Genomic DNA, 72,089 nt, shown 5'->3' with positions numbered 1-72,089 from the left:
CGGAGAGGCTGTTCACTCTTCCGAGGTGTGCCTTCCTCCATTTACGGATGAAAGCACAAATTTTTCTTTGTTTTCTTCGAGCGGTCGTGGGGGTTTAATCCAACCTAGAGCTTTCCGCTAGCCTCGGTGAATAACAGGCTCCCAGAGTTGTCACAGTCCGAGTAGGGCACTTTAGACAATTTGCTCGGATTGGAAGGAGCTCCATGGCTTTTCGACCTGCTTAGCGAGAAGGCTTTAGTAAATCTTGGCCTGAGCCCAGCTCACCCCGAGGGTAAGCATAGCATAGTTGCTCCTTTTCTCTTTCCATGCTGGATTTTAATAAGATCTTTCGTCGTCAGACATTGCAGGGATGATCTTCAGTGCTGAAACACTGATGGCTAGGTATAGGAAGAGGAAGGCTGGCCCAGAAGGGAATCAGTTTGAAAGAAGGGCTAAGAAGGCTAGAGTTACCTCTGGCCCTAGATTTGAGTGGGAAGAGCTTGCCCCGATTGAAGCCACTGCTCCTACTCGGGCTGGATCCAATCAGGCGCTTGCAGTGGAGGTCGAGGCACCCCCACTGGCGGCAGAAAGGGACCCTTCTAACCAAGTGGTGGTCGTGCCCGTTGGCCAAGTTGTTGTCCAATTTCTGTTTACCTAAAAATACGCTAAACAGATCGTTGTTAGAACCGACAAACAAAGTTTAATTTAATTTTACTCTTACCTTTTCTACTCGAAGAATAGTGGTCGTAAGAGGTCGATCCATAGGGAGGCGATTGGAGTTGCATAAAAATATAAACGTTTACTCGGATTCAAAATCGATTTTTGAATAACAAAAGAAAAATATTACGTCGGGGATGTTGAATGTTTTCTAATTGAAAATAAATAAAGGAAAGAAAGAAAAGTTTACAATTGAAATTGGATGCAGAGTAGGGGTCGATTTCTAAAGGCAGAATATGAATTAAAATCACCAGTCGAACAGCAAAGATTAATTTCAGAGTTATCTTAAAACTAAGAATTTCAGAATATATAAAATAAATTGCAGAGATTAAACTAAACCTAAAGCATAGATTGCATAAAAGAAAATTAATAGATTGTATATAAAGAAAACATTAAACTAAACCTAGAACACGGATTTCATAAAAGAAATGATAGATTTTATAAAAATAAAATTAATTACAAATAAAAATGGAGATTAGAGGCCTAATACTCCTCTTTTGCAAATAAAATAAAGAAAAGAAAAAAAACAAATCACTTCTCTTCTCCCTCTCTCTTCCACGATGGAACTTCAACATAAAATACTATTTCTTTTTTTTTCTTTCTTCTTTCCAAGAATAGAGCATCCCCTGTTCTTTGGATGTGAGCTCCTCTTCTTCCACCCAAAAGCTCCTCTCCTTCCACCGATGGCCTCTCCTCTTTATAGATCAACCCCCTGGAAGGAGGGGGAGGATGCTTGATTAAGGAAGAGGCGGACTCGGATGCTTGATTGCAGCGTGATCCATGGAGCTCGGATGCGGAGGAGGCTGGATCGTGGTGACTGTGAGGAAGAGCATGGGATCGCTGGATCAGGGGCTGCTGGGACTGCGCACGGAGGAGGTAATGGATGCGGGATCGCTGGGAGGAGGCGATCGTCCGGGTTGCTTGGATCACGAATGCGTCGTGGACAATGGAAGAGGCTGAAACGCTGGATCTTGGATGCGGATGGCTGGGTGGGTCACGGAGGAGGCTGGATCGGTGGAGCTAGCTGCGAGATCATTTGGGAGGAGCCGTTCATGGAAGAAATCTAGTGCGGATGCGGCTGGATCACGGGATGCTTGCAGATGCAGAGGAGACAGACGGGTTGACGCTGGAAATCCAGAATGGGCGCACAGCTAGGAATGGAAGGAACTGGATGCGGTGCGGTTGAGGAGCTGAGATGCTTGAATCGCTCGAAACAGCAGCTGGAAGCGACGGGGACGGCTGGGACTGGGTCGCGGACGGCTGGAGACGCGCTGGTGGCAGAATATCCAGGATGGCTAGCTAGGCTTGAGCTCGGGCTGCCGAAATGGATCTGTTGTGTTGGGAAGTGGGCTTTCCATGCATGCATGGGTGCGATAGAAAATAGGTGATACGCTGGGAGCCTTGAAACAAACAAGGGAAACTAGAGGTCGTGATGTGTTGTTTGGGATGAGGAGATGGCAGGATGATGGGAGGTTGTTGTGGCAATAGTTTGCTGCAAAAGTAGCGGTGGGAAGATGAAGACTTGGTGGCTGGGAAGTTGTAACGTGGACATGGAATCTTCCATGCATGGTAGCATGGAGAGCGTGGGACGTTGGGGAAGACACTGGCGAAGGTGCTCCTAGGCTATTTTCGACTCAAACCCAATATTATTGGGTCTCTTGGATTACTTGCACTCAAACACAAAAACAACATTAATTAGTAAATTTTATCATTAATGATTAGCTCTAATACTAATTAAGATGGTATGACGATTGCACTTTTGTGCTCTCATCACACCCCCCAACCAGCTTATTGCTAGCCTCTAGCAATTTAGTACAGAAATGAGAGTGCAAAAGTATTAATTATTAGTGTATATATGCATGAACTAAAATAAATACTCACTTTCGTAGAGCATTACGATTGCACTTAGCATGTGCAACAAGCCGTTAAACCCCTAGGTTACCCTAGTGGACGAGTGTTGTCTCGTGAGGGTTTGCAGTGAAGTTACCCACAAACTTCATCAGTCAGGGATTTCCAACTTTTAACTCGAAATTTGAACAAGTATTACTGTATGAAACTAGAATTGCAAGGACAATAGAAACTTGTTGCTATTATATTTAAGCAGACTCTAACTCAAGTTTCATTACACCCCATCTATCTGCTAACAAGTCAAGAATGTAGTGAGGTGCAAGATAGTATCATATAAATAAGTGGCTTTCACTTACTTCCAACATGATCACTCCAATTTTCAAGATTTTCTAGAGTTAAATAGTAATGAACACCCCAGATTTATTTATTTATTTATTATTATTATTATTATTATTATTATTATTATTATTATTATTATTATTATTTTTAATCAGACTGAATGCTAAGAAGAATGACTTGTGCAATATCTAGCCTTATTAAGCTTTCTAGCTAACCCATATAGCGAGTGTTAGGCCAATAACTTCTGATCCAGATGTCTCAGGGCACTAGGTGTAAAAATATCCTAACAGGCTTAATAACTCAAGTCAACTAGGCTCCAAGGCCAAATTAGTCACTCAGAGTTTAATCTCAGCCATCCTCACCTTTTTGCGCGAACACTCGCTGCTTGCCAAGTAAGAGGTCCGGTTACTTAGTGAGAAGACTTACGATAAACTCATTTTATTTTTTTTTATTTTTTTATTTTATTTTTATTTTTTTTAATTAGGGTGTTCATTACACATATAACTTTAAATTATCTAAAAGATTAAAAGTATTCATATTGGTTGCAAGTTTACATACCCCACTATTCATGTGCTTACGTGTAGGTGCTAAATCATCTTCTATCATGTTAGCAGGAGACAGGTGGGACGAAAACTCAAGCTAGAACTGCTATTATATTCCTTAACTCAATGCTATTGTCAAAGCAATTCCTAGTTTATACAGCTAAAAAGATTAGAATTTGAGTTAGAAATTTGAAATCCCCTCTTCTTATTTATTTATTTATTTATTTTATTTCTTTTTTAGGTGAAAAAATAAAAAATATTCTCACCCCCATATCTAAATCTAACATTATCCTCAATGTTAAAGAAATTTAAAGCAGTAATAGGACAGAGGAGAAGTTACCTGATATGGGTAGGTAAATTGATAATTAGGGCAAAAATCCCCAAACCTGCATGTTAGTAATTTCTTGATTTTTTTTTTTGCATGGAAGATGTTTACATGTTGGGTTGCCTCCCAAGAGCGCTAAGTTTTATGTCTTCAGCCAGACAAAATGTAGATTCATTTTTTTTTCAACCATTATCTAAGAATAGTTTTGGAAGAGTCCGAGGAAGAACAGTCGGCTAATGACGATCTATGCTCATAATAGGAACAGAATTAGGGAGCGCATGCTCGACCCCTTCATCGGAATGGGCAAGGTAAGCTTTGAAAGGGTCCTTACTATAAGTTTGAAAGAAAGTCTTCTGAACCAAACTTTCAATCATGTCAACTTCATTGATTTCTTCATCGTTTGGTGGTTGTTTACTTATGTTGAAAGCATTAAGCTCGATTTTCATGTTGCTAAAAGATAACTTCAGCATTCCATTTCGACAATTGATCACAATATTTGCTGTGGCTAAGAAAGGTCTTCCTAAAATTATAGATGTGTGAATGTCTGGATGTATTACAGGTTCGGTCTCAGGGATAACGAAGTCCACAGGATAGTAAAACTCGTTTACCTTCACTATTACATCCTCTACAATCCCCTTGGGGTACTTCACCATCCTATCTGCTAAGGAAAGGGTAAGATTTGTGGATTTTAATTTCTCCAAACCTAACTTTTGGTACACATAGTAGGGAAGTAGGTTCACACTGGCTCCTAAATTTAATAGGGTTCTCTGGATGATCGTCTCTCCTATTTTTATTTCAATAGTTGGGCAACCAGGGTCTTTAAATTTTGGGGCAATCTGTTGTTGAATGAGAGATGAAGCTTGTGCAGCCATAACAGCTTGCCTAGAAATGTTGGTTTTTCTTTTGACCGTGGTGAGGTCTTTCAAGAATTTTGTATAGGAGGAAATTTGTCGTATGGCATCGAGAAAAGGTATATTTATTTGAACAGTTTTAAAGACTTCCATGATTTCATCAAAGTTAGATTGTTTCTTGGAGTCCTGAAGTCTATTGAAAAAGGGAACCTTAAGTTTGTATGTTTCGATGGGTTCTTCCTTTTTTTCTGATTTATCCTGTTCTTGACCCCTCTTCTGAATAGGGTTCTTATCGGATTCATTTTTATTTTCTTTTTCATGTTCAGGAAGTTGGACTTTATTGTCCACTTGCTTGCTAGACCTTAAAGTGGTAATTGCCTGGACTTCATAGGTCGGATTTCCATTAGAATCGATTTGATACTGACCTATCTGACCTTGATTTTGTTGTCTACTAGGGTTAGGCACTGGTTGATTAGGTAGTTCACCTTTCTTCCTATCCCCTAGAGAGTTTGCTATTTATCTTAGACTAACCTCAAGTTTTGCAATCGCTTGCGCATGGAATTGGTTAGTCTAGGCTTGGGCTGTATTGGTCTGTTGTTGTTGCTTGATAAATCTTGTTGTTGTTTTATCATAATAGCCATCATGGTTTCTAATGGTGAAGGTTGCTGTGGGATAGGGACATTATACGAAGGTAAAGATGGAACCAAAGGTTGGTTCATTTGTGATAGACCTATCCTGGAAAAGTTGTTATGAAAACCTGGTGGACCACCTTGATGCTGAATAGGTTCGTTCTGCTTATATGAGAAATTTGGGTGGAACCTATTATCAGGGTGGTAAACTGGGCTGAACGAGTTGGGAGTGGGCTTCTTAAAGGCACTATATGAATTTAGAGCATTTGCTTGGTCGGCCTTTATGGTGGGCAGATTAGGGCCGCACTCCACAAGATGCTCCAGACTGTTACACAAGACACACAAACTATATGACTCATGATCCACTTTCATGATGGAATTTGACTCTTTATATGAACTTGAACTAGTGGACACAGTGAAAGCATCAAACTTTTTACTTAAATTGTTTACTCCAGTCACCAGATTGGATATAATATTTTTGAGATCTAGGTCTGCTTTTATTTCATAATTACCCAATTTTCTAGACCCGAACTCATCTCTATTTACTTCCTCACCATAGCTACTCCAATTTTGGGCATTCTCGGCTAAGTCAACAAGAAATTCATAGGCTTGATCCGGGGTTTGGTTCATGAACCTACCCTTGTGCATAGACTCGATCATGTTTCTATGTGCTGGAGGTAGTTCTTTGTAAAAGAAATATACTAGATCAGCCTTGTCAAGCCCATAGTGCGGGCACTTGACCAAAAGATCATGGAATATTTTCCAAAGTTGGAAAAATTCCTCCTCAAATTTTTCTCTAAAAGTTCTGATGGCATCCTTAATTTTTTCAGTCTTTACCATGGGATAGAACTTAGCCATGAACTTTCTAGATAGTTGTTCCCATGATGTGATGGAATTTGAAACAAGAGAATACAGTCATGCAGCAGCACGATCTTCTAAAGTCATGGGAAACAACCTTAATTTAATACCATCTTCATCTAAGTTTTGATTTCTAAACGTTTGACAGATTGTCAAAAATTTGTTTAGATGAATATACGGTTGTTCACTCTCAAACCCATGAAATTTGGGTAACATGTTTATTGTTGCAGCCCGAATCTCGAATTGGGCTGCATTATTAATTGGTAATACAATGCAAGTAGGGGTACTAGTGGATGCGGGTGCGAACAACTCATTCAAAGTTTTAATATGTTCACCCATTGTAGAGATTGACAGTTGGCTTACAATTCGCTGTGATGAAAAGTTCTGTCAATCTCAGGATCAAATGGTGTTAACTTACCCCTTAATGATCTTCTACCATGCATACATTATCAACAATTCACTAGATTTGATTCCTAAAATAAACAAAATTCTAAGGGAAAAAAAGGGCTAGACACAGATGACCACAACCAACACCACATAACAATTTGACCCTATTAGTCTTAGAATTAAGTGAGGTTTAGTAGCTTCTTAAATCTAGTTACATAGAGATTTATCCGGTTAAAAAGTTTCTGAAATTCTCTCTAGATTAGACAGCTCCTAATCTCCCTTTCAGATTAAGCTTGAGCTCACCAGTTAAGCGATCCAATAACCAATGACCAGAAAAATCCCGGGGTGTGTGGTGGTGCCAGAAGGGATACACCGATACTACAATACCCGTAACAGTTCTCACCGTTGTAAAACTTTTCTAGACATCACCAATTAATAAATTGTCACTGGAGTGGCTTTCACCCGCTTCTTTCCAAGAGCCTAATTGAGCTCGAAAATCCTAAGGCCAACATCTAATTGATTTTAATTTAATTTGGCTTAGGATATGTATGCAAAGTAGCGATTTTTGGGCTAAGGACAAGTAATGACTTTCCGACCTTATCTTTTTAATGGATGTTGCCCTTAAATTATTTTATGTAAATACTTAATACTAAATGCAGCAAATATTTAATAATTTTTTTTAAAGTTTATGGAATGTCATTAGGTTGTACTGATTAAATAAGCAAGCAAAATTTTTATTTTTTTATTTTTTTATTTTTATATTTATTTATTTTTTAAAAAGATTAATTTTATGTTTTTTTATTTAAATTTTTATATAGGAATAACTTAAATGTAAACTAAAAACTAATCCTTATGCGTCAGTCAATCTCCGAATGTCCGTTGAATAAGCTCTGGAGATTACTCCGTGAGGAGCCCCAATAGAGGTAAGATAACCTCGGAGGATTGCACCCTATCAATTACTAGCATTTTTTTATTTTTCAAATTTTGAATTTTAGAATTCAAATTTTGAATTTAAATTTTTAAATTTTAGAATTTTGGAAAAAAAATTTAAAATTTTTAATTAATTTTTTTGAATTTTAATTTTTTTAAAATTTTGAATTTTAAATTTCAAAATTTAATAACTACGAAATTATTAACTAAAAATAATCAAAACAAGAGAAATTAATAGAAATAAAAGTTTTCAGTACATATTCTCAAAAATTAAGAGAAAGCACAACTTGTTCTTGAAAGATTAAAAAGAATGATTGCTATAAATTTTGAAAAATTCTAAATTACTCTACATTCTTAATAGTATAGAACTTCAGTCTTATTCACGCTTATCATTAAAATCTAAAATTTAATAAAAGGAAAGAATGATTAAAGAAGAATGCATCTTTTAAATATTCAATCTCTTTACATTTTGCATTCTTTTCAAAAGTCATTTTCATGCATACCTTGAATGCTTTAAGCATTATTCATTATCATTCTTATCAATTTTTGAACTTAACTGCTTTACCTTCAAAGCATGAATAGATCTCAGGAGGCTAACATAAATGAAAGAAGAAAAAGCTAAATCATTAAAAGCTACTCTATGCAAATTTGACAAAGACTTTTAGTATGCTTTTAATGTCAATTTGGTTTCCAAATGATATCAATTTAAGCATATTTTGGTATTAGACTTTGTGTTTCATTGAATATCTTTTGAAAGTTGGATTTTCATATGTACTTAATTGATAAATCAATTATTTTGAAAAACTAATTGAAAAAGATTTCATTTGTCTTAATATTGGAAATTTACTTTGGAATCTACTAATAAGCTTTTATTGCCTTGCACTTTAGTGTTTCAATCCTGAACCAATTCATTTTAATTGATTTTGATGCTATGATCTTTAAAGAAGTAAAAGAAAGTCTTTAAAAGAGCTCTAAGAGAACTTTTAAATCTTTGGATTTTGTGTATGCACTAAGATGTATCATACACTATATGAATTCATGTTTTGGTAGTTATGCCCCAATACTTTTATATCATGAAAGAACTTTGAAGTCATTAAGAATTAATGATTCAACATGATCTTATGTTTTTTTCGAGTATATAAGTTTTGATCTTTATTTGCTCTTATACTATACTCTGAAAATTAATTAGATTGCTCTCATATATTAAAAAAAAAGAGGGGGGAAGATCTTTCAAGCAAAAAGAAAAAAAAGGTTGAATTTTCATTCGTGCTTTCTTTGAATATCATTCTTGATACATCTTGAAATAACTTGAAAAAGATTCCATCTACACTTGATTTGAAAACTATCTTTGGAATCTATATTTAGAGATCTCTTATGGCTCGTATCTCAAATGTCTCATTCTTAAAGCCAAATATTTTATTCTTGATTTTGATAATTCTCATAATGCTTTATGCTTTGAATTGAATATAAATCAGTTTAGATTGAAATATGTTGCTCTAAAGCATTATCATGATATGTGTTCTTAAAGTGTCTCATAGATTATGTATTTGTTTTGACTTATATTTGCTCTTTGTGGTAGTTTGTATTTCTTCTCTAAAATATTGTGCTTTTGGCATAGATGAAATACAATGCTTCTCTTGAGTTATGATCTTTGTGATTGTCCTTACAGTGCTATCCATTTTATTATTATTCATTTTTTTTTATGATAACAAAAAGGGGAAGAAAATATAAGGAAGAAACTGGAAGTAAACTCTATAAGAAAGACTGTATAGAGGAGAAAATATAATAGGAAAGAAAATATAAAAGGTATATATTGCATACTTAAAGGGGAGACATGTATTATATACTTAAGGAGGAGACATGTGATTAAAAAAAAAATCTAAATTCTGGCACATAATAATAGAGATTTTTTCTGCCTCGATACATGACTTGAAACTCTTGCTTTGACACAAACTTTTGAAAATTTTGTTTTAATGAAATACAAAAGTATGGGGGAGCAAAGATAAAATTCATTTGGCATCCATTTGGATAAGATAGGGGGAGCTTTTGGTTCATTGATACATTCTCTAAATTGGACTATCTTGACACTTTTACACCAAAAGCATTTCCTATACATTAAACCTTACTTCTCACATGAATATCAATTTGCTTACACTTAATATTTTGTAATCATCAAAAAGGGGGAGATTGAGGATCCTAGTGTGATTTTGATGTTTACAAAGCCATTGAGGTCAAATGGAAGTACTAATGCTTTCAATTCAATTGATCTAATACATAAGTAAGTAAGGAAGAAAGATTTGATACATCCTTGATACGCTTTGCTTGATATATTTAAAAAGAACTTTCAAGAACACATCTAAAACAAATTATATTTGAAGAACTTAAGGAAAGAACTAATTTAGAGTTTAATATACCTTAGAGTCAAGTTCTTTTGATTGAAGCTTAACTCTGTCATTTACATGCTTAATGAGCTTAAACTTTAATGTGCCAAGCATCCTAAGGAGAAAGAAATGATTTGCAATGTTGTTACTTCTTTTATATGTTTAATATGCAAATCTAACCTAAAGATGCAGAAAAACAGGGTTAGAGTTGACCCCAGAAGAGTTAGAGTCGACCCTGGCACAATTTGGTACACTTTGGCACATTCTGGCACAAATGGCATAGATTTCGAATCGACCCCAGAAAACCTCGGGCCGACCCCAGCTTCAGCCTTCTGAAAAAATAGTTTTCTGAAAATTACTGAGAGGGCCGACTCCAAGCTTGGGGAATAATGGGAGAAAAGAGAGAATAGATAGGGAAGTGATTTCAAAGTGATTTTCAAGAGAAATCTTTTCAAGAGCTTAGAAGGGTCAATCAAAGCAAAAGAGAGTGAAGGAGTGCATTCAAGTGAATCCCAAGCTTCCTCTACATCTACGTGGTGCCTCAGTGATCCTCAGCTTCGTATGAAATCAGAAAAGGATCAAGTAAAGGAGAAGCCACGTTTTTCCAACATCGATTTGAGTTTAAGGGCTTCCTTCCTTTACCCTTTTGTTTATCATTGTTAAATCTGCTTTCTTAGAAGCTTGTAACTATTCTTAACATTTCATATCTTGTAAACTTGATTCAATCAGGAGATTGAATCAAGGGGCTTTGGTTTGGTTGGTGAGCTAAGGTAAAACCAACTAGGTTGTTTGTGATCCCGAAAAATAAACATTGTAGATTGTTGGTGAGCTCGTAAAACCAACGGTGTAGGTTTGTTGGTGATCTCATAAAACCAATGGTTAGGTTTATTGGTGATCATGTAAAAACCAATTGTAGGATTTTTGGATTGTGAGCCCGGCAAAACAATCCGATTGTAATTCGAGAAATTATAGTGAATTTCCAAGAGGACCCTTGGAGAGTGGACATAAGTGCTTTGGAGAGCACTGAACCACTATACTTCTTGTGTGTTTGCATTGTGTTCTTTTTGTTTCCATTACACGTACTTAACTAACATAAGCAAAACTACCCACACATCTATCAAACGAAGTTAAGGTCCAAAAATTTAGAAAACCCAATTCATCCCCCCCCCCCCCCCCTCTTTTGGGTTGTCACTTTGGGCCACACCAAGCATTTGAGCCTGTTTTGCTTTGTGTCTGGTTATCGAACTCCGAACTGTATAGCTTAGGTCTGGGCCCACCTTGCATAGCAGGAGCCATGTTGGGGCTTTTGCCGAAGTCCTTTTGCTTGGCATTTGCTTCCAACTTGGAGACAATCTTTCAGCCGAACGAGCTTGTGGCTTTTCGTTTGATATCGTAGGTCACCTTGAGCGCGGCTCAAAAGGCGATGTTGGCAAAAAAGGAAAATCGATTAGAGACTAGTTCGAGCATAGAAAGCTGCTCGAGGGTTGACACTAGTTCGAGAATAGAAGTCTGCTTGAGGGTTGACACCAGCTCGAGAGTAGAAATCTGCCCGAGGGTTGACACCTGCTCGGAAATAGAAGTTCGTCCGAGGGTTGACACCGGCTCGAAAATAAAAGTCCGCTCGAAAGTTGACACCAGCTCGAGAATAGAAATCTATTCGAGGGTTGACACCTGCTCAAAAATAGAAGTTAGCCCGAGGGTTGACACCAACTTGGGAATAGAAGTCTGCCTGAAGGTTGACACCAGCTCGGGAATAGAAATTCACTCGAGGGTTGATACTGGCTCTCAAGAATAGAAATCCACTTGCGGATTGATACCGGCTCGAAAATAGAAGTCCGCTAGAGGGTTGACACTGGCTTGAAAATAGAAATCCGCTCGAGGGTTGATACCGACTCGAGAATAAAAGTCCGTCCGAGGGTTGACACCTGCTCGGAAATAAGAGTCCGCCCGAGGGTTGACACCAGCTTGGCAAGGTGAGGAGTCGAGCATCAGTAGCCCATCCTCTGAAGCGGCTCCTATAAATATTTCGGTCTTCAAGATTATGACCTGGGGAGATCCACCAAGGAAACTTCTGGGTATGCCACGCGGTGAGATCTAGCGGGTTAGGGATTTGGTTAACCCAATTCGAGCTGTCGAAATAGGCTATATAACACCTTGAGGAAGGAGGTGTCGGGGCCTTCACTCAATTCCTCTTATTTCCTTCTCCTTTTCTGCCTACCATTCTCGCTGTGAGAAGTCGCAGGGATAGTGCTGACCCAAAGATTGATTTTGATGATCACAAAATCTTGAAGTATAATTACTAATGTTTGTGTTGCAAGAAGCAAGATAATTTGTTTTGTAAGAAACATAGCAAGTTAGAAAAATACAAGAAGGCCTCAAAAGCTCTCAAGAAGAGTTGGAAGAAAGCCACACTTAATTGGCCCAAGTTTCAAGTTCAAAGGATTCAAGTTGGAGTAGTGAATTCAAATAAAAATTCAAAAGAACAGTCCTCGAGTCGACTCCTAGAAGTTCAGAGTCGACTCTGGCACTCTGGAGTTTCAAGGAACAGTGCTCGAGTCGACTCCTACTGTTCACGAGCCGACTTCCGCAGAAAAAGACAGAGAGTTGATTTTCAGCGCTACAGTGCTCGAGTCGACTCCAGCTACAGTCGAGTCGACTCCCAGGTACAGTGCCGACGGACTCCTATTCACGAGTCGACTCCTGCTTCAGCCGAGTCGACTCAAGCACGCTGGGAGGCATAACGGCTAGTTTTTTCTCAACTCCAATGGCTCTATTTTTATCTCTAACGGCTAGATCTTTGTTCCCATGCCATCCAAAGCTATAAAATCAAGGGAAGAGCTAGGAGAGAAGTTAACGAAGTGGGAGAGAACACATAGGGAAGAGATTTCAAAAAGATTTCAAAAGAAACCTTCCAAAAGCACAAAAGGGTCATTCAAAGCAAAAGAGAGAGAAGAAGAGCATCTGAGTGAATCCCAAGGCTTTCTCTCCAACTGTGTGCTACCTCAGTGATCCTCTATCTCGTGCAAAATCAGAAGAGGGTCAAGTAAAAAATAAGCCGAGTTTCTTCATTTACAAAACTTGTTTGAGGGCTTCTTTCCTTTACTCTATTTGTTTACATTGTTATATCTGCTTGTTTAAGAAGCTTGTATTTGTTTTAAACTCTTGTTCTAATATTTTGTAACTTGATTCAATCAAGGGATTGAATTAAGGGGTTAAGGTTTGTTGGTGAGCCAAAGAAAAAACCAACGGTGTAAAGTTGTGGTTGGTGAACCGGAAAAAACCAGCTGTGTTTGATTATAAATCTGGAAAAACAATCGAGTGGTTCTAGTCGGTGAGCCTGTGAAAACCGACCGATTCGTTGTGATCTCGAGAAAACAACAAGTTAGGTTGTGAGCTTGTAAAACAATCGACTGTAATCTGAGGAATTATAGTGAAATTCTCAAGAGGTCTTGGGAAGTGGATGTAGGTGGTGGGATGCATCGAACCACAACACATTTGTTGTGTTTGTGATGCTTTCTTTCATTGGGTAATTTCTCACTTACTTCCTTAGATAAATATCTAATTGAATTGCTTGCTTAACTCTTATCCGTGCATCCTTTAGTTGCAAGTATATTCAAATTGTTTAATCAAGTTTCATTTAATAAAACTACATTAAAATTCATTGTATTAAAATGCTTGCTTTGGAAAATCTAGACTAATTGTTTATTGAGTTCGCTGTTTAATAGTTTTAATCTTGATAAGATTAGAATCAAACTGTTGCTAAGATTAAATTCCACTGTGCATCTATACAACTTAGCTTAATTAATTGAAAAGTTTAGAAGTAGTTGAAAAATTTTAAAAGACCCAATTCACCCCCCCTCTTGGGTTGTATCTACTGGGCAACAAGTGGTATCAAAGCAGGTGCTCTAAGGTTAATTGTTGATCTCACGATCAAGAGCCAAAGATCATGACAACTCAAATAGATAATTTTCTAGGAGAGGGACAATTAATTGATAGACCTCCACTATTTAATGGCATAAACTACACACATTGGAAAGCACGCATGCGCATTTTCATTCAATCACAAAACTGTGATTTATGGAATATCGTAATAAATGACCTTCACACACTCTCTCAAGCTGTTAATGAAAAAGACTTAGCACAATTGAATGCTAATGCTATGAACATACTATATTGTGCTATCCATGAAACTATATTTAATAAGATTTCTGCATGCTTATTTGTTAAAGAAATCTGGGATATCTTAAAAAATATTTATGATAAATCCCAGATTAGCTCACATGTGCTTCAATTACATACTAACTGTGAGACTGCAGAAAAAGATGTGGAATCTCCCAATCAGGAAGAAAGAACAACAAATAAAGAATTCAGTGATGAAAACAAGGATCCATTCCCAAACACCGAAAAATTCAAAAGCTTCCTAAAGACAAAGAAGAAGAGGAAGCAAGAAGAAAGGAAGAAAGAGATAAAAAGCAAGAAAACCTTGACCAAGGAAGAGTCAAGCAAGAAAATGAAAGTTAGGGGCAACAATGATGATATTAGCTCTAAAGAATTACAAGAGGTAACTAACTTGTGCTTTATGGCACAAGAAGATAAGGTAAAATCTGAATCTAATCTTACACCAAATGAATTTCATGAAGAATATTCTTATAATGAACTATTAAATGCTTTTCATGATTTGTATGGTGAATGTAGAAAATTGGCTATGAAAAATAAAAATCTTAAAAAGCTAAATCTGGAAATTTCAAAAGAAAAAAATTCTATTGCTGAAATACAAGACAAACTAAATTCTGAAAATGAAAGCTTATGGTTAAATTCAGAAGAATTGATTCAGAAAAATCATAGCTTAATTAAAGCAAACCAAAACTTAAGTGAAGAAGTTGACCAACTGAAATCTCTTATTAACAAATTCACTGTAAGTTTAGAAAAATTAAAAATGATGTTTGAAAATCAACATGTTGTTTTTGATAAATCCAAATTTGGCTTGACTCCCTTGCTTAACAAAAAATTCCTAGAGAAAAAGATTATCAATTCACTGAGCAAACCATCAAATAAGATAACTTATTTCAAATATGAAAAGAATGGGTATAATAACTTTACTTATAGTTCTAATACACATAAATTAAATGGTAAAGCTATTAATATTAAATAAATATGGATTCCAAAAGGAACAATTATAGCTAACCTGCAAGAACCCAAAAGAGCTTGGGTTTCTAAGTTGAAAATCTAATTATTTTTCAGCAGGTGTGTCTAGCTACCCAAGGTTCCAATGAAAGATGTTATCCGGACAATGGGTGCTCTAGACACGTGTTAAAGAATAAAACTTAAAATATAATTAAGAAGAGTGACTAAAATACAAGAAATAATGAAATTAGTAATTCTTGCATCCTCTCATACTAAAATTGTTTTATTAGTTGATTAAAATATAACTTGCAAGTATTAATCTTTTTTTTTGTGATATAAGTGATATTTTTGGTATGAAAAGAAAATATATCCAAATCACTGCATCTTTCTATATTATGCTTTACTTATAAATAGATAATTTGGTAAATCAATTCTTCCAAAATAACTCTATGAATTTTCTATATACTTGATTGAGAGTTCTTATCCATGGCATTATCTTCTATTGATCATAGACATAAGAATATGTACTTGATATGCTCTTAAAAAATCTGCATAATAAATACTAAGATCAAAGAATTTTTTTTTTGACGTATAAAATAAACTTATGCTAGTATGAAACTAATTTCAAAAGATCTTGTCATTGCTTTACTTAGATTATCTTCTGCAAGTCAAAGTTTGCTATGTATGTTAACTAAGGAAACAAACAAAAATCAATTTCTAAATCTAAAAATCTTGTTTCCATTACTAAGTTTTCAAAAGCTTACATTGGATTTGTTTTTGATAAATAAAATTGAAGTATTTTTTGTATTTGCTAAATCTTGTAAAAGTGTTTCAAATGAAAAAGATTTCCAAACTGTGAAGATAAAGAGTATCATGACACAGTGTTGAAAACCAAAATTCTGATAAGGTTTGCATAGAAAATAATATTGAATACAATTGTTTCTGCACCAAGGACACCATAAGTAAAATAGGGTTAATAGAATCCTTGAAGAAATGAAAAATACAATGTTGTATGATAGTCATTTTTTTAAAAAAAAAGGCTGTCATCACTGCTTGTCATACATATGGTTTATGTTAGATCTATTTTTGATGAAAACTCCTTTTGATCTTCTGAAAAATAGAAAATGAACTATTGCATATCTTTCATATTTTTCAGTCGTACATGTTATGCTGGATATGTTCTTATGAAAATAATAACAAATCTGATAAAGATACTCCTATCTTTGGGTATCATTCATCAAGCAATGCATATACAATTTTCAATGAAAAAATCCTAGTTGTAGAAATATCAATTCATTTTATTCTTTATGAGACTAATGATCTTTCATCAAGTCACTAAAATCAGATTATATATATGTATATGGTTAATCTTTTTGCTTACTGTTGACCCCCTAATGGATTTTGATGAATACAAAACACTAGAGTATAATTCCATTTATCTTAACAATTTAATTGAGAAATTCATGTGTTTTATTAAGAATATTGTTAAGAAATGTCTAGGCAAGTTCCCATAATTTTTATGAATTTATTGAAGAATTTTTTGAGATGAAAGAAAAAGTTCAGGGACAGCCGAGACGTCTCCTGATAGTCTCAGAGACGTCTCTGGCACAAACAGGAAGAACTGGCACACTTGGAGACGTCCCCGGCACCTGCCGAGTCGTCCCCACGATAGCGGAGTCGACTCTCTCAGTAGCGGAGTCGACTCTCTCAGTGGCGGCAGAAAGGCAGTTTTCAAGAGATATGCGCGAGACGTCCCCACCGCAAGCAGAGTCGTCCCCACAAGTAAAAAGGAGACTTCCCGAGTCGTCCCCAAGATAGCGGAGACGGCTCTCTCAGGGTTTTCCAGAGAATGATTTTTTCGGTGATAAGGCAGCGGAGACGTCCCCTGAAAGAGCGGAGTCGGCTCTCTCAGGGAATTCCAGAGGACATGTTTTTCGGAGATAAAGAAGCGGAGTCGACCCCGAGACAGCGGAGTCGTCCCCATTCAAAAAGTGCAAACAAGCAGAGTCGTCCCCGTAAAGTGCCGAGTCGACCCCAGACAACGTAAAAAGTAAAATCTTGTAGCCGAGACGTCTCTCGTTGAAGCGGAGACGTCCCCGGAGCGCCTGGGACGCGACTGACAGCTTTTCAGGTTTGGTTTGAATTTCAAATCCTTTTTACTTTGTCTCTAACGGCTATATTTGCTTTTTGGGCTATAAAAGGGACCTCTTAAGTGCTTCTCAACAACTCTTTACCAACCCAAAGCTAGATCATTCAAGAGAGAAGTAAGAAAGAAAAGTTCAAGGGAGTGAGTGCATTCAAGTGAAGAAATCAAGTGCTTTCAAGCTTCCCAAGTGATTTCAAGCTCAACCACTCTCTTCCACTCGTGCATTCAAAGCTCACACTCAAATCTATGCGATCCACATCGGAAGAATCACCATTTCCCACGCTTCCAACGGTAAAAAGATTCTTCCGGGTTCTATTGTTCATCATTGCCATATTTGCTTTTCTAGAGCTTTTCTTTTCTGTGTAAACTCTTTCATTGTGGTGCTTGTTCCAGTCAAGGGACTTGGAACAAGGGAAAGGCGTCCCAAGCCTAAGTAAAATTGGGGGTGTTAGGGTTTGTTGTGAGCCCGGTGTAAAACAACGAGTTAGGTAGTGAACTCGCAAAACTACCGTACTGTAATCTTGGATTATAGTGGAAATTCCCAAAGGTGATTTGGGGAGTGGATGTAGGAGCAGCGGAAGCTCCGAACCACTATAAAACCTTGTGTTTGCGATTGACCTTTCTCATTCCTCCTTCTTTACTTTAGTGCATATATTTGTGTGTTTTATTTTTAATTAGGCGAAAAGTTTTAAAACACCCAATTCACCCCCCTCTTGGGTGACCATCTCTGGGCAACAAGTGGTATCAGAGCAGGTGCTCTGTGTATTTCTTGAAAGACCTAACCGTCTTAGCCAAAGATCTAGATGGCAACACCCTTTAACAATGTTCCTGCCGAGGGGCAAGCAACCAATAGACCTCCACTCTTCAATGGGACAAATTATACCTATTGAAAGACTAGAATGAGAATCTTCATTCAAGCACAAGACTATGCCTTGTGGAGGGTTATAGTCAAGGGACCACAAGAACCATCACACGTGGTCAATGGCATTCGAGTTCCCAAACCTGAGGAGGATTGGGATGAGAATGATGATAGGATGGCTCAACTCAATTCTAGAACCATGAACTCATTATTTTGTTCTTTAGATGTAAATGAGTTTAATAGAGTCTCCACATGTACTTCCGCTAAGGAAATATGGGATAGGCTTGAAGTTACCCACGAGGGTACAAATCAAGTTAAAGAGTCCAAAGTGAACATTCTAGTTCACAAATATGAATTGTTTAAGATGGAACCTAATGAAACCATCACATGCATGTTTACACGTTTTACTGATATTATTAATGGTCTAAAGAGCTTGGGTAAATCTTATACTAACCCGGAACTTGTGAGTAAAATTCTCAGATCTTTGCCAAAAGCATGGGAAGCAAAGGTCATGGCGATCGTAGAAGCCAAGGACCTCAACACCTTGGGGCTAGAACAACTTTTGGGCTCATTGATGACGCATGAGCTCACTATGAAGCAACATGAGGATGACTTGCCAAAGAAGAAAACGATTGCACTCAAGGCTACCTCGAGTATGTGTGAAGAGGAAAGTAGTGAGAGTGAGGAAGAAAGTGAGGACGAGGACTTGGGTTTGATAGTTAGGAAGTTTAAAAAATTCATGAGGAAAAAGAAACCCTTTCCAAGGAAAAAGTTTGGAGGGAGAAATGATTGGAAAAAAGAAAAAGAAAAAGAAAGAGACCCAATCATATGCTATGATTGCAAGAGACCGGGACACATTCGTTCCGAATGCCCTCAACAAAAGAAGTATTTTGGAAAGAAGAAGAAGAAGGCATTGAAGGCAACATGGGATGATAGTGACACATCATCCTCCGAGAAAGAGAAGGAAGAGACCGCCAATCTATGCTTCATGGCGTTCGAAGACGACAAGGTATGTCAAAACCCAACCATAAATTTTACTTTAGAAGAATTATATGAAGCTTTTCAAGAACTTATGGGTGATTGTAGTATGTTAGGAGCAAAGAATAAAGAATTAAAAGCCTCCAATCAAAAACTAAAGGAAAATATTGAAAACCTATTAATTGAAAAGGAGAGCGTTAAAAATATTAACACTACTAACCTAGAAATCAAAAATTCAAAACTGAGCATTGAAAATGAAAAGGCAAAAACACTAATTAAGGAATTAAATCTAAAAGTAAAATCCCTACTCGATAATAATACCTCACTTGCACAAACTGTTGAATCTCTTAAAAAAGATATGGAAGAACTAGTTAAAGAAAATTTGAATCTTGAGAATGAGGTACATAAGTACAAACCAATTGTTGAAAAATTCACACAAAGCTCTGAAAAATTAAATCTTATTCTTTCAAATCAAAGAGCTGTTTTCAATAAAGCCGGATTAGGATATAAAACTAATAAGCAACAAAAGTATCTAAAGAATTTCTTTGTAAAAGCAAAAGACGTAAAAACTGAAAAACCAATATGCTTTCTTTGTGAAAAGAAAGGACATAAAGCCTACTCTTGCATTCAAAGAAAAATCCAAACTAACAAGAGTACATTTGTAAAAGCTAAAAACATAACTAAAGTATGGGTGCCTAAGGGAACCAACTACACTAACCACGAAGGACCCAAGAAAACTTGGGTACCTAAGAGCTTCACATGATCATTTTGCAGGTATGCCTTGCAGCCGGAAATAAAAAGAGAATGTGGTATCTTGATAGTGGTTGCTCAAGGCATATGACCGGTGACAAGAGTCTCTTCGTCACCTTGGAATCAAAAGAAGGAGGAGTAGTCACATTTGGAGACAATGCTAAAGGCCGAATTATTGGTGTTGGTAAAATCTCCATATCACCCTCCTCATTTATTGATAATGTATTGTTAGTTAATGGACTAAAACATAATTTGTTAAGTATAAGTCAATTTTGTGACAAGGGCTTTAAAGTATCATTTGAATCATCACTATGCATAATTAGTAGTCCATTTGACAATGAGATCATACTCACAGGACATAGGCATGGAAATGTTTACATGGTAGATCTTGATGATCTCACCATGAAGGATGGCCAATGTCTTGTAGTCATGAATCCCAAAGTCAATGAGACTAGTTGGTTATGGCATCGTAGGTTAGGGCATGCTAGCATGGACTTAATCTCCAAATTAATTACAAAAGATCTAGTCAAAGGACTACCAAAAATAGATTTTGAGAAGAATAAAATTTGCGCTGCATGTCAATTAGGGAAACAAACAAGAAGTTCCTTCAAGTCTAAGAACGTAGTCTCAACAACAAAACCTTTAGAACTAATTCACATAGATTTGTTTGGACCCACTAGAACTGCTAGTCTAGGGGGTAAGAAATTTGGTCTTGTAATTGTTGATGATTTTTCACGTTTTACATGGGTTTCATTTCTTGCACACAAAGATGAGTCCTTTTCCGCTTTTATCAAGTTTTATAATAGGGTTTCGAATGAACTCAATCTTAAACTAAAAGCAATTAGGAGTGATCATGGTACCGAGTTTGAAAATCAGCACTTTGAAAAGTTTTGTGACGAAAATGGTATCAATCACAATTTCTCGGCACCTAGGACACCCCAACAAAATGGGGTGGTAGAAAGGAAGAATCGCACACTAGCAGATATGGCTCGTACCATGTTGTGCGAATCGGATCTACCAAAGTATTTTTGGGCTGAAGCAATAAATACCTCATGTTATATCTTAAATCGTGCTTTAGTTAGATCCATCTTAAAGAAAACACCTTATGAGTTGATAAAAAGTAAGAAACCAAATATAAGTTATTTTCATGTTTTCGGTTGTCGATGCTTTATTTTGAACAATGGAAAGGACAATCTAAGTAAATTTAGTGCTAAATCAGATGAGGGGATCTTCTTAGGTTATTCCTCATCTAGTAGAGCATACAGGGTCTTCAACAAGAGAACTCTCGTTGTTGAAGAATCCATTCATGTTGTTTTTGATGAAACTAATGGAGATTCTTCTAGAAAAGAAGAAGATGGTGATGTAGGTATACTTGAAGACCAAATGAAGGAACTCTCCACTCAAGACAAACAACATGAGGATGAGATCAAAGAAGATACAAATCAGCGAGATGAAGAAGATCAACCTCCATCAAGAAATCAAGATCTTCCTAAAGAATGGAGGTATGCACATGGTCATCCAAAGGATCTAATCCTTGGTGATCCTTCACAAGGTATAAGAACTAGATCCTCTTTAAGAAACACTAGTAATTATCTTGCTTTCGTTTCACAAATAGAGCCTAAATCACTAGAAGAAGCTGAAAAAGATGATAATTGGATGAATGCTATGCAAGAGGAATTAAACCAATTCGAAAGAAATGAAGTTTGGACTCTAATGAAAAGACCCCCCAATGTTTCAATTATAGGCACCAAGTGGGTGTATAGAAATAAACTAGATGAAGATGGAATAGTAATAAGAAACAAAGCTAGGCTAGTGGCCAAAGGATATAATCAGGAGGAAGGAATAGATTTTGATGAAACTTTTGCTCCTGTTGCTAGGTTAGAGGCTATTAGACTACTTTTAGCATATGCATGCTTCATGGATTTTAAACTCTATCAAATGGATGTAAAAAGTGCATTTTTAAATGATTATATAATGGAGGAAGTTTATGTAGGACAACCTCCAGATTTTGAAAATCACTTACATCCAGATTATGTGTATAAATTGCATAAAGCATTGTATGGCCTTAAGCAAGCCCCTAGGGCATGGTATGAAAGATTAAGTAATTTCCTAATTGAAAACAAATTTAAGAGAGGAAATGTAGACAAAACCCTCTTTATTAAAAGAAAAGGAAATGACTTATTGCTTGTACAAATTTATGTGGATGATATAATTTTTGGTGCTACTAATGATAGTCTTTGTCAAGAGTTTGCCAAGCTTATGCAGGGAGAATTTGAAATGAGCATGATGGGTGAGCTCAACTTCTTCCTTGGGCTACAAATAAAACAATCAGAGGAGGGCATCTTCATCAGTCAGTCCAAATACATCAAGGAAATGTTGGAAAAATTCAAGATGAAGGATGCAAAGGAAATCAGCACACCCATGGGCTCAAGTTGCAAGCTTAACAAAGATGAAAAAGGTAAAAGTATAGACTGCAAATTGTACAGAGGTATGATAGGCTCTCTACTTTACCTTACTGCTAGTAGACCAGATATATTATTCAGTGTTTGTATGTGTGCTAGATACCAAGCATGTCCTAAGGAATCACACTTGCAAGCTGTTAAGAGAATTTTTAGATATCTAGTAGGGACATCTAATGTAGGCTTATGGTATTCTAAACAATCTGACATAAATTTAATTGCTTATTCCGATGCTGATTTTGCCGGGTGCAAACTCGACAGAAAAAGCACAAGTGGATATGTCAATTCTTGGGTGCCAATTTGGTTTCTTGGTTTAGCAAGAAACAAAATTCAGTTGCCTTGTCCACAGCTGAGGCTGAGTACATTGCAGCTGGAAGCTGTTGTGCTCAAGTTCTTTGGATTAAGCAACAACTTGAAGACTTCGGTATCAAAATGGATAATATACCAATTAAGTGTGATAATACAAGTGCAATTAATTTAACAAAGAATCCTGTCCAACACTCTAAGTCAAAGCTTATAGAGATTAGGCATCATTTTATTAGGGATCATGTGCTGAAAAATGATGTGATGATTGAATATGTATGCACTGAAAATCAATTGGCTGATATTTTTACAAAGCCCCTTTGTAAAGATAGATTCAACTTCTTAAGGAATGCTTTGAGCTTGTATGATCCTAGCAAATGAATTGAACTTGTATTGCATTGTTTTGCTGCGCAAACTAGTAATCAACCTCAAGGTAAACATAAGTGAAAACATGAATTCATCTAAGCTAAATGACGAACTGTTTGACTTTCCGGAGGATGGTTACCCTCCCTTGGACTCTTCATGGAGATATTTTCAGAGCCTATTTCATAGGTATTCGAAATTTGGTCAAACATTCCTCATTTCAATATTAATAATTCAAAAATCATTATCAAATTATTATAGGATGTATCATTAAGGGGGAGGATCACAAACAAATTCACTCTAAGTTTATCAAAAGAGATCATGTTGATTAGGGTGATTAAACAAAAATTGGGAGAAGATAGAATTTAGTCTGAAATTTTTCAGTGCCGGAGACGTCTCTGGCAAATCGCAGAGACGTCCCCCCAGGGGAGACGTCTCGCCTTAGTCGCGGAGACATCTCGGGGACCGAATGAGGGCTTTTAAAATAGGTCGAAATAGCTCGAGCCGACCCGAGCTTTCTCCTTCATCCCCGACCAAAACGAAAAACCCTAGCCTCCATTTGCTCTCCACCTCAAACCCTAGCCTCCGTTTGCTCTCCATCACAAACCCTAGCATCCATGGCACCAAAGAAGGCTAGGACGACCCATGGAAGGCGACCTAGGGCAGCGGCCGACGGTGAGGAACGGCGAGAAGAACCCTCCGCGCCGTCTCCTCCGGTTGCTCCGCCAACCACGACTATTTCCTGTGCAAATCGCACAGTCACGACCGGAAGGTACATAGATTTCTCATTTTTAGATCATGAGGGGTTCTCTATTGGAGAGAGACTCCGAGCCCAAGGGTGGGAGCACTTTTGTACCCTCAATACCTCGACCTACCCCGGCCTAGTTAGAGAACTTTTTAGCAATATGGCCTTAGGGGACCTAGGGTACACTGCATATGTCCAAGGGACATTAGTAGAAGTCAATGAAGATGTCCTATCCACTGTCTTACAAATCCCTAAGGACGGTGAGGCTCCAACCTCACATCCCCAAAGGGAGTTAGCCCTAAATTTACTTTTAGGAAGAGAGGACTGCGGCCCTCTTGATGTTGTCAATTCCCAGGACCTAAATGCAGAAATGAGACTTCTCTTAAGTATTGTCAACCGGGTCCTATTTCCTAAAACCGGTCGCTTCGATTTTGTTTCGGAGCGAGACTTAGCTATTATGCATCATATCCTACTAGGGATCCCTCTAAACCTCCCTAGACTCATGCTAAACTACATTACCCTATGTCATAGGTATTCTAGGTTTAGTATACCCTATGGCATGATCTTTACCTTAGTTTTCAAACACTTCAAAGTTCCCATTCCAACAAATGAACCTGCAAAGCCCTTGAGAAACACCGACTATTACAATGAGGGCACAATGAGAAGAATGGAATTTCATAAGATAGATGGGTCGTGGGTCAAGGTACCAAAGAGAAAAACCCAAATCCTAGAGCCCGAGAACCCACATCATGAGTCTGATCATCACTCTCCTCCACCTAGCCACTTGGATATTCCTGATATACCCTCCAGCTCAGCTGGACCTTCCACATCCATGCCACCACCTCCTCCAGTTAGCGGGCCCTCCTTCCTGTCAGAGGATCAGATGCGCACCTTAGCATCTGCCATTTGCCAGCAGATGAGGGAGGAGATGAGATCCATGATCTCTACAGAGTTGGCCCCCATCAGAGCTTCACATGAAGGGCTTCTACAAGAGATGAAGGATATTAGAAGTCAAATTGAAGCTACAACACAAAAAATAATTGGTGTGGGTGCCACCCAAACCATCAGATCAATAGAGCTCAAGGACAGCTTGAGGAGTATTTCCAAGAGTCTCAAAGAGCTGACAAAACCAGATGGCAACGTGGGCACCTTGGTTGCCCAACTCAGAGGAAGAATTGAAATGGCAACCATAGAGTTTGAAGCACTTGTGGCAGGTTTCCACAAGTCACAGGGAGATCAATTTAAGACCCTCATGGATTCCATCAATGCATTCATAGATGCAGCTTGTAAGGTTTATGAACAAAATGCAGCTGGTAGGGCTCATGAGCAACGTCGCCGATGAGGGACATTTTGTAGGCTCTTCTTTTTGTAAACCCTAGGCTATTCTGAAACACTTTTTGTATTAGAAATCAATACTTGTAATGATTTCTTCTTTTGACTATGTACTGACTTCGAAGATTTACAATGACATATGAATGACATACAATTTCTTTTGCAACCCTGTGTATATTTCCAACTCTGTATATATAAATGTGAATGTGCCTCTTGATGTGTCATAAGAATCTCATAACATACATTAAGTATTCAAATTTGGCACAACTTATCAAAGCATATGAAACAGGGGGAGCACAACCTGAATATCAGAGGGGGAGTAAAATGAATGCTGAACTCTTTAATAAAGATAACTTGAATATCCTTGAGTGGTTAATTATAATATGCTGAATTCTACTATGAATTGAGTTTTAAGCACCTAAGGATAATTTGTCCCCTTCATTGTTGATGACAAAAAGGGGGAGTAGAACCATAGAACCAATATGGATAAGGGGAGTAGAACCAATATGGATACATTGGAATGCAAAATACAAAATTCATGCTTAAAAGTTGAATTAGAAGAGATAAAATTGAAGAATATTGGCTTTAAGATAATTGCCCTTCTGGAAAAGAAAGGGGGAGTCAAAAAGAACTTAGCTTTCAATTATCTTTATACCTGTACATCTGAGCAAATACTGTGTATATGTTTAAATTTCGAATTTTGCATATACTCAGTGTTTTATCATCATCAAAAAGGGGAAGATTGTTGACCCCCTAATGGATTTTGATGAATACAAAACACTAGAGTATAATTCCATTTATCTTAACAATTTAATTGAGAAATTCATGTGTTTTATTAAGAATATTGTTAAGAAATGTCTAGGCAAGTTCCCATAATTTTTATGAATTTATTGAAGAATTTTTTGAGATGAAAGAAAAAGTTCAGGGACAGCCGAGACGTCTCCTGATAGTCTCAGAGACGTCTCTGGCACAAACAGGAAGAACTGGCACACTTGGAGACGTCCCCGGCACCTGCCGAGTCGTCCCCACGATAGCGGAGTCGACTCTCTCAGTAGCGGAGTCGACTCTCTCAGTGGCGGCAGAAAAGCAGTTTTCAAGAGATATGCGCGAGACGTCCCCACCGCAAGCAGAGTCGTCCCCACAAGTAAAAAGGAGACTTCCCGAGTCGTCCCCAAGATAGCGGAGACGGCTCTCTCAGGGTTTTCCAGAGAATGATTTTTTCGGTGATAAGGCAGCGGAGACGTCCCCTGAAAGAGCGGAGTCGGCTCTCTCAGGGAATTCCAGAGGACATGTTTTTCGGAGATAAAGAAGCGGAGTCGACCCCGAGACAGCGGAGTCGACCCCATTCAAAAAGTGCAAACAAGCAGAGTCGTCCCCGTAAAGTGCCGAGTCGACCCCAGACAACGTAAAAAGTAAAATCTTGTGGCCGAGACGTCTCTCGTTGAAGCGGAGACGTCCCCGGAGCGCCTGGGACACGACTGACAGCTTTTCAGGTTTGGTTTGAATTTCAAATCCTTTTTACTTTGTCTCTAACGGCTATATTTGCTTTTTGGGCTATAAAAGGGACCTCTTAAGTGCTTCTCAACAACTCTTTACCAACCCAAAGCTAGATCATTCAAGAGAGAAGTAAGAAAGAAAAGTTCAAGGGAGTGAGTGCATTCAAGTGAAGAAATCAAGTGCTTTCAAGCTTCCCAAGTGATTTCAAGCTCAACCACTCTCTTCCACTTGTGCATTCAAAGCTCACACTCAAATCTACGCGATCCACATCGGAAGAATCACCATTTCCCACGCTTCCAACGGCAAAAAGATTCTTCCGGGTTCTATTGTTCATCATTGCCATATTTGCTTTTCTAGAGCTTTTCTTTTCTGTGTAAACTCTTTCATTGTGGTGCTTGTTCCAGTCAAGGGACTTGGAACAAGGGAAAGGCGTCCCAAGCCTAAGTGAAATTGGGGGTGTTAGAGTTTGTTGTGAGCCCGGTGTAAAACAACGAGTTAGGTAGTGAACTCACAAAACTACCGTACTGCAATCTTGGATTATAGTGGAAATTCCCAAAGGTGATTTGGGGAGTGGATGTAGGAGCAGTGGAAGCTCCGAACCACTATAAAACCTTGTGTTTGCGATTGACCTTTCTCATTCCTCCTTCTTTACTTTAGTGCATATATTTGTGTGTTTTATTTTTAATTAGGCGAAAAGTTTTAAAACACCCAATTCACCCCCCTCTTGGGTGACCATCTCTGGGCAACACTTACATATAACAATCTGAAACTAAAACACCTTAAGAAGAATGAACAAGATTATAATTGGTCAAGTTAAACTAAATCATTTTTGAAAAGAGATAGAATTTGAAATCTTACCGATAAAATCTGAAAACTTGTTAATAATTAGAACCAAATTGAGTTTTTCAGAAATGCACTTAATGAAGAAAAATTGGTGACTACTAAAAGATTCAATCAAGAAAAGATAAAATAGATCTTGATGAAATTTTTGCATGATTTGAAGTAAAGATCATCATTATCATTTGTTTGCTTTATGAGCTTTATGTTCTGTCAAATGAATGTGTAGAATACACTCCTATGTGGTTATTTCATTAAAAAAGATCTATGTAAAATAACCATCTTATTTAAAAACACTCATTACAAATATAATAAAGCAATATGTGATTTGGAACAAGCACCAAAAGCATGATATAAAAGCTTGAGTAACTTTTTTGATAGAAAGTAATAGTGATAAATCTATGCATTAAAAAGAAAAATTTGTGATATCTTATTTGCTCAAAGTATACATTGAGGACATCATTTTTGGTTCTACTAATGAAGATTTATATGAAGATTTTACTAAGCTCATGCAAGGTGAGTTTAAAATATATATGATGAATGAATTAATATTTTCTCTCGAACTCCAAATTAAGACAAACAAGAAAGGGGATCTTCATTGACCAAAGTTAGTCTACAAGAAAACTCTTATAAAAGATTGGCATGAAGAAGGTATGTCTATGATCCCATCTTGTGGAATTTGAAAAGGATGAGCAAGGTAAATCTATTGTTTTAAAGCTGTATTGAAGCATGATAGAATAATTATTTTATCACACAACTAATAGACCAGATTGTATGCTCATTATGTGCCCTTGTGCAAGACTTCAATCTAACTCTAATGAATTATATTTTATTGATAATAAATGAATCATAATCTGAATTTTGATAGAAACAACTGTTTAAGATAATTTGATTAAAACTTAGCTAGCATGTCTTATTGATAGTTATCTTAAGCAAATAGAATCTAAGCTAAATTGATTCTGAAAACAAGAAATTGATTTGACCTTGATGAAGCTTCCTATTGTCTCACATGTTTGTTCTTGAACCATCTTGGTTAATGAAACTATCTCTTTAGTTCAAGTGACATGTGCTTGCTTATATTTAGGCAATCTCTTAAGTAAAGTGACTCAACATTCAATTATTGTCATATCTTATGTTGAGTCATCTAGTTAAGAAATATGTTGTATGAATATTTTGTATCTTGAAGAAACTAATGACTTTCCTTCAAGAAAGAAAAAAAGATTTTGTTAATAATGCATGATCCTTAAGTAAGAAAATGAGAGATTTCAACTTGAAAGACACCTCCACATAAGATACAATAAACATTCATATGTAAACAAGAAAGGGGACCTTCTTCAGCCAAAAGTTTACACATAAGAAATCTAGTAGGTATTTGACTTGAAGAATGCAGAATGAATCGGTAATTTTAGATGCCTCTCTCATAAATTAGCTGAGCAAAGTCAATAACTTAAATCTTATTATGGCATGATTAAAGTCTTTAATTATTAATTTCTTGATATCATGTCTATATATGTATTGATTGACTTATACTTTTAGAAATTGTTTCATAGTTTGCCCAAACTAAAATATATCTTTGCCTATGTCATAACCATGAAATACACAAGTTTATGCTTAAAATTTTGATTTAAAATAACTTGTGAGAAGCTATGAATCCTTGAGCATAATGAAAATGTTGTTTGCATGATATACATCTATATGATACATAAGATTATTTCTTTATTCTGCTCTTTCATATAAATTACTTGAGAATAATAAAAAGAGAGAGAGATAAAGAAAAAAAAAATGAACATTATTCAAGAAAAGTAAAATCTAAGTAAAGGCAAATACTCCAATCTTAAGAAAAAGCAAAACAAGCATAATATATTCAGCACATTTGTGAGACTTGTATGAGCATTCTTTAGAAAGGGATAAAATTCGTAATTAATTACACTTAAATAGGGGGAGTTTGAAGTGAACATTTTAACCTTTCTATATTGCTCATCATAGGGATGGTGCCAATGAGGAGGCTAGTGGTAGTATCCAGCACTATTTGATCTAACTATTCGGTGTAGGGTATATTAGGGGCGGCACAAGAGGGAGGCTAGTGGTAGTACCTCGTGCCCCTTCCAACTCCACTGGATAGAAAGCAAATAGAGTATAGAGCATAAGAAAGTAAAAACGAAAAATAAAATCAAAATGTTCATTAATTGGTTAAGAAAAAAAATTCAAAAAAAAATAAAAAATGAATGACAAAGTAAATGAAAGTATATAAGAAGAATCAAGTCAAGTTTTAATCATTTGAAAACACACCTTAAGGATGAAATCAGTGCAAGATTATATTTAAATAGGGAAAGATTATTTGAAAAGAATTAATTTTGATTCTTGACATGCTTGTTCTTAATATTTTAATGCATGACTTAACACATAATATATTTTGCATGTGGCATGATATTTTGAATTATGGGTTCTCAATATTTTGTAATGCTCCATACTTGGATAATTTGATTGAATGTTTGAAATATTACATAAATTTTTTTTTGGTATTATTAAAGAGAAATTTTGGATTTGTCGTTCACGATCATTTTTGAAATCTAAAAGTTGAATAAATTTGTAAAAAGGAGAAGAGAAGGATATCTCTATTTAGGAAAAATGAATTGATTTTGTTTTATCCTTCAACTTGCCTAACTTTGGTACATAATGTTCTAATTCATACCAAAACTCAACATTAAATACAAAGATTTTGAATATGCTCTAATATGTTTGAAATATGTGTTTTCAATCGTAATGATTTAAGATGAGCTACAATGTGGAAGATACATATCTCAAATTATAACTTTAAAAGCCTTCTTGAAAATCTTTATGAAGTTCAGAATCCGATTTCGTATAAAAGCTTAAACTTAATTTAAAAATGCTTATATCGTAACATCTTTGTAACCTTTGTTATATGCTTCAATAGTCCCAACATTCAAAAGAATAACTCAATATGATTCCTAAATAAAAATCTTAACTTAAGAAAAATAGAATTAATTTTGATGCCTTGGTTGATTGCTCCGATACGCATCTGAAATATATCATTTCTTATCTTTAAAGTGTACTAAAATTAGTTTAAATGATGTATTTTTCAATAATCTTGATTGCAAACAAATGTTTCTAAATATATGACTTTATTTTGATATTAAAAAGATTCATTGTATTTCATATATATATTGCTGTGAATCTATGAGTAAGAAATTAAATTCTATGAATATTCACTTGAATGATCTTCTATATCCCTTTCTGCATGATTGTTGCTTCCATCACTAAAAGAAAAAGCTATTTTTAAAAGAGTGAATGATCTTAAAGCTAGAAACATTTCAGCTCACTCAAATGACTCTTAAAAGAAAGAAAATGTAATTGCTTTTGAAAGAAATTGAGCTTCAAATGAATTATTTTCTGGTTAATATTTCAGAATATTTTCTCAAAGATTAAGAGGAAGCATAACTTGTTCTTGAAAGATTAAAAAGAGTGATTGCTACAAATTTTGAATAATTCTAGATCACTCTACATTCTTGATATCATAGAATTTCAGTTTTATTCACGCTTATCATCAAAATCTGAAATTCAACAAAAAGAAAAGAATGATGAAAGAAGATTACATATTTTGAGGAGGAGCTTTAGATATTTAATCTAAATGCATTATGTATCTTATTCAAAAGTCACTTTCACTTGATGCATTCCTTAAATGTTTTATGGATTGATTTTGATGAACCTCTTTGTGTTGCCATTGCTTGCCTTGAGTTGAGTTCTATAAAGGTTGTTTCAGGAGGAGAGATCATATGGAACTTAATCGCATAAATCCATAACTAAAGAAGAGAGAAAGAATACTAAATGAGAAGTGTTCCTAATACTTTCCATTATATAAATATCTGAAATTTAAATATGAAAATCTCTGTAATACATCTTGAGGCTTACTATTTGATTAATATATTTTATGCATCAATCATGAACCAAATTGCAATTCAATCAGTTGATCTTAAGAGCCTGTAGCTTAATGAAAAAGGGAGAGAATAATATGTTGAATTTCCTTGAGTATCTCTTGTGAACACAAATTTAAAAGTAGCTCTACATATGATAGATCTATAGATTTTAAAATGCACCTAATTGGCAAATCAGTTGTTCTGAAAATTATTTGAATACGAATTCTATCTGTCTTTATTAGAAAAACTATTTTGGAATTCACTAATGAGTTCTTATTGGCTTGCTCTTTAGAACTTCAATTTTGTGCCAATTCATTTTTATATGTATCAAAATGTGCTTCTTTTTAAAGGAATAAAAGAAAGTCTTTAAAAGAGCTCTAAAGGAACTTTCAAAGCTTTGAATTTTATGTATGCTCTAAGATATATCATAAATTGCATGAATTCATGTTTTGGTATTTGTGCCCGAATGCTTTTATTATCATACAAGAACTTTGAAGCCATTAAGAATTAATGATCCAACATGATGTTATTTTTTTTTTAGTTTTGATCTTATACTCTGAAAATTAATGAAATTGCTCTCATGTTGCTAAATACTTAATATATTAGGCAAAAGATCTTAAATGAACAAGCTTTCATACTTGTTATTAAAGATCTTTCAAAAAAAAAGGGTTAGATTTCCATTCGTGCCTTCTTTGAATATCAGTCTTGATACTTCTTGAATTAACTTGAAAAAGGTTCCACCTATACTTGATTTGAAAACTATCTTTGAAATTACATTCGATGTACTCTCATTATAATTTGCTCTGAAATCATCTTAATTGGCTCTGATCTATGCTCATTAAACTTATTCTGACATTATTGCCTTGAGTTATATAATTCATTTTTGCAATAATTCGACATGCATTGACTGAAAATCAGAGTACAATAAGGAAAAGGAATATTTGAGTATCATTTGCTGCTTTGTGCTTAATGTTTCATTATCTTGCAACCTTTTTGATGTTGTCAAAAAGGGGGCGAAATATCTGAGTATATGCTCATAATGTTTTATGTGTTGATTATGTTAAGTTGATTAAATCTAAAACATTATCATGAAGTATGTTTTAAATATGCATGTTTTCTACTTCATGCAACTTAGCTATGCATTAGTTCTAAAACACAATCTATTTTATATTGCATGTACTTCAAGTTTTGCCATCATCAAAAAGGGAGAGATTGCTGACCCAAAGATTAATTTTGATGATCATAAAATCTTGAAGTATAATTACTAATGTTTGTGTTGCAAGAAGAAAGATAATTTGTTTTGCAAGGAACATAGCAAGTTGAAAAAATACAAGAAGGTCTCAAAAGCTCTCAAAAAAAGTTGGAAGAAAGCCACACTTCGTTGGCCCAAGTTTCAAGTTCAAAGGATTCAAGTTGGAGTAGCAAATTCAAAAAAAAATTCAAAAGAACAGTCCTCAAGTCGACTCTGGCACTCTGGAGTTTCAAGGAACAGTGCTCGAGTCGACTCCTACTGTTCACGAGCCGACTCCCGCAGAAAAAGATAGAGAGTTGATTTTCAGTGCTACAGTGCTCGAGTCGACTCCAACTACAGTCGAGTCGACTCCCAGCTACAGTGCCGGCAGACTCCTATTCACGAGTCGACTCCTGCTTCAGCCGAGTTGACTCGAGCACGCTGGGAGGCATAACGGCTAGTTTTTTCTCAACTCCAACGGCTCTATTTTTATCTCTAACGGCTAGATCTTTGTTCCCACGCCATCCAAAGCTATAAAATCAAAAAAAGAGCTATGAAAGAAGTTAAGGAAGTGGGAGAGAACACATAGGGAAGAGATTTCAAGAGAAACCTCCCAAAAGCACAAAAGGATCATTCAAAGCAAAAGAGAGAGAAGAAGAGCATTTGAGTGAATCCCAAGGCTTTCTCTCCAACTGTGTGCTGCCTCAGTGATCCTCTACCTCGTGCGAAATCAGAAGAGGGTCAAGTAAAAAATAAGCCGAGTTTCTTCATTTACAAAACTTGTTTGAGGGCTTCTTCTCTTTACTCTATTTGTTTACATTGTTATATCTGCTTGTTTAAGAAGCTTGTATTTGTTTTAAACTCTTGTTCTAATATCTTGTAACTTGATTCAATCAAGGGATTGAATCAAGGAGTTAAGGTTTGTTGGTGAGCCAAAGGAAAAACCAACGGTGTAAGGTTGTGGTTGGTGAACCGGAAAAAACCAACCGGGTTTGATTGTGAATCCGGAAAAACAATCGAGTGGTTCTAGTTGGTGAGCCTGTGAAAACCGACCGACTTCGTTGTGATCTCGAGAAAACAACAAGTTAGGTTGTGAGCTTTTAAATAACCGGCTGTAATCTGAGGGATTATAGTGAAATTTCTAAGAGGTCTTGGGAAGTGGATGTAGGTGCTGGGGTGCACTGAACCACTATACGTTTGTTGTGTTTGTGATGCTTTCTTTTATTGTTTAATTTTCTCACTTACTTACTTAGATAAATATCTAATTGAATTGCTTGCTTAACTCTTATCCGCGCATCCTTTAGTTGCAAGTATATTCAAATTGTTTAATCAAGTTTCATTTAATAAAACTGCATTAAGATTCATTGTATTGAAATGCTTGCTTGGGGAAATCTAGACTAATTGTTTATTAGTCCGCTGTTTAATAGTTTTAATCTTGATCAGATTAGAATCAAACTGTTGCTAAGTTTAAATTCCACTGTGCATCTATACAACTTAGCTTAATTAATTGAAAAGTTTAGAAGTAGTTGAAAAGTTTAGAACTAGTTGAAAAGTTTAGAACTAGTTGAAAAGCTTTAAAAGACCCAATTCACCCCCCCTCTTGGGTTGTATCTACTGGGCAACAGATAGTTTTCAACAATAAGACCCTGATGGCCCGACACAACGAGATGGTTGCATCGGATGAAGCTCGGTCTGAGGAGGGGTCGAAGAACCTCATCAACGACATGACGAAGGGCTTTGATAAGTGCTAAATAATGGATGAATTAATATCTTACTCATAGCACTTATCATTATTTTTATGCATATATTTTAAATTTAAACATAAAAAAATTCATTCCCCTTCATCATTGCATTTTAATAAATTATTATAAATAATTCAAGTTTGATTATTTTTATTGATCGAGTCTAATGTATGCAGGTCAAGTCAAATTCATTAATTTCTGAACCCAAATTGCACGCACCCTGCAAATTAGATCCTCTCAGATTTTGATTCAGCCATTCATCCCAATTTCCCTGCATTACATCTCAGCCATTCGCATTCAATTTTTTCACGCATTCAACCATTAAAACAAGTCCCTTTCTTCCATGTGTGCATGGATCTTGTCCTAGCCCCCTGCTTCAAAACAGAGCCAAACTGCATCCTCTTCTTTTGGCTTGATCCCAGTTGTCCACGTATGAAGTCTCACACGACATTCCGCTCTCCCGAAAATTTTTTTCATCCCGTTTACATACTCCTCTTCACCCGGATTCTTCCCAGATTTCCTCCCATCCACATGTCTTCTCTCTTCTGAACCAAGCCATCCTTTTTCCGGATTTCTCCCAATCTTTACGTGATTCCTCCCATTTGAAATCAAGTCCTAGAGTTCAAACTTCCCAGCATCTTCATCTTCTTCCGCTAGCTTATCCTCTTCTCCGGATCACGTCCACAAACTAAATCCCCTGCATCCCGACTCGGCCGCACCCTCCACATCTTCCTTTGTTTCGGAACCAAGTATTAAGATCCTAGTTTTTTTCGTGATCCAGCTTCATCCCCTCCGCATCCGAGGATCCCGTTGCCAGCAGCTCCCAGCTTCCCTGTTTCCAGCGGAATAGAACCATCCCAAGCTTCATCCCGAGCTCCACGGTTCCACCAAACCAACTGAGATCCTCCTTATCCCACGGATAAGCCCAAGCCAACGGCAGCATCTTCTTCTGTGATCCCAACTCCATCATCTCGGATAAATCCCTGCTTCAAAACAGAGTCCGGATAAGCTCAAACTCAGCGTCTGGATTAGCTTCATCCCATTGTGATCTTCTCTTCTCCCGTTCGGATCAAGCAGCCAATATCCATCCATCTCCCAGCAAATTTCGAAATCCCAACTGTCAACCAAATCCAAACTTCCTCCTATTCGGATTAATTGACCACGGAAGAATCCCCTGTTTCAACTTCCATGTCTCCGTATTCATCTTCATCCTCCCGAATCATCTGCAATTGAGCTTCATCTCCCTGTTATCAGCCGAGATCCCAACATCCCAGCTCCCATCCAGCCATTTCATTCCTCCGAGGTCCTCTCAACGACTTCCCTCATCTCAGCTATGAGCAACATCCCTTGCATCCGAGAATCAAGCCGACTCTTTCAACGCGACCAGCTCCCAGCTTATCATCTTCCCAACGTCCAAATACATCTTCCTCTGCTTCGAAACAGAGCTCCAATCTCCACGTCACCTTCGAGATCTTCTCCGCATCACCTACTCCCAGCTCGTTCCAGCCGTCCGCAAGATACCCATAGCGTGTTCATCCTTATCCTGCACTCGGAAGGAGGAGCTAGGGGGAGTTGGCAGCCGTTGATCCATCTTTATCTCAACTTGGACAGAGGAGCTAGAGGGAGTTGCAGCCTATAAAAGGCCCAGCGTGAATCGAGAAGGTAATTCCTCCTCTTCCCCACCAGGGTGGATCTCTTCGCTGGAGAAGCCGAGTCCCACAAAGTTCAGGAAGGAGAGATAACAGTTTGAGCATTTCAGGAATAAATTCCCATATAAAAAATGAAGTGCTGAGAGGGAGTTTTCCATGGGAGTCGCCGGAGGAAGAAAGAAAAAAGAGCTGGTCGCGATGGAAGCCTTCTCCACTACTGCGGCTGTGCAATTCTCCATGGAAGGCTGATTTCCTCTCTAGGGCTGGATGCAGCCCTAACAAAGGGCCAATGGTTTTATATTTTAATTTTCTATTTCTGGAGTTGTATAAACTTTATTTTGCTCCTAATAAATATTTTATTTCATCTCATATTTAATTTCTGTGATTTTAAGTATGACGTTTATACAACTGTTCTTCATGGTCATTGAAGTAAAAATAAGATAGTTCATGCTTAAGGAAGATGCGATGTGCTGCCACCTTAGATTAGGGTAGACATTTCATGCTAACTAAAGATGGATTATGCCTAAATTACTTTTGTGAAATTTTATTCGAATACTTATTAGGCTTGTAGCCAATTTACATAATGATTCAAGAATGAAATACATAACAAATAACCCTTGTTCCGATGTTAGTGGTGAATTCCTTGCCCTAGGTTTCCTCAAACTGATACAATTTTAATTGCATTTTTTTATTAAATTTCTTAGTTTAATTTTCTTCACAAACTCTTTCTTTTAAATATTTTTATTTTTAAAAAAACAACTGTATCCCAATCCCTGTGGATCGATACCCGTAATCACTATCCTATTAGATACGTGCTATTGTGTGGTCTTTAAAATTGACTATCAGGCTTCCGCTACAGGATGCACTTCGTCTATGTCTACGGATGCCAGGGAGAACGAAATCCGAGAGGAACAGGCTCGCAAAGTCAGGAGAGTTATCGGAGGGGGTGACAATCTAGGACGCATTGCTGCGGCCGAGTTGGTAGCTTATCCAAGCTGATGATTCTTTTCTCTTTTTGCTTTTGCTAAATAGGCCATTTAGGCCTTTTTGTATTTAGCCCGACCTTAGGGTTGGGCAGATTTGCCGCTTCCGCCTCTCTAGGCTTCACACTCCCCTTGTAATCGGCCTTTGGCCTTGCAGTAAAAATGAAGTGAATTTTCTTTTCCACCTTGAAATCTGGCACAATGTATTAAACTTGCCTCGTCTGAGTCTTTGTGTTTAACTAGCAAGACTTGCATTGTGTAGCTTAGGGATTACCTCGATTTCTATGTTGCCATGCAACTCCTACGGAGCCGGCGAAGACTTTGTAGATGAGCCTTGCAATTGTGGGGCCCTTCGGCTTTCAGTCGAAACCGCAGGGCGTCCTGAGCCGAGCTCAAGGGACAACTTTGTAGATAGATCCCTCCGTCACCGAACTTTTCGATCCGAGCTCGGATGAGACATCCCTTAATGTGGCAACAGCTGGGGGAGATTCTTTTGGCTTGTGACTGATATAACGTCGGGCGCTCTGATCTTAGCTTAAGAGGCGTTGTCGTAGATACCTACGATCGTGGAAGCTTTTCGGTTTACGATCGATAGAATGCAGGGCGTCTTGAGCCGAGCTCGAGGAAATCATGGCGTACTAATAGAATACTGCAAACTTGTAGAATACTGGGGACGGGGTGGCTCTTCAACGGCTCCCCGTTAACACCATGGGGTGCTCCCACTTAGAACGAGGGCGCACTTATAGAATACTGCAGACAGATGCAGAAGTCGTTGATGCTGCAGGGCGCCCTCCACTCATATCAGAGGCGCACATGTAGAATACTATGGATGGGGGTGCTCTTCAACAGCTTTCCATTGACGCCGCAGGGCGCCCCCCACTCAGATCGAGGGAGCACTTGTAGAGTACTGCAGACAGAGGTGCTCTTCAATGGCTTTTCATTGACGCCGCATGGTGCTCCCCATTCAGATCGGGGGCGCTCTTGTAGGTAAATCCTACGGTCATGAGACCTTTTGGCTCTCGATTGATGTTGCCGTGCGTCTCGAGCCAATTTCGAGGGACGACTTTATCGATAGATCCTACAGTCACGAGGCCCTTTGGCTCTCGATCGATGCTATAGGGCGTCCCAAGTCGAGCTTGAGGGATGACTTTGTCGATAGATCCTGCAGTCGCGAAGCCCTTTGGCTCTCGACCGATACTGCATGGCATCTCGAGCCGAGCTCGAGGGACGACTTTATAGATTTGTCAATATATAACTCGTGCTGCGAGGGCAACCAGAATGCGTTGAGCCCATTAGGGAGTTTCGGAGATGCTTTGGAGAAATTCCAGAGGGTAACTTTATTAATTGATACATTCTGGGATTTAAAAATTCTGACCTGAGGGGCTAAGGTCCCGTCCGAGGGTTATAGCTTACATCCCAGGTCGTCGAACCTAGACTGATGGGGGTGCAGCCTCGTTCCTGCCCTCGAAGTCAGGATGCCACCAGCGTGCAAGATGCGGAGGGGCAGTATTGATGGTGTCCGCACTGGGGTAATTGTCATCGAGCTCGTTGGACGGCTCCAGGCTTTGTCTGTCGAGCTCCATTCTATTGGCTTGACCACGGACAAACCGACTCAACAGGCCTTGGCGGACAATCACTTCAATCTTATCATGGAGCTAGTAACAGTCTTTTGTGTCATATCCGTGGTCTTTGTGGAAGCGGTAGTATTTGTCTGATTGCTTCCGCGACCCTGACGGTCGCATTTTCAGTGGAGGTCGGAGGTAGCCACGACTCTCAGTTTCTATGAGGATCTCTATCCGGAAGGAAGTAAGGGGAGTGTACTTCGCAAAACTGAGGGAAGTATATTTATCGGACCTCTGGGGAGATCTGCTCCTCGATCGGTGACGCCCCTTGCAGCGCTCTGCAACTTGATCTCAAAGCATCTGGACTTGTCGCCCTACTTCCTCGACTTTTCTGTCGAGCTTGATGAGCGATGAGGCTCCTACCGACTGAAGGCTTTGAACAGATAAAACTGCTCTGGCTAGACCTAAGGGATCTGGTCCACTGGTGCGGGCACTGTCGGGGGTGGACTTTGAAGGGAGTGGCCGAGCACTAGTACCTGGTTGCTCAATGCATTCGGAGTTCCGTGACTCCTTAACCTCATGATCACAACTCAGCCCCTTACTCTAGCACCAAATGTTGTGGTTCAAATCTGGCCCGAGGGTGACCACGCCGGAGGAGTCGGGGGAGCCACCGAAATGTGGAGGAAGAGGATGAGAGCCACCTCCCGCAGTTGGCGGAATACCTGCACAAAGCCTCACCGGTATTTTCGGTGAAGGCTCTCCGACGATCAAGTTACTATGAAACTCAGTTGATCCTGCCAAAAGTCTCTTAGGTGTTACCTGACGGGGCTATTTATAGTTTCTTTGGAGAGGCCCAGGTGGCATAGGTATTGTTTATCCTCATCATAAGAGGGGATGGCTCTAAGTTGGATGGTGCATAGCTAGAGCTTGCTGGCGGCATGTGATGCCGTCCGTTCTTGGAAACGGTAAGGTATTGACAGCCGTAGCAGGGTATGGTCGGAGTAGCACGGTGATGTCCTTGGCTATCATAGGTCAGCAAGCAAAGCATGGCATGGTAGCGTTGCTATGTACAACCACGTAGGAAGGCGTAGGCATGCACATAGGTGCAGCCGTTGGTAGGGCCGAGTTCGTCGAGAGGTCGCATCATGCATTTGGTGAGTACAACCTGATGGGTGTTAAGGTTGGCCTAGCATCTCGAATTCCTAGGTGTGCTTGGTGGAACACCCCGAGCTCAAAGATTGGGGCGTACCATTGGAGAGGGCGCCCCAAGCTTGGTCAGGACGAGTCGAAGAATACAGGAGGCGCCCCGAGCATGGTCGAGGCGAGTCAATGAATACAGGAGGTGCCCCGAGCTTGGTCGGGGCGAGTCGGTGAATATAGGAGGCGCCCCGAACTTGATTGGGTGAGTCGGCGAATATCCGAGGTCGAAGGAGCTTTCGAAGGAATCTGAGGTCCGGCTGATTCTGGGTCGGACCGAAGTTTCATCTGGCTGGCATTGGTGTCTATTGGGCCACAATTAGGTGGCCCTTTTGTTGTGGGCAGGATGATCTATTATGCCCCCGATCAACCAGATACAAACTTTAATAATAAATTACCCAAATATTTACAAAATAATCAATCCTTCATTAACCTTTCTGGTAACAATTACATCTTATTACGTGGCTTCTTTTATATTCTTAGCTTTTTTTCTTCAAGTTAGTAAAAGTTTTTCCAAATGGACTAATAACTGGTTCCTTCATTGCCTCATTTCCTGGTCTGGTTATAAGGTTGACTTCTACTAAGTTGAATGCAGTTTATTCCTTAAAAATTGGTGAGCTCGATTTTGATAAAAAAATTGGTGCCTATGATACGATAAGGCACAAGTTATTCATTCAACTCAAAGAAGAGCATGCATTAGCCATATTATCTCACTGTGTATATGACATGTCATCTAAGGAATTGATCTTTCGGCAAAGCGCAACTAGAGCACTGCTCTCATTTATACAGTTTGCTGGATCAATAGTAAATAGGGAAACAAGTGATTGCCAAGAATTGTTGTTTCATGATGGAGCACAAGATGATGTAACAAATCAGACTGTGAAAAAAAAATTACTAGTTCTACTTGGACGAATGCATGTATGAAAAAACTCTACTGCAGAATATGGGTGAAGCTATGAGCAAAGATATTTCCATTTAGAAAGTATGTGTTATGGAGACTTTCCTTGGCCCTATATTCTCCATTTGATAATCATGGTCTCTTCTACTGTTATTTTCAATCCTAGTGCTGATACAACATCATCGTTCTTTCTCCACCACTCAGATAACCTAAGCATGGTCCTGTCTCTCAAGTCCACACTGGCAATAATTATTGTAATAACCCAGGACCTCACCCAAAATGGTTAACCGGAAGGTATTATTTGGGTTCCTTGATCCTGTATAAGTACCCAAGATCTACCCAGCGAATAACCGATGTGGAACTAAATACACGCCGCACGGATCCTCACATACTCCTCCCATTCAGGCCCTGACTTTCTCGTTAGGCTAAGGGTTCAAATCTATTCAAATCTAATCACAAACACTATAATTGGCCCATGGGCAGTCCCAATGGATCCGTGCTGCAGTGTCCCCTAGTCCACATAGGTTATGGGCCGAGTCTGCTCTGATACCATTTGTAATAACCCAAGACCTCACCCAAAATGGCTAGCCGGAAGTTATTATTTGGGTTCCTTGATCCTGTATAAATACCCAAGATCTACCCAGCGAATAACCAATGTGGGACTAAATACACGCCTGCACGGGTTCTCACAATTATCCTCTATAGAGGTATGTCATGAAGACTGTTCTTTTAGCTAAGAATAAAATTGGCTTTATTGATAGCTCGCTTGAGAAGCTTGATAAAAGTTCAGCAATACTTGATGCATGGCAACGTTGCAATGCAATGGTGCTTTTCTAAATATGGAACGTGGTCCAAAAAGATCTTGTGAGTAGCATAGTCTATTTTGAAACTACAAAAGAGGCATAAGAAGATCTAGAATAGCATTTTTTTTCATGGTAAGGCTGCTGAAATTTATCATATCAAGTGATATATCTCAATGCATATTCAAGATCTATTTTTTGTTGCTTCTTATTTTACCACACTCAAAGCATGTTAGGATGAACTTGATGATCGTGCAATGAAAGAGTTGAACCGGATCTCTCAAGATGAAAAAGTTTTTCAATTTCTTATGGGGCTCAATGACTCCTTTTCAACTGTTTGGAGCCAAATATTCACCATGGAGCTACTACCTACAATAAGTAAAACTTGTTCTCTGATTTTGCAAGAGAAAAAATAGAAGACACTGCAAATCAAACCGATGAAGTCTCTTGAAGGTGCTGCCATGATTACTTTAAGTTTTAACAAGCATGATTCTAGTCTGTTGCCCAGATAGACAACCCAAGAGGGAGGGTGAATTGGGTTTTAAAATAATTATTGCAATTAAAAGACTTTATGAGTAACTAATTAAAACTTTTGCGAGTGGATTAATTAGTTGCTATATGCAGTGGATGAAGGGAAAGGAAGAGACAATGAAACAGTCACAAACACAAGCAATTTTATAGTGGTTCGGAGCTAACCCTTGCTCCTACATCCACTCCCCAAGCCTTACTTGGGAGTTCACTATAATCCCTCGGATTACAGCCGGTTGTTTTACAAGTTCACAACCCAACTTGTTGTTTTACGAGATCACAACGAACTCGGTCGGTTTTCACAGGCTCATCGACTAGAACCACCCGTTGTTTTTTCGAGATCACAATCAAACCCTTACACCGTTGGTTTTAACCTTGGCTCACCAACAAACCTTAACACCCTTGATTCAATCCCCTGATTGAATCAAGTAAGTAACAAATAGTTTGACACAAACAAAAAGAAAGCTTCTCAAAAGCGTATTTAAACAATTTAAGCAAGGAAGAGTAAGAAGCCCTCAAACTGATTTTGGAGATGGAGGAAGGGGCTTTTCAAACTCTTTGACTCCTCTTGAATTTGATGTAGACTTGCTGTCAGGAGGAGAGCCTTGAATGTGAGGAAGACAGTTGGAGAGTCGACTTCAATGCACTTCTTCCTTCTTTTTCGTGTAATCACTCTAGGGAGCTTTTGGTTGGTGGAAATCCCTTTAGCTTTGAATGGAGTCTCTCTTTCTTACTCTATTACTGTTCACTCAGGCTATTTAAACCATTTCCAAAGAAAAATAGCCGTTAGACACAGATTCAAGGCCGTTCTGCACATTCTGCAACTCCTGACAAAATGCCCGTTGGGATCGGAGTCGACTCGCTCGATCAGGAGTCGACTCGAGTGTTGTTGGAGTCGACTCATGCTTTACTGGAGACGACTCGGCCACTGTTCAAAATTTGAAATCGAGTGCCGTCCCGTTCTGGAGTCGACTCGGCTGAACCTGGAGTCGACTCGCCAATTGTCCGGAGATGTCTTTTCCTTCTGGAGACGACTCGATCTTCAGGGCTTCAAAACTCATCCTCTCGATTTTACTTCCTCGAGTCGACTCGGATTTCCTTGGAGTCGACTCGGCTCTCAGAGCCGGAAAGACAGGTCTTCTGTCTTTGAACTTGAACTGTCTCGGAGTCGACTCGGACTTTGCGGGAGTCGATTCGGCTCTCAGACATGAAATACCGATCTTCTGTCTTTGGAGTTGAACTGCCTCGGAGTCGACTCGGACTTTGCGGGAGTCGACTCGGCTCTCAGACACCGAAGTATCGGTCTTCTGTCTTTGGAGTTGAACTGCCTTGGAGTCGACTCGGACTTTGCGGGAGTCGACTCGGCTCTCAGACATCGAAGTTGGCTCTCTGACTTTTAGCCTTGCATTTCTCTGGGAGTCGACTCTTGCTTCCTTAGGAGTCGACCTGCCAACCGTCGGAGTCGACTCGAGTTCTTCGGAAGTCGACTCGGCTCTCAGAGTCCAAAATGGCTTCTCTGTCTTTCTGTCTGTTACTCCATGGAGTCGACTCGTACTTTGCTGGAGTCGACTCGGCAAGCATCGGAGTCGACTCGAATTCTTCAGGAGTTGACTCGTTGACAGGTTCTGAGATGAATCTTTCTGTCCGGCTGTCTGTTCTCAGTCGGAGTCGACTCGTAATGTGCAGGAGTCGACTCGAGATTCAGACTTTGATTCAAATTGATTTCCATACTTATCCAAAGTGTATTGAACCAAAGCTTGAGACACTTAAACATAAATTCACAAATATTTGACTGAAATATTAGATTGAATTCATTAGTATAACATAAGATATACTCAAATGCTTTGAGCTCATCAAAATCAAATAGGGTTATAATCAATCACTCCACAATCTTCCCCTTTTTGATGATGACAAAATATTGAGTATTTGTAAAATGAATTGCTCAACCAAAAAGGAGATTTATAGTAAAGTTTTAAAATGAATTCAAGTGTCTAGTCATTTAATTTATCCAAAACTGAAAGGTGTGAAACAGTAAATTCTGAAGTTAAAGCTCCCCCTTTCATTTGAAATTATATAAGCCTTCATGTCATGCAAATAATTGTTTGGCTTATATATATTTAATGAGTTTACTTTCTTAAGATTTCAGATTCTCCCCCTCAACACATGCATTCAACTTTGTTTAGATTCTCTGAATTTTTTTTTAGTGTATTGAAGCTTTTGAACTTAAATTTTTGGTTTTAGAGGAAAAATCTGCCAATTTGTTCTTGAGTATGATTCAACTAATCTCCGAATATCCCTTGAATAGATCTGGAGATTACTCCTTTAGGAGCCCCAACAAAGAGATAATGAGCCTCGAGGTATCGAATCCACTTAGAACAAATTATTTTGTGCTTTAAAAGTTTTCTTTTTATTGATTCCCTTTACATGTCTATTCAATATATTTTCTCTTCCTTTTTGTCATCATAGCAAAAAGGCAGAAAGCACAGTAAGATGCAAAAACTCAAGAATGCACAATTTTTGAAAAGAAGTTCTACTCATTGTATTTATCCAAAATTAAGTACAAGTGTGATTACATATCAAGTGAGTCCTCAAGGGACTGTACATCATAAAGTAAAAAGAACAAAAGATACTAGGGTTTCTTTGTGGTGGAGGATGTGGCTCCCTTGCTCAGTCTAGTGTGTTGGATGACCATGCTTAACCCCTCATTGATGTTCCTCAGTTGTTCGAGTATCTCCGAGGTGGTTCTAGACTGAGTCCTCGATATGTTGTTCACACTTTCTTGGAGGGTGTCGAGCTTGAAGATCAGTGCGTTGGCTAGTCTCTTAGCACCCTGACTCTGGTTGCCTAGTTCCTTTTTGATGCTATCTCGCATCTCCCTTGTGTCGTCCTTGACGTCACTTATGTTCCAATATTGTCCTTGAACTAGGCTTCGGATGTTGAATATCTTCTCCCTCAGATTTGCAACCATCTCTGTCACGGCTGCTAAGGAGGGTACTAGCTGGGTGGAGGGAGCACTCTGAGGGCCTCGGATCTCCCTCAGTAGATCATCTCGGAGATCCCTCACGATCTCCTGCCGCAACTCCCGGAGCTGCTCAGGAGATATCTGGACCTCCAGTGGCTGAGAAGGTGGTGCAGTGGAGGGTCCGGCTGAAGTAGATGGTGCTGAAGTGGAGGGATAGGTGGGAAAATCTGAGTCATGATCAGGGCTGGGGGAGTGTCGAGTAGTAGGGACAGAAGGTGTGGAAGTGGATGGTCTCCGTACCCAGACTCCCTCGACTCTATGGAACCCCATCCTATGGAGAGTCTCCTCACCCATTCGGTCAGTGTGACACAGTGAGCGAGAGGGTTCCCCCTCAGGAATGGAGACCTCTAACTCCCTAAAGATCAAGGTATACAGCATGCCATAGGGAAGACTGAGCCTAGGTTTGTCTAGAGGCTCACATAGGTATTTGTAGATGAGTTTTGGGAAGTTGATTGGAGTATCTTGAAGTATGTAGAACATCAGGGCTAGGTCCCTCTTAGACACAAAGTCAAAATGGCCTATCTTGGGGAAGAGGGTCCTAGATATGATACTTAAGAGGAGCCGCATTTCAGCTGATAGCTGATTTGCAAACACCTCTTCTAGGGGGGACTGAGGTGGACTCTCTAGTATGGCCGTAAGGGCCTCAGTCCTATCCGCGGGGTGAGAGGGAGACACCCCTACTTGGGGAAGATGGAGGACTTGAGCAATGAAGTCCTCCGAAATAAATATAGGGACATCCGCTACGGTTCCCTGAATACCACCATTATCCCTAGCTACAGTATCGTAAAATTTCCTAGCTAACCCCGGGTAAGTAGGGAGATCTAGGGAACAAAACCTTTCTAACCCTTGAGCCCTTAACCGATGCCCTAGGGTAAAGCCTTCCCGGGAGAGGAAGTCAAAGTTGACTTTTCTCCCGGTGGAGACCGCCTTCCCGGCGCACGGACGCGAGGGAACCGGCCTCGGCGGGGAAGGAATCGGAGGTTGTGGCCTTGCGGGTTCATTCCGAGCCTTTGACCGTCGCTCGGTGTCGCTCGCAGAATGGGGCCTTTTCCGGCTCGGAACAATGGCTTTGCGAGGCATCCTAGACCTAAGGAGGGGGAAAGGACACGAGGGACGGAGGGAAAAAAAGAAATATTGTCCGTCCAGAATAAACCTGCGGTTGTTTTTTCATCCTCAATATCTCTTTTGTTTAGTTCTATATCCCTATCGTGAAATAACAAATTGAGTTCGTATAGGCATTTTGCACGCAGCTATTGAAACCTCGACGGAAATGGCCCAACAAGGGTCGGAGACGAGGTCGGAGACGACTCTAGGGTTTTTGAAACAGTGACGGCGGTGAATAGAAGTGTCGATTGAACATTTCGATTAGGGTTAAAACATCGGATTTTCGACCTCGAGTCGACTCCAGTAAGTCGTGAGTCGACTCAACCTCGAGTCGACTCCAAAATATGCGCGAGTCGACTCCCCTCATGATGCCATCGACTTCGAGTCGACTCCGAAATATACGCGAGTCGACTCCCTCATGAGCCGACTCTAAAATGTATCCGAGTCGACTCGAACTCTGGCACGCACCCAAAAATCATATTATTTTTGTGCCACTAGAGATAGTTATAGACTTATCCATGATTTAGGAGCTGAATTGATGATCATAGATAAGAAGTCCTATGTTTACCTTAGACTAATCCTCAAAATCTATGAATTAGAGGAGAGTATCACGAGAATGGATTAATCACTCCTAACCCTCTTCTAAGTATGCAAAATCGATCCTCACACAGAGATTTTGTGAAAATATCAGCAAGTTGATCATCAGTACACACAAATTGAAGTGTCACATCACCATTCAGTACATGATCTCTTATGAAGTGATGTCTTATCTCAATATGTTTAGTTCTTGAGTGCTGAATTGGATTCTTAGTTAGATTAATGGCACTTGTATTATCACAGTTAATGAAAATTTTATCTTGTTTAATGCCATAATCTTCAAGTTGTTGTTTAATCCACAAGATTTGAGCACAACAACTCCCGGCAGCAACATATTCGGCTTCAGCTGTAGATAATGCAACCGAGTTTTGTTTCTTGCTAAACCAAGAGATTAAATTTTCTCCTAAGAATTGACATGATCCGCTGGTGCTTTTTCTATCAAGTTTACAACCAGCGAAGTCTGAATCAGTGTACCCAATTAAATTTATGCTTGAATCTTTAGAGTACCATAGACCTATGGTTTTTGTTCCTATTAGGTATTTAAAGATTCTCTTAACAGCTATTAAATGTGATTCCTTAGGATTAGATTGATATCTAGCACACATGCATACACTAAACATGATATCAGGTCTACTTGCAGTAAGATACAATAAAGATCCTATCATACCTCTATACATCTTTTGATCTACTGACTTACCTGATTCATCTTTATCAAGTTTGCATGACGTACCCATGGGTGTGCTGATTGGCTTGTTTCCTTCCATATCAAACTTCTTGAGCATCTCTTTGATGTATTTCGCTTGACAGATGAAGATGCCCTCCTTAGATTGTTTGATTTGTAGCTCGAGGAAATAGTTCAGCTCTCCCATCATGCTCATTTCAAATTCACTCTGCATCAAGTCAGCAAATTCTTCGCAGAGGCGATTGTTAGTAGCACCGAAAATAATATCATCAACATAAATCTGCACTACTAACATTTCTTTGTTTTTCTTCTTTAAAAATAGTGTTGTATCTACATTTCCTCAAGAGAACTCATGGTCTAGTAAAAATTTGCTAAGTCTTTCATACCAAGCTCTAGGAGCTTGTTTTAGACCATAAAGTGCTTTATTTAGTTTGTAAACATGATTGGGGTATTGATGATTTTCAAAACCAGGAGGATGTTCTACATACACCTCCTCATTAATATACCCATTCAAAAATGCACTTTTTACATCCATTTGAAATAATTTGAAGTCTTTAGAGCATGCAAATGCTAGTAACAATCTAATTGCCTCAAGTCTAGCTACAGGAGCAAAGGTTTCATCAAAGTCTATATCTTCTTCTTGATTATAGCCCTTTGCTACTAGTCTAGCCTTGTTCCTAATCACAATTCCATTTTCATCAAGTTTATTTTTATATATCCATTTGGTACCTATTATTGAATATTCAGAGGGTCGTTCAACTAGATTCCATACCTTGTTTCTAGTAAATTGGTTTAATTCTTCTTGCATTGCATTTATCCAATTTACATCCTTTTCAGCTTCTTCTATGTGTTTAGGTTCAAAGTGTGAGACAAATGCTAGATGATTATTTAAGTTCCTAAGAGATGCTCTAGTCCTAACAGGTTGAGATGGATCATCTAAAATTAATTTCTTAGGATGCCCATAAGCATACCTCCAAGCCTTAGTCAGCCCATGATCCACAATTGCCTCTTGGCTTGTTGATGCATTTTCAATTAGTTTTTGTTCATCTTCTTGTAATGTCATCTCATCAATCTTTTCTTCAAGAATTTCTGCATCATCATCAGGAACAACTCTCTTGCTAGAAGAGATATCACTAGTATCATCAAAAATAACATGTATAGACTCTTCAATAACAAGATTTCTTTTGTTAAATACTCTATATGCTTTACTTGATGTAGAATATCCCAAAAAGATACCTTCATCAGATTTAGAATCAAATTTACCTAAGTTATCCTTCCCATTATTATGAATGAAACACCTACATCCAAAAACATGAAAATAGTTTACTTTGGGCTTTCTATTTTTCCAAAGTTCATAAGGTGTTTTTTTTATAATGGGTCTCAATAAAACTCTATTTAATATATGACATGATGTATTAATGGCTTCTCCCCAAAAATACTTAGGGAGGTTACTTTCACATAGCATGGTTCTAGCCATTTTCTCGAGGGTTCTATTCTTCCTTTCTACAACTCCATTTTGTTGTGGTGTCCTAGGTGCAGAAAAATTATGAGTTATCCCCTTTTTACTACAAAATTCATCAAATAGATGATTTTCAAATTCCGTTCCATGGTCACTTCTAATAGCTATGACTGAAGCATCTCTAGCATTAGTTACTTCCTTATGAAATTTCTTAAATACTGAAAATGCTTGATCTTTATGAGCTAAAAACATGACCCAAGTATATCTAGAAAAATCATCTACAATAACAAGACCATATTTGTTTCCACCTAGACTTGTGGTTCTAGTTGGTCCAAATAGATCCATGTGTAGTAGTTCAAGAGGTCTAGAAGTAGAGACACAATTTATGGATTTAAAGGAGTTCCTTGATTGTTTGCCATATTGACACGCTTCACAGATTTTATTTTTCTCAAATTTTAGTTTTGGCAAACCTATTACAGAATCTCTTTTAACTAACTTAGATATTGTATCCATACTTGCATGTCCTAATTTACGGTGCCATAACCAACTTGCATCATTCTCCTTAGTATCACTAGCAACTAAGCAATGACTGTTTTTAGCAATATCATCTAGATCTACTACATAGGCATTTCCACGTCTTATTCCTTTGAATACTAAGCTATTATCAATTGAGTTGGTTATGATGCATAAGGATTGTTTAAACAAAACATCAAAACCCTTATCACATAATTGACTTATGCTAAGTAAGTTATGTTTAAGACCATCTACTAATCGTACATTATCAACAAAGGTTGAGGAGGTGATTTGTACTTTACCTATACCAACGATGTGACCTTGGTTATTGTCTCCAAATGTCACTACACCTCCCTTCTTAGGCTCAAGGGTGAAGAATTGGTCTTTGTCACCCGTCATGTGTCTTGAGCAGCCACTATCCAAGTACCAATAGTTTTTGTCGACCTTGGCTGCAAGACACTCCTACACAAGAAAATCATACAATTTTAGGTACCCAAGTTTTCTTGGATCCTTCATGGTTAGTAATGTTGGTTCCTTTTGGAACCCAAACCCTTTTAATTTTTTCTTTAGCTTTTCCTTTTCTATGATCACACACATTAGCTTTATGTCCTATTGTTCCACAGCAAAAACAGGTTATTTTCTTAGTTTTGCTTTCCCCTACTTTTACAAAGAAATTACTAAGGAGCTTTTGCTTATTTTTAGGTTTATACCCTAAACTATTGAACACAGCTCGTTGACTATTAAGTATCATTTTCAATTTTTCAGAACTATATGTAAACTTTTCTACAAAAGGTTTGTACTTTTCAAGTTCTAGTGCCAACTTTTGTTTTTCTGTTTTTAGTGCATTTAAGTCTTTTGTGAAATTATCTCTAATAGTTTGTTTATCCTTTTTAAGTTCAGAAATTTTCTTGGTTAGTTTTTCGTTATCTTTAATTAAGGTATTAGTTTTTTGAATTAACATTTGCTTGCTTGTTTTAAGTTCTAAATTTTCTTTAATGATAAACTCCTTATCCTTAACTAATTTATCGTATTTATGGAGGTGAGATTGATTGGTTAGTTTTAGCTCTTTATTCTTAAGATTTATTGTCATATATTCATCCATTAATTCATTAAACGCATCATACAATTCATCAAAGGTAAAATCTAAATGCGTTTCAGATGTTACCTCATTTTCGTTTGCCATAAAACATAGGTTGGCCTTTTCTTCTTGTTCCTCATCCGATGATGATGATGATGAATCGGAGTCCGATAGGGTGGAGACGAGGACATTCTTTTTTTTGTACTTGCTGGCCTTCTTGAGCAAAGGACAGTCCGCTCTGAAGTATCCCGGCTTCTTACATTCGTAGCATCCGATTCCCTCATTTTTCCTTTCCTTACCTTTATCCTTGTAATAGGAACTTGAGGGACCTCTCCTTTGATGAAAGGACTTCTTTCGGTTGATGAATTTTCTGAACTTACGTACGAGAAGAGCCTCATCATCATCTCCCTCATGATCTTCTTCTTCACTGCTGCTACTGCAAGATAAATCCTTGTTAGAAGAAGTAGATTTGAGAGCTATTACCTTTTTCTCATGAGAGGATTCTTCTTCGCTGTGTTGTTTCATTGTGAGCTCGTGCGTCATTAGGGATCCAAGAAGCTCCTCAAGTGGAAGCTTGTTCAAGTCCTTGGCTTCTTGGATTGCCGTCACCTTAGCCTCCCATGACCTTGGCAAACAACGAAGAATCTTCCTGATAAGGTCACTGTTAGTATAATTTTTGCCAAGGCTTTTTAGGCCATTGACAATGTCAGTAAATCTAGTAAACATGCAAGTGATAGTTTCATTGGAATCCATCTTAAATAATTCATACTTATGAACTAATATATTTATTTTAGATTCTTTTACTTGATTTGTGCCCTCGTGGGTCACTTCAAGTCTATCCCAAATCTCTTTTGCAGAATTGCAAGTAGAGACTCTATTGAATTCATTTCGGTCTAAAGCACAATAAAGCACATTCATTGCTTTGGCATTTAGTTGTGCCTTTCTTATATCATTGTCATCCCAATCCTTTTCAAGTTTGGGTATTGTAACACCCTCTACAAAAATTGATGAGATATATGGTCCATTAAGTATGGTGGTCCACATCTCATAGTCTTGTGCTTGAATAAATATTCTCATCCTAGCCTTCCAATATGAGTAGTCGGATCCATTGAAGAATGGTGGTCTATGGGTGGACTGGCCCTCAATATGAGAAGATCCAAATGGGATTGTCATTTTGATCTTTTACTCTTTTGGTAAAAGAGTTCCGGCTCTGATACCACTTGTTGCCCAGATAGACAACCCAAGAGGGGGGGTGAATTGGGTTTTAAAATAATTATTGCAATTAAAAGACTTTGTGAGTAACTAATTAAAACTTTTGCGAGGATTAATTAGTTGCTATATGCAGTGGATGAAGGAAAAGGAAGAGACAATGAAACAATCACAAACACAAGCAATTTTACAGTGGTTCAGAGCTAACCCTTGCTCCTACGTCCACTCCCCAAGCCTCACTTGGGAGTTCACTATAATTCCTCGGATTACAGCCGGTTGTTTTACAAGTTCACAACCCAATTTGTTGTTTTACGAGATCACAACGAACTCGGTCGGTTTTCACAGGCTCACCGACTAGAACCACCCGATTGTTTTTCCGGGATCACAATCAAACCCTTACACCGTTAGTTTTAACCTTGGCTCACCAACAAACCTTAACACCCTTGATTCAATCCCCTGATTGAATCAAGTATGTAACAAATAGTTTGACACAAACAAAAAGGAAGCTTCTCAAAAGCGTATTTAAACAATTTAAGTAAGGAAGAGTAAGAAGCCCTCAAACTGATTTTGGAGATGGAGGAAGGGGCTTTTCAAACTCTTTGACTCCTCTTGAATTTGATGTAGACTTGCTGTCAGGAGGAGAGCCTTGAATGTGAGGAAGACAGTTGGAGAGTCGACTTCAATGCACTTCTTCCTTCTTTTTCGTGTAATCACTCTAGAGAGCTTTTGGTTGGTGGAAATCCCTTTAGCTTTGAATGGAGTCTCTCTTTCTTACTCTATTACTGTTCACTCAGGCTATTTAAACCATTTCCAAAGAAAAATAGCCATTAGACACAGATCCAAGGCCGTTCTGCACATTCTGCAACTCCTGACAAAATGCCCGTTGGGATCGGAGTCGACTCGCTCGATCAGGAGTTGACTCGAGTGTTACTAGAGTCGACTCATGCTTTACTGGAGACGACTCGGCCACTGTTCAAAATTTGAAATCGAGTGCTGTCCCGTTCTGGAGTCGACTCGGCTGAACCTGGAGTCGACTCGCCAATTGTCCAGAGATGACTTTCCCTTCTGGAGACGACTCGATCTTCAGGGCTTCAAAACTCAACCTCTCAATTTTACTTCCTCGAGTCGACTCGGATTTCCTTGGAGTCGACTCGGCTCTCAGAGCCGGAAAGACAGGTCTTCTGTCTTTGAACTTGAACTGTCTCGGAGTCGACTCGGACTTCGCGGGAGTCGACTCGGCTCTCAGACACGAAATATCGATCTTCTGTCTTTGGAGTTGAACTGCTTCGGAGTCGACTCGGACTTTGTGGGAGTCGACTCGGCTCTCAAACACCGAAGTATCAGTCTTCTGTCTTTGGAGTTGAACTGCCTTAGAGTCGACTCGGACTTTGCGGGAGTCGACTCGGCTCTTAGACATCGAAGTTGGCTCTCTGGCTTTTAGCCTTGCATTTCTCTGGGAGTCGACTCTTGCTTCCTTAGGAGTCGACCTGCCAACCGTCGGAGTCGACTCAAGTTCTTCGGGAGTCGACTCGGCTCTCAAAGTCCAAAATGGCTTCTCTGTCTTTCTGTCTGTTACTCCATGGAGTCGACTCGTACTTTGCTGGAGTCGACTCGGCAAGCATCGGAGTCGACTCGAATTCTTCAGGAGTCGACTCGTTGACAGGTTCTGAGATGAATCTTTCTGTCCGGCTGTCTGTTCTCAGTCGGAGTCGACTCGTAATGTGCAGGAGTCGACTCGAGCTTGTGCCAGTGCTTCTGATACGCTTGGAGTCGACTCGTAATCTTCCGAAGTCGACTTGAGATTCAGACTTTGATTCAAATTGATTTCCATACTTATCCAAAGTGTATTGAACCAAAGCTTGAGACACTTAAACATAAATTCACAAATATTTGACTGAAACATTAGATTGAATTCATTAGTATAACATAAGATATACTCAAATGCTTTGAGCTCATCAAAATCAAATAGGATTATAATCAATCACTCCACATAGTCACTCGGGTAACCAACAAGGAGGATGTAGTCGTATAGGTCATGGCAGTCGAGGACGACCGTGCTGTAATTACTGCAATTATTTAGTCACACATGTGACATTTGTTACAAATTCCATGGTTGCCCAAACCACCGTGGAGGAACCAAAACTCCTACTCCTGCTGCAAATCATATTGCTAATAGTGAAAATCCTCTTGGCTTATCTATTGTGCCCCAGCTCATGCTAGAGCAATATGTACAATTGCTATCCATATTAAACATTGACAAAACTACCACTTCCATCAATATGATAGGTATTCCTTCCAACTCACAACCTGTGACATGGATAATTGACACAGATGCTTCTAAGGTTACCAACTCTAATAATTTTTTTTATCACTTGAACCTTTTCCAACTCGTCAATCCATTAAACTATCTACTGGAGATACGGTTCAAATAACCCAAAAAGGAATCATTAAAATGTCCCATTCTCTTAAGTTAAAAAATCTTCTTTGCCCACCCACTTTTAATTTAAATTTATTATCCATTAGAAAGTTTACTAAAAATACATAATCGTATTGCTAATTTTTTTCTAACTTTTGTGTGCTTCAGAACTTGTCAACGAGGAAGCCGATTGGTTCGGATAAAGAAAAGGATGGTCTTTACTACTACAAGGGTCCAGTTTCTTCTACTTCTATAGCTTATTGTACCCAGTTAAGTTTTAGGCATAATCATTTGGGTCATCCGTCGACTCCAAGATTAAAGATTTTAGCCCAAGATATTTCTATTCCTCTTTCTACTTTTCAAAATAAAATAAATTTTTGTACTGTTTGTCCTCTAGCCAAAAAAACTAGAATTTCTTTTTATACAAATACTTTTGTTATTTGCTTCATTTTTGAACTTATTCATATTGATATTCGGGGAGGTTATTCTATTCTATCTCATACTAGGGCACGTTATTTTTTAACAATTATAGATGACTTTTCACATTGCACATAAACTTTTCTCATGTGATTCAAACATGAAACTTTTTTATTTGCTTAAAAAATTTATTGCGCTTGTAGACAACCAATTTTTTTGTAAAATTAAAATAGTTAGAAGTGATAATGGGATGGAATTTATGGATCATCAATTGCAAACCTATCTTGATTTATTAGAAATTATTCATCAAACATCTTATGTTGGCACGCCACAATAAAATAGTATAGTAGAGCGCAGATATAGACATCTCTTTGAAGTAGCCTGAGCATTACATTTTGAAACCAACCTGCTAATCCAATTTTGGTGTGAGTGTATTTTAACTGTTGCTTATCTTATTAACCGACTTCCTTCTCCTATTTTAGGTGTTAATTCTCCTCAAGAAATACTTTTTGATAAAAAAAACTCTCTTACCACCATTTACGTACCTTCGGATGTCTTTGGTTTGCTCATATCCAAGCCAAAAATAAATTTGGACCTCGTGTACATAAGTGCATTTTAATTTTTAGGATATCTCTATGTCCAAAAAGGCTACCACATGTATGATCTACTTGAGAAAAAAATATTCACTAGTAGGGATGTTGTTTATCATGAATCAATTTTTTCATTTGCCAACACATCTCTCATTTTTCTTTCTTTCCAATCACCAATTCTTCCTCACATTACTGATAATGGTGATGAACCCATTCTCTCCACTTCTAATCAAAATTCCATCAAACCAGTTGATCTTTCTGAAACATCCGTCGATCTACCTCCAAGGCGCTCTACAAGGATCCGACATCCTCCTCAATTACTTTAAAATTTTTAGTGCTCTTAGGTTTCATCCTTTTTTGCCCATACCAAAACAATCTTGTGGCAGGTACTAAGTATCCACTCCAAAATTATCTTTTCTTTGATAAATTCTCAAACTCTCACTATTCTTTTCTAGCTTTTATTTTCTCTTCTTTGGAGCTCAAGTTCTTTTCCTCGGCAATGAAAAATGCTCACTAGCGTGATGCTACGGCCAATGAAATTAAGGCCTTAGAGTTTAATGACACTTGGACCATGATGCTACTTCTACCAAGCAAACATGTTATCGGTTGCAAATGGGTATATAAGATCAAATATAAGAGTGATGGTAGTATTGAACGGTATAAAGCAAGGCTTGTTGTTAAAGGTTACACTCAAGTTAAAGGCCTAAATTACTATGAAACATTCGCTCCTGTCGCCAAATTGGTCTTGGTTCATTGTCTTATTGTAATTGCAGCCACCAAACAATGACATCTGTACTGGTTTGATGTTAATAATGCCTTCCTCCACTACAAGAAACTTGGACATTAGCGACGTTTTTTTTGGCTTTTAGCGACGCTTTTAAGCATCGGTAGAAACACTCCCGACGCTTTCCAAAGCGTCGGTAAAGCGTCGCCTATGCTACAGTGGAAAAAATATTTTCCGACGCTTTTAAAAGCGTCGCTAATTCCTCTTTTCCGACGCTTTAAAGCGTCACGAATTACGATTTACTAAGAAAATTACCATTTGCGGTCTGCATCTTCTCCTCCATTCAGAAATACAAACAACCTCTCCGATCGGTACCTTCATTCCATCCGTGCGGAGTGGTTGGGTTTGGCTATATAAACAGTTTTTTTTTCAGATCGGCCGATGTGGGACTAAAATGAGGTGATTTTTTGGCTTCCGACGACGCTTTTAAGCGTCATTATTTAACAACGCTAAAAAGCGTCCTTAAAAGTGTCATCAATTACATATTAACTTCGACGACGCTTTTAAGCATCGTCATTAGCCGACGCTTTTAAAAAGCGTCGGCAAATGTTGACGGGGAAAAATTTTTGCCGATGCTTGGAATAAGCGTCGGCAAATAAGAGTCGGTAATTTTCTTTTTTTGTGTAGTGCTCTATGATAATTTACATTAAGAGGTTTACATGCAACTATCACCAGATTTTTTTCGAAAGGGAAAGAAAGAAGAAGAATTAGTATGTCGCCCCAACAAATTCTTATATAGTTTTAAATAAGCCTTTTGTAACTAATATTCCAAATTCTCTACTGCACTACTTCAGGCTAGTTTCACTCAATCAATTGCCAATTATTCACTCTTTACCCTCAAATCCAAGGGCAACATCACCATTGTGTTTGTTTATGCTGATGATGTACTCATTATGGCAGTGAACCTTCTTCTATCGCTTCTACTAAATCATTCCTCCAAGATCAATTTCAAATTAAAGATCTTGACAAACTTAAATACTTCCTAGGCATTGAAGTTGCACGCTCCAGTAAAAATATTTTTCTCTCTAAATAAAAATATATCTTAGATATTCTTGAAGAAGCAGTTGTTCTAGGTGCTAAACCAGCACACACTCTGATAGAGCAAAATTTAAAGTTATTACCTAATGTTGACGAACATTTGCTTGATCCTAGATTATACAGACACTTGGTAGATCGTTTGATCTACCTCACAATCACTCGTCCAAACATTACCTTTGTTGTCAATATCTTCTTAGTCACAATTACCACCTTTAACCTACGTCTCTCTATTGTGAACACTTAAAATTGCTGCAAACCTTGTATTTTATGAGCAGACAAAACATATCAAAATAGATTGTCGTGTCATTCGGAAAAAATTACAAGCAGGCGCAATCCAAACCAAGTTCCTTCGATGTAACAACCAACATACTGATATTTTTACTAAGGCTTTGGTTCGTGGTCAGTTTTTTTATCTGTTATGCAAGTTGGGTGTTACGGATCCACACACACTAACTTGAGAGAGGGTATTACAACTTAGAATTATGCACAAGCTTACCTATTATAGTATATACGATATTGGATACTACAACTGCCATATATTGCATGCATAATTTTGATATGACATCACAGTTGCTATATATTGAATGCATAATCTTGGTATGATATCTCAGATCAATCTCCAAAAATCATAGAATATAATTATTGATATTCAAAATTAGTATTTGTATCGAATTATAGAATTTTACTATTGTATTATACTATATTTGATCTCTAGTATTTTTCTCATAAACGTGAAATTTTGTTATTGTATTCTAGTACATCTGGAGGCTCAACTTATATATAAAGTACATCAGTATTATAAACAAAGCAATTCAAATCATATATTCAACATAAATTTTTTATAGTCCACGCACGTACGCTGGTACTCTCTCATCTTCTCCCTCTCGTCAAATTTTTGCTGCCGCTGGCATTGCTGCTTGGAGAGCCCGAGCTCTGGGTCTCTTTTCTCATAAGAAAGGACAATGGTGGTGGAGATCGAGAAGGGAGTGACAGAAGAGGAGGATAAGTTAGAGGGTGTGTGGTTCCGTCGTTTGGATTTTTTAAACGGTGTACATACAGTGGGTAGCTAATGGAAAGGGGCCGAGATGTTGGTTCGCCGCAACTATCCATAGTAGAGAGAGAAAAGGTGGCTACGCGGCAACCATGCAGGCTGAAACGTTGCCTCCGACGTCCTTTCACTTGTCCTGCTATCAGTTCCCTACCTTGGTGGGATGTGGCAACTAGATAGTGCTACAACGTACGTGCGACAAGCTAGAGGCAAAAGCTCACACGCGTGTAGGCGTAGGACACCATGCAACGACACACGTGTACGTAGAGACCTTTTGCTGGACTCGGTGAAACGGATCGTTTGGGACGTAACGGACTGATGCGGCCCACCGAAGCCACAACCCACCCTACGTCCGCTACAGTAACACGTGGACGTCTCGGCGTACAGCTCGTCGGAGAAGAGAGCTCCACGCGTACAAGCCTCCTGCTCCGACTTCGCTTAGCAAATCATCGATGAGCTCGTGATCAAACGTCCGGACGTGGTGATCCGTTTTGTCCACCACCGGATCCTGCATCCACGTAGCCATGCAGGCGTGGCCCAGCTGCCACGTTACTCCACTCCCTCAAGACCCACCACCTTTTCTCTCTATAAATGGAGACCCCCAGCTCCACCACTCCTCATCGTCCCAATTACGCTTTCCCCTCTGAGTGAGTAACTAGGAATAGCCAGCCATGACGACCAAACCAAGAGTTTTCATTCCTTTGCTTCTTGTTCTTTCCATCCTTCTCGTCTCTGCCACCTTGGCTCTCTCCACTACCGAGGATCCCGAGCGGCAGATTGAGCGGTGCAAGCAGGAGTGCCGGGAGAGTCGACAAGGTGAGCAACAAGAGAGACAATGCGTGCGCCAGTGCGAGGAGCAAGAAGAGAAGAGGCGGCAAGGCGAGGAGACAGGCAAAGAAGGACGTAAAGGAGAGGATCCCGAGAAGCGGCTAGAGGAATGCCGGAGGGAGTGCCGGGAGCAAGCAGAGGGGAGGGAGCAGAGAGAGTGCGAGAAGCGGTGCGAGGAGGAGTGTAAGGAGCATCGTGGAGAAAACAAGGAGGAAGAAAAGAGGGAGGAAGAAAAGGGGGAGAAGAGGAGAGGGAGCGATCCTTTCTTCTTCGATGAGGAGAGCTTCCTGCATCAGGTCAGGACCGAGCACGGCCATGTTAGGGTCCTCAGAAACTTCTTGGAGAGATCCAAGCTTTTGCTCGGGGTCGCCAACTATCGTGTTGCCATCCTCGAGGCCAATCCAAACACATTTGTTCTCCCCAGCCACTGGGACGCAGAGGCCCTTCTCTTCGTTGCCAGGGGTATAGCAGTCTAGCATTCGCTCTTGTATCTATTTAAGTTTATTGTTTTATTTTTTCTCCTCCCACCACTCGAAATAGGCTACTGATATGTATTTATATGTGATGATCTGTAGGAAATGGACTTATGACTCGCCAGTGTCAAGATAATAAGGAGACGCAAGAGCTTCGCCGGGGACATATCATAAGGGTGCGTGCAGGAACAATCGTGTCTTTCGTGAACAAAGACAGGAACGAGAAGCTCGTTATAGTCATGCTCTTCCAAACCGTCGCGACTCCTGGCATGCTTGAGGTCCCTCGCATACACCTATAGCTCACACCTCTTAGTCATTTGTCTTCTAATTTACTCATTTCTCTATTGTTACCGACCATCGACCTTTGTGACCGTGCAGGCGTTCGTTGGTGCCGGTGGACGAAACCCCGAGTCATTTTACCGGAGCTTCAGCAAGCCAGTCTTAAGAGCTGCCTTTAATGTATAATAGAATGTTTCCCTTTCTCTCATTCTGTTCTTATACATGTAGTCGTCTGCTTAATTATCCATGTTCTTAACGTCTGAGTGAATCATTCTCGGTCCATGTATCAGACAGGAGTAGACAAGCTGGAGAGGCTCTTCGGAAGGCAGAAGAAGGGAGCCATGATAGAGGCAAGCCAGGAGCAGATCAGGGAGCTGAGCCGCCGCGCTGGCTCCGAGGGTCTGCCTCGGCCCTTCGGTGAATCGAGGAGGCCGTTCAATCTGCTTGACAAGCGCCCTTCCCACTCAAACCGCCATGGAGAGCTAAGGGAGGCCGATGGCGACGACTACCCGGAGCTCAGGGACCTCAACATCCAAGTCTCCCACGCTAGTATCAACAAAGTACTTAGGCTTTCCTTCTCCCTCCCTCTTCTCACCATCTCTTGTTCTTATGAGGTTATCAAGATAAAATTTAAATGGTGTCTGTTTGGCAGGGATCCATGATGTCACCTAACTATAACACGGAGGCAACCACGATTTCCATTGTGGTAGGAGGCAACGGCCAGGTCCAGATAGTGCGCCCACGTGTTTCTGGACAACAGGAGGAAGGACGAGGCCGCGAGGAAGAGGAAGGACGAGGCCGCGAGGAAGAGGAAGGACGAGGTCAGCAGGAAGGCAAGGAGGAGGAGGAGCAACGACAGCGAGGTCAGCGCTACCAAAGAGTCGAATCCGAGGTATCACGTGGCACGACCTACATCGTTCCTGCGGGCCACCCATCCGTCGCCGTCTCTTCGCGCAACGAGCGTCTTGAGGTCCTTTGCTTCGAAATCAACGCCATGAACAACCGGAGGACCTGGCTTGCAGGTATCTTCCATAGACTTTTAGTTTAACTTAAACTACTGAAATGGCTTGTTGCTAGCCCATTACAACTTGTAATTAAGTGTTTTTCTTGTTTATTTGAGCAAATATGCAACTAGCCTTCTATATGATTTCTTATGGTGGATTGCAGGGAGCAACAACATATTGAAGCAGATGGATAGGATGACCAAGGAGCTAGCCTTCGATCAGCCGGCGAGGGAGGTGGACGAGGTCTTGAATGCCTCAAGGGAGGAGGTTTTCATGGCGGGCCCACAGGAACGCGAGCGGGAGAGCGAGGGAGGGGAAGGCCGCGATGGTCCACTGGAATCTATCCTGGAATTTGCCGGCTTCTGAGATGGAACAAAGGGAAAGTTAAAAGAGTTGTGGAGACCAGAGACCAGAGTGAGGGAATATATATGCATGTATGAGAGTTCTACGGGTAGTACGTAGTAGGACTGTAGGAGTGATGTAAATCCTGCGGAATAAGCACTTTTAAGGTGCCCTGGAATAAAAGACTTCCCTTTTAGCATTTATTTTGGCGTTCAACTTAAGAACGACTTCTATTTGGTAGCTAATTAATGCACTGCTTTGCCATTAAAGTTAGTAGCAATTCATCATGCATGTGATGTTCCAAGGAGCACAATTGCAAGAACATGATCGATGGTCAACTAATAACAATTACTTCCCATAGGCTGCAGAAACTCCTTTTGGGGCAAGAGGCCTCAGCTCTCCGAATCGAAGCTTTGATGGGACAGAGCCATGCAACTAATGCATTGGAGAAGATGGGGCCTCAATTGCACCCACCTTGAGACTTCACATGTAGGGCTGTTAATGAGCCGAGCTGCTCGGGCTCGGCTCGGTAAAAGCCCGGCTCGGGCTCGGCTTGTTAGTCAAACGAGCCCGAGCCCGAGTCCAATATGAGGCTCGTTTACATCCGAGCCCGAGCCCGAGCTCGAGCCCGAGCAGCTCACGAGCCCAAACAAGCTTGGACCTTTCGCTATTTGCTGAATGCTAATTGCTAAACAAGTAAACAACTCTCATTCTCTCATGACCCACGGCCCACGGGCCCACCCAGCCAGCCCCCTTTCGAGTTGTGACTCCTGAGCCCGCCCCCGATGCCGTCGCTTACCCAAATCCCAGCCCCCTTTCGATCACAGAAACTTGATTCAAAGAACCCAGTCGCTTACCCAAATCCCATTTTCCCCAGCCCCCACCGTCGACCTAAATGTTCATGCCCTAATCTTCCGGCCTTCCCCGACTTCCTGAAGCCCCAGCTCCGCCGCGCTCCGCCTTCCTTCGCCCGCACGCCGCGCCGCCGGCCGTGAAGCCCGGCTCCACAGACAGCAGTCACAGCACCACCGAAACCTCCCCTCCAAACCCTTCAAGGCTTCAAACCCCCCTTCACCCTTGCCTCCCTCCAAACCCCTCTCACCCTCCAAAGCCCTCCAACTCCAAACCACTCTCGGTTTCTTCTCCGTTCTCATCGCCGGCTCGCCCCCAAGCCCGAAGCCGATGCCCCCTCCCCTCCGACGACGATGACAACGCCGTACACTCGATCCCAGCTCTCCGAGAAGCTTCATCGCAACCTCCTCTCCCTTCTCCGCCCCCGATGCCGTCGCCCCCGGCGAGGAAGGCAACAAGCGTGAAGCGCCGCCGCCCCATCCGGCGTTCCTACGTCGAGGTCCCCCCAACCCCCTTCCTTTCATAGTGAAAGTTTCACTCCCTCCTCCGCGGCCGAGCCTCCGGCGCCCGCAGCGCCTGCGGTCGACCCGCGGCCGGTCGACCCGCGGCTGACGTCCGTGCCGGTGGTGCTCGCGCACTACAGGAAAAAGAGGTTTTACCGACGCTTTTTTGCCGACGCTTTTCAGAAGCGTCGGCAATTTTTGGTCTAGCGTCAAACTTTGCCGACGCTTGTAAGTTGTAGTCGCCAGCCTAAGACGACGCTAAAAAGCGTCGTCGGAAGCCAACATTTCCCCAACTTCCTAAATCCCAACAAGCCCTCTCTCTCTTTCCGTTTTCCCGGCCGCCGCCGTCCACCCTCAACCCATTCCAGAGATCGAAGAGAAAACGGAACCCCCTCCCCATTCCTCGTCCATTCCTCCCTAATCCCCTCCAGATTCAAGAAGCAGAAGGGCTCCGGCGATGATGTCTTCGCCCGCCTCTTCGCCGCCTCCTTGGATCCCGACTTCGTTCCCCTCTCCCTCGAACCACGGATCCTCAAGTCCCACCTCATCGCCGGCGAGACCCTCTGCGGCCTCTTCCTCCTGCGCTCCTCCCCGACCCTCGCCGGCTACGACTACGTGGTCGTCGACATGGAGCACGACCCTAAAGAGATCTCGCTTGTTACTTGCCCTCCAGACCTTTAAATTCATGAATTCCTGAAGAAATCTATAGTAGATCAACTGATTTCGAGATCTCTAATTCATCAGGCTTCGGACGAGAAGACCGATGGGAGGATCGTGCCGAGGCAGTTCTTGGACCTTGGTCCGGCAGGTGATGGTACCGGCTTCTTCTCTCATATTGTTCTTCTGTTTTTTTCTTCACCTTCCCCTTTTTCCTGGATTCTTGATTTATTGTTCTCCTTCACACTGTTGACCCCGATTTCTTTATTTTATTTTATTTTATTTTTTCTGTTGGTAATCCAACCTCTTTGTCTTTCTCCGATTTCGATTAGGGTTGTGAAGCAATTATCTTTTCTAAACCCCTTTTGGTACGACATATTGTTGGTCTGAGGAACATGATAGATATGCTTCATTAGCCCTGATATTTTGCGTTGTCTTTGGCTTCAGACCTTCTTGAATTAAAGGAAGTTGCATTTCTGTCTGTTCTGTTTTGTCATGAAAATAAGAAACTATAGATGAACTTTATGTGTTTTCAAATTCAATGTTACGCAAGCTGGTGTTTTCCTCCCTTCAAATAAGAAAAGACACTTTTCCTGCTTCATCTTTACCATCTAATTCTGTATTAAAGATCATATTTATCTCAATCTTTGCAGTTGGGGGTTCTGTTCTTGCCATCCACCATTCAGGACCGTGGTTCTGAATTCTCATGCACAGAGAACCTGATGTTAAATCAGGTATTGCCAACAGAGCTGGTGTGCCATGCTTCCAGATTACTCTGGAAATGTTGTCATGCTCCTTTGTTAACTCTCTGTGAACACCACCATTTTCTTGTTCATTCAGGGAGAATGCAAGTCATTTAGCGACACTGAGGTGTGCAAAACAAAGCTGGTGACTCTCTGCCGGAAAGGAAATAATGGAATAGACTCGTCTTCGGAGGTGATCCGACTGCCTGTGCCATATCAGCTCCCGCCGCAACCATACACCTCTGAAGGTTGGGCAATGACAAGCAGCAGCTAATCTCTGCTTTTTAGTGTTACGTAGCTATATTTCTGTGGTACAGAAAAGTAACTTTTCGTTGTGTTTACTGTTGCATCTATCCAGATATCCCCTGGTCCTGGGATAGGCAATATTTTGAGAAAGATGTGTATGGTCAAGTTTGGCCACATCATGTTGAGCTGTATGCAAATGAAGATGCTTGACCCCTGCATTTTTTTCCCGCTAAAGATGCACATTTATGATCGTAGTCTTGGTTCATGTGGAAATGACAAGCAGGTTCAGAAGCTAACCTTCTTTTGTAGTAAAATGAGCAGGTCATAAGTTGAATTGGTTTTATTTTTGACAATATATTGTTGCAAGTCTCTGTTTACTGAAATAAGTTTTTTTATTAAATTCAGATGCTCATCTTTCCCCCGTTTTCTTTTGTTACACTAGGGAGGAATGATACCAAAGGACAACTCTCCTACCCCAATTCCTAGGAGTCATGAATGCGGAGCAAGTGATGGTAACACTTCTTCAGCTTCAGCCATCGAAGGCAACTATGACTCAGGATTTGTAGGTTGGGATGGTAAACAAATTTGTTTTCTCGTCATACCATATTCATAGAACTGGGTGATGAAACGACATGTAACAACTAATGAGGCAAAGGGCTATTGCAATGTCCATTGTCAAGGTTAAAGATCAGCTATCATATGCATTCATCAGTAGCTCACTATGAAGTTTCTTGATAAATAATGATGGTGTGCATAGAGCGTCAGGGTCCCATATTGTTTCCACAACATGGTTACAGTGATCATTTTCTGTGCTTGCAAAACAAAGTGAAACCTAATTGCCATCTTTGTGCAGATAATCTGCTGCCTATGATTAGTGGCTATTTAGATTTGTGGATGTCTCTATGTTTAGAGGTTATTTTAATGCATGGTAATGTAAAAAGCTTTGGCTGTTAACTGGATGCCAATTCATGCTCAGACCATGCCGATTTGTTCTAAGCTTGTCACATCTCAGATGCAATAAAACTTTTCCATGTCCACTAATATTTTCTGAATTACCTAACTCTTCCTTGTGATAAAACAGAAGATGGAATTCAATATCATCCAGAAGGTTGTGTCTTCAATACATTATCCCCAGTTGCACATTTTCTCGAAAGTTGATTGTAGAGCTTATTGGTTTATTATAGGATAGTAACTTTTATTACTAGTTCACTTTAAAAGTAAACTAAAATATTACCTTTCGCTTATGTTAATGCTGAAGTAAACTAAAAAAACTAAACTTTTTTGACCTTTATAATTTACATTCGTATGCAAACCACTGAACTCTACTTCTAAGTTCACTCTGTGTGCGCTAATAGAAGGTGCACATGATGTGCCATCCAGCAAAGCTGTGCCCATAGTGCTACAGGGCATGTCATATGGTTAGAGTTTACTCCAAGCATTGATGGTTAGAGCCTCCTTATTATTTCTCAGTTAGGGTTTATCATTTCTTAGTGGGTAAGGGTTATAATGTAATCAGAATTGGATTTCATTGGTGGTGGAGTAACAAAAAGATCAAGCAGTATATAACAAAGCAGAAATGATTTTTGAGGCTCAGTTGACCATACCTAAGTGAGCAGTATCCAAAGATGTCTTCATTGGTCATGATACTCGTTGCATTTTTGGACTTAATTGCCTGTGATGTTCATCTGAATATGGATCCAAAATATATTTGGTAATTTCAGTAGAGGTTGCCTGAGTAAATGTTTCTAATCAAAACTTTTCCCTTATCTGCTACGGGCAGTGCTCAAAGCACAGCACGGATTGAAGAACTTCTCCAAGAGGACCAAAATGTCAAACGTAAGCGAGAACGGTTCCAAAGGCAGTCATCTCTCCTCTCTAAACTTACTCGCCAGCTTAGCATCCATGACAACCGTGCAGCTGCTGCTAGCTGGTCCGATGGTGGCACTGGAGCAGGTAAGCTGATTTTAAAGTTCTTCGTATTTGTCATTGGTGTAGCCCATGGGGACTGCGTCTTACCTGGACCATATGATGTTTGCTTAGCAAAAAACAAAACACATCGTTGGGGCGACTCCGTGTCTTCAGGACTTTCAAAATGGTGTTTGATTTTTATAATTATTATGTAAATATACCAAGTCTTCTGGCTTCTATATTGTTGTTCAACAACTAACTAGTAGCATTTTTCTTTTTTACCTGATCTATTTGATTGCGGATTATAGTTCCATATAAACAATTAAATCCAAATATGAAATGAGTCATGTGAACCTTATTCAGTTTTGGCATGCTATTTGTCTATATATACTCCCTTGGACCATGCTGTCTAATCATTGATTGATTGTGACTGAAATATTTCGCAGAGAGCAGCCCAAGAACCCCTAGTCGCCCGGGTGATGAATAGAGGTCTGCATTCGATGCTGCAGCAAATAGGTCGTTCAGTGAGTCGAGGTCCAACAGCATCAATGGTCACAGCCGGCATTAATGTGATTTTTCATTTGTGGTGAATGCAGCCCCAAGAGCACCACAGTGATGCAAGTTTCATCAGTTGCACAAACAAAAGATGATCTGGGATAGACAGCAGGTTCCCCAGTACAAAATCATGTACAGGGATTGTTCTTCCCCTGAGGTTTGAATGGTCAAGAAGAGACTAGAAATAAGTGATATTGCTGTAACCATTATACCCTTTTCACTTGAGAAGAGGAAAAAAAAATAAATAAATGTATACGGAATAGCTTGTTTTGCGATGATGAGTAAGATCAACATACATATGTCTTGTTAATATATCTCATTTCTATTGCTTATAAGCGTGTATCATGTTTGTGTTCAGTTTTGATGGGAGAGGCCTCTCAGTCTCCAGTTAAAGTAGATTACTAACATGGATTATGTAAGCGATCCGAAGCAGGGATTGTCTCTGTTAGTCAAAATTCGGAACTTGATTTTCGGGACTTGGCAAAAGGAATGAAAATCAGCTTTCAGATCAGTGAGCTCAAACATGTCATCTCATAATTCTCTGTTTCTATAAACTATAATTATACATATCCAGGAGTTTTATGTTGATGATTTATGCAGACCATGAGCACACAAGCAGTATCCTAATCGCCTTCAGAAACCAAAGCTCCATATCGACGTGTAGGGAGGTGTTGAAACTTGGCACCTGTCCATTGGGTGCCATTTATTTTTCTTTAGTTTCTTTTTCAGCATGAGTTTTTGTCATTAATGCAGTGAATAAAAGGGAAGCGGTTAGGGATACAGTACGTTGGGTTTTTGTCATTGTTTGGCTTTATCGACGCTTTAAAGCGTCGGGAAAGCCGTTTTTGCCAGCAACGAGTAAACGACTTCGGGGGGGCTTTATCGACGCTTTAAAGCGTCGGTAAAGCCGTTTTAGCGTCGGCGAAAATTTATCGACGCTTTAAAGCGTCGGGAAAGCCGTTTTTGCCGACGCTTTCATTAGCGTCGGCAAATCCCTGTTTTTGCCGACGCTTTCTCTTAGCGTCGGCAAAAACCGGACCCACGCCCACCTGTCCGACGTCTGACCCACGCTTTGGGGTGCGTGGGCTGGAAATTCGCCGACGCTTAAAAGCGTCGGTAGAGACCAAAAAAACCGCCGGGAAATATCCTTTCTTTTGTAGTGGCGGCCGCCCCCTTCTTTCTTTTTTTCTTTATTTCCTTCGTTCTTCTCTCCTCCCGTCCTCCGACGAATGATAGGGATGGGGCGCCGGCCGCTGGGGCAGGCTCGGGCTCGGGCAAACGAGCCTCACGAGCTCGAGCCCGAGCCGGAGCTGTGCCAGGCGAGCCGAGCCCGAGCCCAGTACAGGGCTCGGTACCGAGCCCGACCCCGAGCCCGAGCTTAGACTTTTATGGAACGAGCCGAGCCGAGCCTACTGTGGCTCGGGCTCGGCTCGGCTCGTTGACAGCCCTATTCACATATGAAGCTTTTTTGGTTATCTAGAGGCTTTATAACCACGGGAAGATGGCCCTTTCTAATGCTTTCCACTCTATCGGTCATGTAGCTCTTTGACTTCAGTCAGCCATTTCTTTTGGCGGATAATCAGGTAATGGGCACTGAGGAGGGCAACGAGACGCTACAGAAAAATCAAGTATTGCTGAATACTTTCTAAAGTATTGCAGAAGCATTTATGCTACCGTTGAAAACCAACTTCGATATTTATGCTTGTGACGGAGATAAGTTAAATTTCAAAAGACCTTGCATGTCAGCCATTTTTTTTCTAAGAAGATTTTTCTTTTCTTGGGAGAGATTGAACTATGAGATATGAAACCATGAGATTGGTGTGTAAGAACAATTAAAATGTTTGATCAATAATTTCCAATAAACTGACAAAAAGTTCAGGATAAAATTGCTATTAGTAGGGGTAATCACTCACATACACAGGATCGATGATCTAATAACCATGCAAAATCACAAGTTATAGATAAGAGAATGTACCTTGTATCATGGATCCGACGCCGGCTAATTCTTCTTAATTTGTGCTGTCCCACTCTTGTACCAGAGTTGAAGCTGAAGCATGGCCTACCAGAGACCGTGTGATCGATGTATAGGTGTTCTCTCTTTCACTCTTGGACTTGAATAAGGAGATTGACGAGCATCCATTTAGTGTCTACTTTTCATGAATAGAGACGGACCGGGGTCCTGTACCTCCATATGTTACTGGACCTCCCATTATAATCTAAGTACTAACACTATTCCATCTCCTTGCATATGTAACTAGGAATAATGTCTTATCATGATTGGAAAACCTTTTTTTTAAAAAAAAAACAAAGTTCTATGAAGATCCTAGTTATGATAATTTAGATCATATTGGAAAGTAAGTCTAACAAAAGTTCCACCCATTACCTTGTAGAGAAATATAGAAGGTTTGATTTTTTTCTCTCTCTATTAAATTGTTCTGTTGCAGACCTGCCTTCCTGGTCTGGGTTTTTACGCAAACAATTTATTCATTGTTCTTTCCTCAATTTTCAGCATAATCTTGTGCATGATTTTCTAAAGCATAGACATGATCAGCAGTTGAACTTCCCAATGCTCCATTGGCTTCAGATTAGAAAAGTGAAAAATATCCTGTACTCTAAATCTTTCCTAGATTTCAACAGTCTCTTTGAACCTTAATTTGTAGTTACAGTTGGGACCAAAAATTTCTGCAAAAGATGGAGGGAGAGAGAGGGAGAGAGAGAGAGAGAGGAGAAGATGGCATGAGGGAGAAGATGGTGGGAAGGGAGGGGGGAGAGAGAAGAGAGCCAGCATTGAGATGGGCAGATTGGATAGGGGAACAGGGTAAATAGCTGCAAAATCTAGCCGAAAGCAAATGGAGGGGTAAACACAATCAATGGAATCAGGCGTAGATATGGAAGATAGTATCTTTAAGAAAGAAACCTGGTGAGCCGGAGGGTAGATACGAAAGAATCTAGGGTTGGTTTTGGCACTACCGGTACCAGCCCGGGAGGAGTCTGACAGGTTAGTATGGATACCATCAGGCTGGAGGCGGGTATGAGCTAGGGATATTCATGCTTTGTACAGTAGAAAGTCAGTTCGGCAGATTGAGGGAGGATGGATTTGGAGGATGCGGGTTCACCCGCGTGTGACACTCGTCATCTGAAAGGTGGCATGTGGGTGCCTACCAACTAGAAGTTTGCTAGCTCAACGAGAAGCGTAGGTCATCCAGTTTTGTGAGGTGTGTGCGGAGATTGAGGAGACTATTGATCATGTTTTTTTGCAATGCCCAAGATGAGAGAAATATGGAGTAGATCACTTGCACCCTTGCCCCAGACAATGGAGTCGGCATAGGATTTGATCCATTTGCTGAGAGTTTCTATGCGGAGTTCCAGATTCTGGAAGGGTGGGATCTTTAGAGCATACTTGGCTTATCATATTTGGCTGATCAGAAATGCCGGCATATTTGAGGGATAGGAGGTCGTCTCTGAGGCTGGTAGTGGATAGAGCTATATTACAGGCAGGGAAGGTTACCGCAGCTACCGTGTTGTTCTCTACTGAGATGGCCAAGGACATCTGAGGCACTCTTTCTGCTGTCGTTGTGCCTAGGTTCGCCCTTATTTTTTGGGTGCCCCCACCTCTTGGTCATCTCAAAGTGAACTTCGATAGTAGTATGTCGGTAGATGGTGTATCTGAAGGTGTCGGATTTGTGATCAGAGATTCTTTTGGCAGGCTGGTAGCAACCGGGGGTCGGCACATGCCTGGGCTCACTGTTGTACGGGCAGAGCTTCGGGCTGTATGGGAGGAATTGTCATATGCGAGGAGGTTCCTTGGAGCTGAGTGAGTATATCTCGAGGGAGATTATTCTATGGTGATTGACTGGATCTGAGATGTGGATAGGTATGGTGATGGCTATCCTCTCATTAGAGAGATCCGAAGGCTGGTTCAGAAGATGGGCGGCTTGCAGGCAGTACATGTGTTTCGAAAGGCGAACAGGGCAACAGACTAGGTCGCCTTCTTCATCGCCCAGTATTCCGGAGATTTTCTCTAGACATTTACAGGAGACATTCCCTCTTTCTTTTACTCTTTACTTTTTCGTGATTTAGCAGGATGTACTTACGTTAGAGCTATATAAATTGCCGCTTTTACCAAAAAAAAAAAAGAATCCAGGCGATCCGTTCTCATATGATATGGCTGGTAGGGATAAAAATAGAACAGATAATATTTATCTAAGTTTATTTTCATATCCTAATTTATACTAATATAAATAAAAATTTGAACGTCCAATTAATATCCATATATATATATATATATATTCATAAAAAATAGATATAGATATGAATAGACAAATATTCCATCCAAATCCGAATATTTAATTCTATTTAATTTTATAACAATTATAAAATTTTGAAAAATAAATAATTATATTAATTTGATTTACCATGCACTTAGTAATTTCTTTGATTTTATGGTTATAAATTTTAATTATTTGACTTATATCTATATTTATAACCATATTTCTGGTATTTGATTTGCATATGTATCCATTTTAAACAAATATATAAGTATAATTTTTTGTTTCTAACTAATATTTATATCTATATTTGTATTCGCCAAATAAAATAAATACATATATAGATATATTGACATAGTGATATTTGATCCGTATTCAATTTAATTTCAGCCCTAGTGGCCGTGATACATGGGACAGCTTAAACTTGAATAAAAAGATGAGGACTTCTTTTAGGATCCAAAACAAAAAATAGGTAGCTAATAATAGGATTAATGCAAGTGAAGACAACTCTGGTTTTGCTCTCCAACGTGATCTCAATATCTAGGATCTAACATCAGATCCAAAGATTGATGCGGCCAAATATCAAATAACCAGATACAAACTTTGATAATAAATTACCAAAATATTTACAAAATTTTCATGGAACTTCTTCATTAAAAGAACAACTCTAAAATATAGCTGGGTCAATATTTACTATTAGGTGAAAATCAATTAAAATGTTTAAAATAAATAATATTATGAATATGCATATTATAAAAAAATGTAGTAGATATGCTTTATCTATTTTGATCGTCTTGTATTATAATCAGTATTTAGATGAATCCACATGCGCGTATTTCTTAGTGTAAATAAGTTGATGAAAAAAAAAATCATGGAATCGGCAGCAAATAACGGTAGCAACCCAAGGGGGCCCACCAAGGCCCACATGGTATGCGTCCCGTTAGGTTGGGCCGCCGGGCCGCTGGATTCGCTTGTTCTCGTTCCTCAAGTGGATTCGAAGGGTCCCTGGGTGCCCTCGTCTTTCTTCCCTGCAAATCTCTCCGCACACCGCTCGGCTTGCGGCGATGGAGTGCGTGTTCGGGCTCGTCGGCGACGGCTTCGCCTTGATCGCGGCGGACACATCCGCCGTCCACTCGATCCTGGTCCACAAATCCAACGAGGACAAGGTCATGATCCTCGACTCCCACAAGCTCCTCGGCGCCTCCGGCGAGGGCGGCGACCGGTTCGTTCGTTCGTTCCTTCCTTCCTTCCTCCCCTGACATGTTTGACTTGATCTTGTCCGTTCATTCCTCAATCGATGGCTCTGATGGTGGATGGCAGGGTGCAGTTCACGGAGTACATCCAGAAGAACGTCCACCTCTACCAGTTCCGGAACGGCATCCCACTCACGACCGCCGCCACCGCCAACTTCACCCGTGGCGAGCTCGCCATCGCCCTCCGGAAGGTAGGCCACTCGCTCTCTTTCCCCTTTCTATAGGGTTTCTTTCTTTTGTAATCTGTCGAACATTTGGGGTTTTGGGTCCTTCTCTTGATGGGAGTCGGTTATCTGGGACTTTAGTGTAGTCGTATGTAGTTAAGCTCGAATTCTAGGGTTTGATTTCGGTAGACGTGGTAGTGTTATTACTTAAATTATTTGGGAGGAATATCTGACAAAGTTATGAATTTAAGCTTGCTTCTCTTTTGTGCAGTCTACTTGTTGTTAAACAAAAATGATTATATTTTGGGAAGCAATTATCTGACGCATAATTAATTGAACATTAGCGTGGTTAA

General features: G+C 39.7%; 3 protein-coding genes across 11 annotated transcripts in view; all 3 read left to right on the top strand.

Moving 5' to 3' along the window:
* The first annotated feature begins 58,268 nt into the window (after window positions 1-58,268).
* On the top strand, window positions 58,269-60,790 carry LOC103700330 (vicilin Cor a 11.0101-like). The gene is made up of 6 exons (XM_039126108.3): window positions 58,269-58,951; window positions 59,065-59,240; window positions 59,341-59,421; window positions 59,532-59,801; window positions 59,894-60,263; window positions 60,409-60,790. The coding sequence occupies exons 1-6, from the start codon at window positions 58,333-58,335 to the stop codon at window positions 60,609-60,611; spliced, it is 1,719 nt and encodes a 572-aa protein (XP_038982036.3). The 5' UTR covers window positions 58,269-58,332; the 3' UTR covers window positions 60,612-60,790.
* Window positions 60,791-62,252: 1,462 nt separating this feature from the next.
* LOC148715176 (tyrosyl-DNA phosphodiesterase 1-like) lies at window positions 62,253-66,386 on the top strand. Of its 9 annotated transcripts, none has more exons than XM_088722091.2 (8): window positions 62,255-62,599; window positions 62,687-62,750; window positions 63,253-63,333; window positions 63,440-63,590; window positions 63,701-63,871; window positions 64,031-64,154; window positions 65,369-65,541; window positions 65,943-66,386. In XM_088722091.2, exons 1-5 carry the CDS (start codon window positions 62,400-62,402, stop codon window positions 63,796-63,798), a joined length of 594 nt encoding a protein of 197 aa, XP_088578217.2. In that variant the 5' UTR covers window positions 62,255-62,399; the 3' UTR covers window positions 63,799-63,871; window positions 64,031-64,154; window positions 65,369-65,541; window positions 65,943-66,386. The 9 variants fall into 9 exon arrangements, with proteins under 9 accessions (XP_088578226.2, XP_088578223.2, XP_038972352.3 ...); XM_088722081.2 differs by having other exon boundaries at window positions 62,687-62,756; XM_088722093.2 differs by having other exon boundaries at window positions 62,304-62,599; window positions 62,687-62,756; window positions 64,031-64,163.
* Window positions 66,387-71,292: 4,906 nt separating this feature from the next.
* The window catches only part of PBD2 (20S proteasome beta subunit D2), a 16,692-nt gene continuing 15,895 nt past the window's right edge, over window positions 71,293-72,089 (top strand). Inside the window, exons 1-2 of the mRNA XM_008776888.6 lie at window positions 71,293-71,541; window positions 71,640-71,763. Of these exons, the coding sequence (XP_008775110.3) occupies window positions 71,384-71,541; window positions 71,640-71,763 (282 nt within the window). The 5' untranslated portion in view covers window positions 71,293-71,383. The remainder of the gene's footprint in view (window positions 71,542-71,639; window positions 71,764-72,089) is intronic.

This window comes from Phoenix dactylifera, chromosome 1 (genome assembly GCF_051530095.1).
Source record: "Phoenix dactylifera cultivar Ajwa chromosome 1, Ajwa_hap1_PhDact_Kaust_v1.1, whole genome shotgun sequence".
Taxonomy (NCBI): Eukaryota; Viridiplantae; Streptophyta; class Magnoliopsida; order Arecales; family Arecaceae; genus Phoenix; species Phoenix dactylifera.
The sequence above is the reverse complement of the archived record's forward strand: the minus strand, read 5'-3'. Positions and strand labels throughout refer to the sequence as shown.

Coding starts and splice junctions, on each gene's coding strand:
- LOC103700330 (XM_039126108.3), top strand. CDS start 58,333: ATGACGACCAAACCAAGAGTTTTCATTCCTTTGCTTCTTGTTCTTTCC. Junction 59,241..59,340: donor CGACTCCTGGCATGCTTGAG/GTCCCTCGCATA, acceptor GTGACCGTGCAG/GCGTTCGTTGGTGCCGGTGG. Junction 60,264..60,408: donor CCGGAGGACCTGGCTTGCAG/GTATCTTCCATA, acceptor GGTGGATTGCAG/GGAGCAACAACATATTGAAG.
- LOC148715176 (XM_088722081.2), top strand. CDS start 62,400: ATGATGTCTTCGCCCGCCTCTTCGCCGCCTCCTTGGATCCCGACTTCG. Junction 62,600..62,686: donor ACCCTAAAGAGATCTCGCTT/GTTACTTGCCCT, acceptor CTAATTCATCAG/GCTTCGGACGAGAAGACCGA. Junction 63,591..63,700: donor GCAACCATACACCTCTGAAG/GTTGGGCAATGA, acceptor GCATCTATCCAG/ATATCCCCTGGTCCTGGGAT.